General features: G+C 41.3%; 1 protein-coding gene and 1 pseudogene across 1 annotated transcript; both read right to left on the bottom strand.

Annotated features, from left to right (window-relative positions):
• Positions 1-25500: 25500 nt before the first annotated feature.
• LOC147465126 (uncharacterized) lies at positions 25501-42027 on the bottom strand. Its single transcript, XM_086482542.1, has 6 exons — positions 41911-42027; positions 41738-41806; positions 41548-41646; positions 41346-41452; positions 41078-41261; positions 25501-25668 (listed from the first exon to the last, which is right to left on the bottom strand). Exons 1-6 carry the CDS (start codon positions 42025-42027, stop codon positions 25501-25503), a joined length of 744 nt encoding a protein of 247 aa, XP_086338668.1.
• A 99-nt stretch (positions 42028-42126) lies between these two features.
• On the bottom strand, positions 42127-43107 carry LOC147465125 (uncharacterized; annotated as a pseudogene).
• Between the last annotated feature and the right edge of the window lie 28982 nt (positions 43108-72089).

Raw genomic sequence — 72089 nt, 5'->3', positions numbered from 1 at the left:
TGCCATAAGCATAACTATAGTATAGTGCGGTTTAGTGATTTGTGGTGTCAGAACAAGTGTTAATGATGGATCTTCTTTGTCCCACATACCCTCTTCACCCTTAAGAGGACTAAGCTCTATATATATAGTTTGGCCCTCACTCTTTCTTTCACCAAAGGAGGAGGCTATGGAGGATGTAGTCTCTACATTTTATATATATATCAAAGATTGGGGCTAGTTGGGTTTTTTCAATTCAATTTTTCTTTCCAAGTCCCCCTCTCTCATGCTGGATTTTGTTTACGTTATTTTTATTTATTTATTTTTAACATGAACCTTATCACTTCAACAATTAAGAACTGAGTGTGTGGTTTGTGAGTGAGCTAGTAGCCACGAGCTGACTATGTACTGTGATGGTGGTAAATTAGAATGATAGTAAATGAGCTTAATATATCTAAAATTCCGTGTGTGCTATTGTTGAAATAGACAAACACACAGATAGAGCACAAAACACTGAACTAACAATTGAAAACACAGAACCTGAAACCCATATATGTATAGACAGACACCAAAAATGACAATACATGCACCCTTCCCAACCTTTCCTACAGAAAGAACATAACCTCAAATAAATGTAACTATTTTTTTAAATGAACAATATTTTTGTCATATAAGACTAGTTCTCTTTCTATTGTGCACAAATTTAAGTAGTATGCATGTAGAAAACGATGTCTCCCAAACACCAAGTAGAATTTGTCACTCTACTTTGGGAGTATGATATGGACTAAAGAGCAGACATGCTTACGACAACTAAGTCTCCCACGCACCAAATGGAGTAGTCATCCAGTAACATTTAATGCACTAGTCACTTGTGTGTGGCGGAAAATGATAACATAGTGAGCATTCCATTAAGAACAACTTCCAAATGAGCATAGAGAGAGTACTTGATTGGAGAAATCAACATAGCAATTTACACCTAGCTAGTTTGGCATAGACAATACTTGAAAAGAGAGAGAAATAGAACAATTGACAATAGTTGAGGACCCGATTTACATGGAGCCGATCCCCCCTCCAAAAAGGCTTTGTATTATAGCTTCTCCCATCAAAGGAGACTTTTGTACAATACAATCTTTGTGTTCCTTGAAAAAATTCATTGGTGCAATGAAGATGGAAGCTTCATGGACCAAATTATGCTTGAAAAATGCCTAGCCTCAGCCTCAAGACCTCACACACCTTCAAAGATGGTGAGAGCTAGCAGGGAATGAGGAAAGATTGAGAGGAAGAAGATGTATCTGAAGTATTCTCCTCACATATTCACTCTAATAGCATAGCTTAGCTTAGTAATTAGCATGGAATAGGAGATGAGCATGCCATTGAAGCTTGGCTCTTGGTTGGATTTGCATTCCATAGCCAAGAGTTGTTGATGTAGGCCTCTACTTCCCAATGCTTGGAGAAGGAGATGGAGTTCTTGCTCAACACATGAGTTGTGTGTGGGTGTAGCAAAATTGGTTAGAGTAAAATGCCAACTTCTCTCTCTTCTTGGTCGCGACCCCTCTTCCCAAAAGCTCTTACTGGCTTCCCATTGGCTCATGCAGATCTTGTCCAATAGCAATTAAGAAGCGTAGTTGATAGCCTTGTGACAAGTGTCCCCCTTTCCCCTTTTGTGAGAGCTTTAGGTAATTAAAATAATTTAATTAAACTCTCATTGAACCTTTTTGTCTTCTGGCCAATAGGAATCCACTACAAGAGGCTATTCATATTAGCGACGCTCACACAGCGACGCTAATTTTTTTTTTCCCGGCGTCGCTATGAGCGTCGCAAATTTACAAGTAAATTTGCGACGCTCATAGCGACGCCGGCTGGGCTAAAAAAATTAACAGAGAGCGCCCAAAAACTCAGATCTCAGATCTGAGTTTTTCGGCGCCCTCAAGCAAGGAGCAGGTAACGCTCTCCCTCTCTCTCTCTCTCTCTCTCTCTCTTTCTTCTCCACACACACACACACACACACACACACACACACACACACACACACACACACACACACACACACACACACACACACACGAGGAGAGGAAGGAGAGCCAAGTATGCTCCTTCCCTCTCCTCACTCTCATCTTCCCTTCCCCTCTTTCTCTCTCCCTCTCTCTCTCTTACACACACACTCACACACACACACAGTGTTTTTGAGAGAGAGAGAGAGAGAGAGAGAGAGAGAGAGAGAGAGAGTACAAACATAAACAAAAACGCACACACACATACATAAACAAAGAATGCACACACACATTGAGAGAGGAAAAGAGAGAGAGAGCATGCATAAACAAAAAACGCACACATTGAGAGAGGAAAAGAGAGAGAGAGAACATGCATAAACAAAAAACGCACACATTGAGAGAGGAAAAGAGAGAGAAAACATGCATAAACAAAAAAACGCACACACATTGAGAGAGAAAGAGAGAGAAACTAATTTAACGTCGTAGGAAACTAATTAAAATTAAAAGACCTAAAGATCTAGCCGACGAGGAGTTGAACTCAAGACCTATTATTCAAGAGGGAAATGGCATAACCAATCTATCATACTTGGCATGGGTGATAGAAAGGTTATACCATTTATCTCTTTTTATTGGCACACACATCCACACACGCGCACACACACAAGAAGAAGAGAGTTATAACGTCGTAGGAAACTATCATAAAAGACATTAAAGATTAGGTTAGATGTAGATTTACGTTAAATTAGATTTAGGTTTATTTAAGTTAAATTAGATTAGATTTAGGTTTATTTTTAGTTAGATTTACGTTTATTTACGTTTATTTACGCTAAATTTAGATTTACGTTATATTAGATTAGATTTAGGTCTCCATAGACTGCGATGCCTGCATGAAGCGGGTGAAGAAAGGCCTCAATGGAATATAGGGTATTGCTGCCTTCACTCATGGTGGGCTCCGTCGATCCAAAAGTACTGGTGAAATGTCTTCAGAAGATAGGGAAGAAGGTGGATCTTCAGGGCGGCAAGACTCACTACATCCCCGACAATGACCATCTAGACAACCTCTAGTCATTCAACAGCAACTTCAAAGTTAGTAACAAGAGCAAGAACGGTCCAAAGGGCCAATTGCTGTCGTTAGATGTGGATGGAGATGAGGCAGCGTCACCGCCGGAAGTTAACTCTCACATCTTTAGTGATGAGAATGCCAACTCTTGCCGAGTTATGTGAAAAATTATGTGTTAAATCAGTTTTAAGGTTCTTATAATCCCTGCTAGTTTAGTTCTTTGTTTTTAATATAACATAATTTACGTTATATTAGATTAAACTTCGGTTTATTTAGGTTTACCCACACACACACACACACACACAAGAAGAAGAGAGTTTTAACGTCGTAGGAAACTATCCCGGGCTAACAGAATGCTCAGGTGATCTATTGACACTCCTCACTCAGACACTGTAAATCTTGTTTTTTCCCATAGTTGATCTATTATCATGTGTATACATGCAGGGCTTCAAACAAGCGGATACAGAGCATGTGTCACATGTGGACCTAGACTGAAGGCACGTAGGGCGCCCTCACTGAAGAAGCAAATCTACGAAGGTCATCAAGCGTATCTTCCAGAGAATCATGTGTTACACGATGGCTTTTTGGGAAGAGAGCCACCAAGGATGTCTGCACAAGCATGGTTAGAGCAGAAGGAGATGTGCGATGACGGATTGCCTCCAGGGATGAAGAGACTATCTCTATGATACGAGTCACCATACTGGCCCCGACTCATGATCAATCACTTGCTCGATCCAATGCACATATTCAAGAATGTGGGTAATCTACTACCCGAGCATTGTGAACAAGTAAGTATGTAAATAGTTAACATCCCCCTTTTACAAGTTATGTGCTTGAAAGCTCTCATGTAAGTTATGTGGCTCTGGCAGGTAATATTTCATCCTACAAAGTCTACATCAAACTGGTGGTACGTCATAGAGGTAGCCCCTCGTAGTGCAAGGACGTATGAAGGCTACCATGTGCCAATCACAACGGCATCAATGGAGGAGATCAGAGAAGATGCTCAATCAGAAGCCGCTGCGGTGGTGCCAGACGAGCATCAAGATGCTACTACTCTATATGGGGTGCATGCAGAGGAGCGACAAAATGAAACAGAGGATATGTGTTTAAACGGAGAGCTCTATATAGATATAGGAAGTTATGGTGAGTTATGCGAGGATGAGAGAGAGATCTCTTAAAGCCACAAATATTGTATTTGAACAATTTTGCTCCGTGTTGTAAAAGCTCTGGCTCTCTAAGTACCTTCCATGGTGTATAACGCTCTTTTCTACTCGCGCTCACATCTTTTGATTGAAAATTCCGAGTTTTCGACTTGCCTCTTCTATCACTCAATTCATTGCGTCATTACGTCATTGTATTTAATGGTCTTTGCGTCATTGTCTACTCTATTCATTCAATATTAAGTTTAAATATTCGTGTGTTTAATGCAGGTATGGATGATGAGGAGTTTATTTCTTCTTTGTCACTGCAGCAGAGACAGTGATACATGGAGCATCATCGCTCTGGCGCATCATCGCGCGTTCCTACTCCATCCGCATCTCCCTCTCTTTCGGAGCATTCGGCGCGCTCCGAAGCTTCGGTGTCGACGAGACGATCTTCACACTCGTCTAGACACCGGCGCTCTAGTGGTGGCGGTGGCGGTTGTTGTGGGGATTCCGCCGCCGATGCCTCCACACCGCCTCGTGTTCGAAGAGGCTCTTTACCCTCCCCTTCTTTGCCCGCCCCCTCACCAGCCACAACATCGCCATCTACGCCAGGTTTTGCGCGGCTGACTGTTCCTAGCAGCTACACACCTCTACCTACTCCGCCAGGAGCCACCCCACTTGACACTCCTCGCTTCGGGGCCCAGACGCCGGTGGAGACACCTGATGTCCGTACCCCCATCGACACGCCGCTAGAGACCCCTGCCGGGACACCCAGGTTCACGCATCACCGGCCAGAGGGCTTGCCTTACTCCGTCGACTTCAGCGGCGGCATCATCATGGATGATGACGGCAAGAAGGTGATCGCGCATGCGTGGTCTTTGCTCTCAGCTGTTTAGACACTACATACTAAACAAATGGAGTGAAGTACCAAGTGATTTAAAAGACAGAGTCATCAGCATACTTCATGATGAGTTTCTCGTTCCAACACGGGATCAGCGCTTCAATGAAGACCTGATGAAGATTCGAATGCGCGAATACTGCAAACACAAGCATTCCGAAGTGCAAAAAGCAATCAAGCATGGGTGGAACAGGCCAGATTGGCTGGCCAAAGAAGATTGGAAGAATGCAAAGAAAGCAGCGCGCGAGAATCCCGACAAGTGGAAGAAACAAAAGGATGCAGCCAGAGCGCGAGTAGAGGCAGGGAGCTCGCACCACTTGGGGAGCGGTGGATGGGCATCATTTGAGGCCGATTTTGTAAGTGTTTTTGCATTGCTCTTTATGTTCGATAGTTTAGGGTTTATGAGTTTTTTAATTCTAACATAATGAAATCTTTGTATGTTTTGACAGTGGTCGATGACAGGACATGATCCCACACCGTACGAGCGCGAGTACGCAGGCAGGAAGGGCTTAAACGCCCTGATGGACATTCTCAGTTCTCGTGGCGGCATGGTTAGTATTAGGGTTTACTCTTTTCTATTTTTTGTATTGTTTTATAAATGTCGTTATATGTTTATACTTACTGAAAGCTGTCTTATTGTCTTTTTTTGCAGAATCCGACAGATAAGCCGCTTGGACGCGATGAGACGTCTGACTAGACGACGTCAGTTTAGCCGTAGCTAGATAGCATTAGTTTAGGGTTTCTCATAGCTTATGTATCATGAGACGGATTTTATACGTCTTTTTGAACCATGTATATTATTACATTTGTCACCGCAGTTCATTTTGCCAATCAATTCTTTATGCCTATGATGTTGTACAATTGTCATTATTACATTTGCCAATCAATTCATTTTGCCTATGATGTGTACAATTGTCAATTTTACGCTTGTCAATTTTGCAAACAATGCGTCTTGTGGGTGACTATTTTGGGTCTATTATCTACCCTTGCACTTTTTTTAAAAAGTGAATCAAGTACAATATGGTTGATGGGTGGCAGGGCATTCAATGCCCTGTCACCAAGAAAAATTTCTCTTGGGCGTCGCTATAACCGTCGCTATTTATGGCTCTGGAGCGTCGCTATAAGCGTCGCTATAGACTTCTGTGTAAACGTCGCTATAACCGTCGCTATGACCGTCGCTATGAGCGTCTCTATATAGCGACGCCTATAGCGACGCATATAGCGACACTCTCATAGCGACGCTATTAGCGACGCCGGGGGTTATAAAAACCCAGTGTATTTCCGTCGCTAACAGCGTCACAAGAGCACACAACCTCTTGTAGTGATCAAGCAAGCCATTGGGCTGCTGGATGCTCATTGGACCCCTTGGCAGACTGTCCAATAGTCTTCTAGGGAGCTTAATTTCTATTGGTTCTTTTATCAAGCATTTTTAAATTGATTAGACTACTTTTACTCTAGCCTAGTTCTCATTGGTCCACCTCTATGGCCATCCAATAGGATTTGAGGGGAGATTGGGGGCAACTAGGCTAGGAGCCTTCCATGTGTCCATTCTTTCCTTTGTGTAAAGGGAGATCTTGGGAGTGTGTATGTGTGTATGTGTGTGTTTCTCTATCTTCACCTACCATTAGGGCTCGACCCGGCCCTCCTTCATAGGGATGTGGGAAGACTTTTTAGTCTTCCCATAACCATCCAATTTTCCCCACTTTTGGCCATTGGACTTTTTAATTTATTTTTGGAACTTTAGCATGAATGGCGCATAGGTTGGTATCTTCCAACACCGAAATGATGTGGGCCTCTGCCGCTTTTTGAATAGCCTCTAGTGCTATTGCTTGCATTCTATACTGATTTCCATAGCTTTGAAGCACCTCCTTGACTGTGCGAGCAAAGGGGGCGCGTCGAATCAAAAGCTCCGTAGTCTTCTGGTAGTGGAGGATTTCTGCAAATGCCCTTGCTATTTTTCGATGCCGTTGCGGTTGTCTTGAGGACACTTGCACATTTGCTGGCGGGCGGCGTTTAGGCTTTTTGAAAAACTTAGACTTGCGCATGTTTACATGCTTAGGGGCTCCCGGTTTTGCAACCTTTTCTGATTCATATATATATATATATATATATCTGTGTGTGTGTGTATGTATATGTATATATATATATTATATGTATATATGTGTATACATACACATACACACACACACACATATATACACACACACATACATATATATATGTATATATATATATATATATATATATATATATATATATATATATATATATATATGTACCCTCTTCCCTTGGCTGCCGATCTTGTTGTGTGGGGAGAGTTCCCTGGCCTCGAGGCAGTGTCTTCCCCACAACGGCCACCTGGTGTGTGCACGATATTTTATCTCGCAGCCATGGTGGCTCACTCTCTGATTCGGTGTCTGTATGGACCACCCAAGTCCTAAATGGTCCTGCTTGTGATTGGTGGCGTGATGGATGCTCCCTATCGGACTCTGTTGTTTGCTGGCCCTGTTCTTCTCTCCAGCGTTGGGCATGTTGCTTCATTCTTTTCCTAGGCGTTATATCTTGAGGAGGTGGAGATTCAATAGCCCTCGATGACTCTGCTGCCCTACCACCATGCCCACTGCCATAAGAGTTCCTGGAACGGCCACGTGTTCGTGGCCGTTTTCTTGTGCCTTTAAGCCATGCCGACTTCTCTCATCCTTGGAGGGTGTTTTTGTTGGCAGGCGGATGCTCTTTCGTGGTTTGTTTGGTGCGCGCCATTTCGTTGGTAAGAGCTCACATGTTCTTAAGAAATGAGTGGTTTATGAGAGCATGCAATATTTATAAGGGCCCATTTAAAAAGGGCACTGTTCACACTAATTTTGAAAAAAAAACTATTATTTTTAAAATAAACATGACACTAAGAGTTGGACCCTGCGTTCACGTTTAGTGACTCGTGCAGTATCCACTTTGATCCTTGTCGCACTCTGCATCGCCGCCATGCAGCATGCGTGGTGGGACCTTGAGACATTTGCCACTTGTTGCTATGCTCTTGACGACTCCATTTCCGCACTTCAATAGCAATCTTGGATTGTCACGCACGCTCCATTGTGAGCTTACGAGCAAATGTTGTGCGAAAAAACCAGTTGAACATCTCCTTCAAATAATTGGATTGCACCATACCACCACCATGTCGAGCATTTTTGAAGTACACTCCCCTTGCTCGATAATGGGACTTCTCCATGCCTTGAGTGCTAAAAATTTCAAGCGATCCAGACTTGTGCATAAAAAATGCACCATGAGCAAACAAGATATGCTGTTCACATGAGTAAACGATCCACATTATTTTATAAAAACAATCCCTTGTAATAAATACACCACGTAAAATGGCTTACCATGTAATGTGTGATGTTATTTTCACCCCAAGAAAGGGTGAAGACCTTGGTAAAATCTGCAAAGGCTTCTTGAAATGATTGGCGTTGTTCTTCTGTTGTGCTGTTAAGGCCCATAAGCTTGACCATTTTATCAAAATGTGCCTAAACTTGCTTGCGCTTGTTTGCAAGCTCGCCATTTGAATCATTGTCAGTAGTAGCTTTGCATAAATCCTTCCAAAGCTCCCAAAGGTTATCTACCTGCTGGTTGGAGCTGTTTTGAGCATCATATCGACTTGGCTTTCCTTGGGAACTTTCTTTAAAAAGTGTCTAGCTTTTTGTCCACTCATTGACACTTGTTGAGGAATTTCATGGGCCTCCCCTGTGTTCTTTGCAGCAACGATAGACACATTTCCACCGTGACAGCCAATGGAATTCAAGAGTACCTCCACTCTTTCAATCGCTTCCTGGGACTTTTCCAACGGTTTCATTGTGAAAGCATAGTCAATGTGGAGCTTCAATAGCCTATCAAAAATGCGCATGAATACGTGTAATGTACAAAAATGTACATTCGATAGAGGAAATAGAAAGATTGGATTCCAAGCGTGGTCCTTTTGATCACGGTCTGGGGCATTGAGCATGGGACATCTCACAATAGACGCTTCCCATTCTCTACCTTCATCTCCGACATCACGACAATCTAACCCTTGTTCTCCATGCCCTTGCCATGGAAGCATGGAACCGACCTTTGAAGTGCTCTTATGTGACTTTTGTCCATTAGGTTTGTACCCTCAAGTGCAAAATGGACAAGGCATGAGAGAAGAAGCCCCTTGTTTGCAGCCAAGCAAACACTTTATGGTCTTCAAATCCCCACCTAAGTGCCACTCCACATCATAACTACCAAAACTCTCAATCTCTAACTTTTGACCTGTAATTGGGGAGTGTATTACTTCTGTGATCCATGGAGTTCTCTCAAAAATCCATGAAAGTACTCCATTGGTCTCTTTGGGCACCTCAATAGCACCCAACCACCAAATGTCTTTCTCCGATTGCACGCTAAAAGATGGGGTGGGAGATTGCTCGGCTGAATCCCTTCGCTTGGTTTGCAGAAGGGCCTCGTTCATTAGAGTGACACTAAGCCTCTCTAACCTTTGGCCTTTCACTATTTGACACTCATCGAGTTTCAGCACAAAAGCGACTTTTGTTCTGAGCACTACAAAATAAATAGTGCCAAGACCTCAAACTTCAGAGTCTATGATAAGAACAATACCAAAGAAAAAAGTAAAGTGTGTCACCTTCTTCAGGTAACTTGTAAAATCTAAGCATGGCTTCTTGAAGCCTTCTAAGATCCACAAAAATATTGTTCCACATGGTGTAAGGAAAGCCCTTCTCCACAGGTCTTATGGATTGTTTCTTACCTTTTCCCCTTGTCTTTGTTGTGCACGAAGCATAAAGGGAAGTTGGCATTGTGTCCTCAATGTGTAGGTATGTCCCAATGCGGGAGAACACATCTTCGTTTGTGGCCTTCTTTGAAAGCTTGAACTTGTGAGGAATGGGAAATAGGTCTTCCACAATGCCATGTTCTTTGAGGGCATCCTTTAGGAGTTGAAAAATAGCCTGATAGGCTTTGGTGCTGATTCCAGCCTCATCACAAACTTGTTGCACGTCATCTTCACTAACCACATTTCTCAATTTATGCATAAGGTCCTTGGTGACTGCATCCTTAATGTGCTTACTTCCAGGTGATTGTAAGATAGAAATCACATCCTGGGTATTGAGACAACTAGTGAGAAGGTTGATTCGATCATCTTGGCTTGTTCCACCGCATACCTCCTGGATGAAGTTTCTAGCAACAAATAAACATAATGTTAGAAAATAGTGTGAAGTAAGAATGCATCATGCAAGTAAAGACCAAATTACCTTGTGGTTGTAACTCGTCGTTTGCATGCTCCTCCCGAATGTGCAAGAGTTTCAATGGATGAATACGTGCGTTTGCGTTTCCTTGCACCAAGGGGTGTTTCTTTCAAGTATGTGATGGTGTTGGTAAGCTTCTGGATGTGGGACTCCTTTTCTTGCATTTGTTGTTCAAGAGTTTTAACCACCCTCTTCAAAGAGGAAAAACTCTCTTGTAATGTCGTCATCTTGAGGTGAAGAGCTTGACATTCGTGCATCCACATATGCAAAGAAGCACCTGCACCCATACAAAACCGGTTGCAATAGCCTAACAAGCCTGCTTCTCCCCTCCCAAGAAATTGAAGAAATGTGGAAAGGCTATTAAACGGTGGATGGAAGCGGCTTATAGGATCGTAAGGGTACAAATGGCCATCCACCCAAATGTCAACATTGGTCTCACAAGCGGTGCGACGTTCCTGTGATGACCTTTGATCACCCTCACTAGCGATCTTCGGTGCAAATGCCGTGGGTAAGCGAATATGTATGCTTTTGGTGTGCAGAGTACGTGGTGGTGGAAGCAAACCATTTGTGATGTCCGTGAGCACCATGGAAGCTGTTGCGAGAGGAAGCAAATGATGAAAAGATAGAGGGGGAAGGGTAGGGAGGTTGAGGAAGATGGGAGGAGAGAAGGAGGGAGGGGGGGGGAGGGAGAGATTGGGGAGGAGGAGGAGGAAGGTAGGGGCAGGGAGGGAGAGGAGAGGGAGGGAGGAGGGAGGAGGAGGAGAGAACAAAATGTTTTTTATTTTTTGGGGGAAAAGATTTTTGAAAAAATGGACTTTCTAAGCTTGTGGGTTAAAAAATGGGTCAAAAAATGATTTTTGGATATGTATATATGTTGGGAGGGAGTTTTAAGTTAAAAACAAGTAAAAATGATTTTTTTTAAAAAAAGTCAAATTTTAACTCTTAGTGACCCACGTTTTTGCTGATGTGGACACACCCCTATGCTTCCTTCACTTTAAAAAAAGCTAGAGAGAGAAAGTAACCTCTTAGGTCCACATCCTACATTTGTCTAAAAAGAAGCCTAGAAAAGCCTACTCAAAACTACCTTCTTCAATGCTCTTGCCCTCTAAACATTAGCCTTAATCCCTAAAAATTAGGATTCCTTACGAGGCCCATGCAAGGTTCATATTTCTCCTAATGATTTGTGGCACCAAAGCATAAGCTAAACAACCAAAAACACGCGTATGATCTACAAAGCTTTTGTGGGACACCTAAGTACGTAAGTAGAAGTAATGATGGATTCAAGCCAAAACGAATGTGGCAAAGCTTGACTCTTGACCATTAATTGTGCCATTTTTTGTAAACGACCCATTTTCCTTTTAGCACCATCATTTTTTTTTGAGGTGTATATGGCTCTTTAGATTGGTGTTTTATCCCATGATTAGCCAGAAATGCATTAAATTCATGAGACATATACCCCCCCCCCCCCCGATCTGAAGGTAGGGTGCCCATAGTACATTTAGAGACATTTTCAACCATAGCTAGAAATTGCTTGAAGTACATAAACACTTCAGACTTAGATTTAAGTGAATACACCCATGCATGTTTGGAGTAATCATCAATAAAGTCACAAAGTATAGGTAATTGCCTAAGGATGGAGTTTGCATAGGCCCACAAACATTACTATGCACAAGTTGCAACCTGCATGCAACTCTTACTAGACCATCCTTTTGAAACTTTGAACATTGCATATTACCCAAAATAAAGCCTTCACACAAACATGCTTAGAAGGTGCTTCAAGAGGTGGCAAAGAAGCCACCATATCAGATTTTTACAAATGTAGCAAACTGGAAAAATTCAGATGCCCAAAATATGCATGTCTATGAGTGTGCGAATGCGGTACATGTGTAGAGAGCAAGAAGGAGAGATAGAGAAAACAAAGGATGTGGGTGGAGCAGCTCAACACAATTTGTGTGAGAGAGCCAGTGGGCATAGGTTGAGACAAGTTTAGTCCCTTACCTATTATACATACTACTAGGTCCTATAATAGTACCACTTATGCGACACATTCGCCTTTAAGTGGGGGATTGTTGGGGTAAAGACAATGTGCCTCTTACCCCGGATGAACATGCAAGAGACGTCCAATCGCCTATTACTTGCACACACCTTATTGTTTACTAGTAAGAAGAATAAGGGGCTCTCTTACACACATTATGTTGAGCTACTCCACCCTCATCCTATGTTTTCTCTCTCTTCTTCTTGCTCTTTACACATGCATGCATTCGTGCACTCACAATTGGTATCAGAGCGCGAATGCGATGTGTGTGCAGAAAGCAAGAAGGAGAGAGAAATGAGTGCATGAATGCCATGCGTGTGCAGAGAGCAAGAAGGAGAGAGAACGCATGATGTGGATGGAGTAGCTCAACACTATGTGTAGGAGAAAGCTCCTTATTCTTCTAGCTAGTAAAGAATAATGTGTGTACAGTTAAGGGATGATTGGATGTCTCTTGCATGTCCGACAAGGGTAACAGACACACCATCTTTACCCCATCTCCCACCTAAAGGTGAATGTGCCGATAAGTGGTACTACTATAGGACCTAGTAGTATATACAATATGTAAGGGATCTGATTTCAACCTATGCCCACTGGCTATCTCGACGCCAATGCAGGATGTCATGTAGGCTCTAGCGGTGTGCAAAAGCATATATCCCTACTAGAATCAATATGCATACCCTACAAGTATCTTGTAATGACTTGCACCGCTCCATGATGCATCATGCTAGTGTCAATCATCAAACGACTGAAAGCCCCAACTACAAATGCTCCCACTATAATTACTATATTGGATCTCAACACTAAGAGGTCATATATGAGAGTCTCAAAGGTGGATGAAAAATGCGTAATCTCTACCAGCATATCCATGCCAATCATGTCAATGCCATGTGCAGTGACCTTTGCCAGTCTATCCGCAGTAGGTATCTCAACCCTCAGTGCATCACCACGAGAAATAGTCACATATGGACGCTTCAATCCCTTGACTCTAGGGTAGTTTTCACTCCCTCATTGTCCATAGGGATTGTATCTTATTGTCCTGGCATCACCATATCAACCTCTAATATGAGCATGTCAAAGAATTCCATGTCACTCATCTCGGTGGTAGGAGGCATCTTTGTCCTAAGAGGATCAATCCGTTGTGTCTCTCTAGAGCATGGCCACTCTAACTCTGCATCTCTAGACATATCGTGCATAACACTCTGGAGCTCATCCGCAAAAGTATATGTCTGCAAAGTCACTAAGACTGCACTGTCCTGTACATGTGACTCGCTGCTCTACTCCCTCAAAGCCTCAAAATTTGTCACCACCACTGGTGAGTGCTCTAGTCGAGCACTCAAAGAGCTGTCCTGCTCTACATGTCTGTCCTTAGACCCTGCACACAAAACCAACAAAGTGTCACACACTGCTCATTAGTAAAGTGTACTCACCTAGATTGCGAACATTTGTATGGCAACGGACACACAGAGACTATGGCATCTTTGTTACCAAGAACCTAGAGAAGAGTCAAACGAGCAACACGATGGCCTCGCGCTATCACAAGTAGGCACATATCGAACACCATGGAGCACAAGCATACTCCCACTGGAAAAACGCAAATGAATGTCACCCACACCATGAACACCATCATGTTTCAGAGCAGAAAACGTGTTAAACCATTCCCTACAAGGAGTAACATGGCGTAAAGCTTTATTGTCCAGCTACCAATCGTGAGACAAAGTCCATGCATGCCTAGGTGAACCTGTAGAAATAGGAGTGCCTACCACAATAGTACTTTGAGTAATATCTAATGGAATCTTATGTTGTCTCCAACGCCTAAAATAACGTCTTCTCTTGTGTCCTGGCCTGCCACAATGCCAGCAACCCGCATGTCTACGCCCCTTTGAGGTCTACATAATACACCAACTTGTGTATCCAATGACAAACTGTCACTACAAGATGCCATAATTGAGCACAAAATGAATCTACAGATCAGCCCAAACAAAGTGTAAATGGAATGTCCACAAGAGTATAACCGCTCAACACTATGCAAAAGAAAACTAGCTGATCAAACACCTGCCACCAAATCTATGACAAACATCACATAAAGCGCATAACCCTCTGCCAAAACAAAGGGCCAATCACACATAAATAGCTACCATATGCAATGAGAGCGCAAGCAAAATGACCATCCGTATAGGCACAAACCAAATCTTGGCTAAAATAGAGCTCTAGCACCTGTAATAAAACGCATAAAACCTGGTGAAAAACCAAGAGAGTCTCCTCTACAATTGAAGTAAAATCTCAATGCAAATATCAACCATAAAATCACATCCAAGATGCCAAAGTGGGAGAAGCTCTTGATCACTAAAAATTGACCAAAATCTATCAACAAAAGTTATGGCAAAGTGGGAGTAAACCTCGACCACTACAGTCTCCAAAAGAGGACTCAAACCATAAACCAAAACACTACTCAATGCCAATGAGTAGAAATGCTAAAATGGTTCCACAATTCCACATACAATTCCGCAATTCCACATACAATGGCAATCCGCACTCAGCATACATCCACGGAGGACCGCGCATGAACAAGCGCCAAAAGAGTTGCAATCCAAAAATTTGATCAATGCAAACCAATACTCTCAAGACTCAAGAGAGCTCACCGACACTCAAAAGCACTCGCCAAAATGCATGTATAATGGGCATCAACCACTCACCATAACCATTTGCAAATCCATTTGCGAAGATCATAAACCAAAGCACAAAATCACTGTCACAGTATCCTATGAAAACTTGTGAAAGAAGCTTCACCTGTGTGCTCAAAAACCGTGTCTCTCAAGAGATCGCTTCAATGGTGTATGAACGCCTCCGTGCTTTGTTGCCCAAATCTACCAAAAACCTTCAAACCACAAGCTCTGCACAAGCTGAAATTGCATCTTAAACTCATAATGTATGCACTCAACTTTGAGCACTTGCCGTGCTTCCAAAAAATGCATTAATCTCTGCACATGCTGAAATTGCATCTTAAACTCATAATTTATGCACTCAACTTTGAGCACTTGCCGTGCTTCCAAAAAATGCATTAATCTTGCACACTATGTGAAAACAAAAAACTTAAAATTTTTGTATAGAGTCAGTCTGAGCTGAATATCAACAAAACGGTGAGGATTTTGTAGAAAGTGTCTTTTGCAAAGTTGTAGACCACATCGAAACGAAGGGATTTAGCGGGTAGAATATTCAAATATGCATTCTACAAGCATAAAAAGGAATTTAAAAACAATGCTACTACTCACACAACTTTTAGGGCAACACCTTCACTTACACACAATTTTCCATACTCTTTTCTGAGCTTCCATAAGAGTATACATCACTCGCAGGCTGAGCTCGCAAGCTGCCATTGAATTCTCACAAAGCTTCTTGATCTCTCCACCACTGAGAGAAAGCAAGCTATCACCTTGAAGCTCTCAAAGCCCTCGTGCTCCTTGTCATCGCCAAGCCGTAGCTCTGATACCAATTGTGAGTGCACGAATGCTGTGCATGTGTAAAGAGCAAGAAGGGGAGAGAGAGAGAGAGCGAGAGAGAGAGAGAGAGAGAGAGAGAGAGAGAGAGAGAGAGAGAGAGAGAGAGAGAGAGAGAGAGGAAGCACATCTTTGAGGCTGGAAAAAATCCACAAAAACTTTAATAATTTGTCTTCTTTTGTTGCCACTTAAGGGGCTCATAATTTTTGGCCCCAAAATCTGATGCACATTCTATAACCCATCCATAATCAAATACCTTTCATGACCCGCTACTTGGTTTAGGATTTCATCCTAGAATGGTAAAGAGTAGTGATCCCACTTCGTAGTAGCATTGAGCAGATTGTAGTTGATGCACTCTCTCTACTTCCCATTCTTCTTTGGAGTGATGACGACATGTGAAACCCACTCCGACTCGTTCATATGATAGATGATACCTGCATCCAAAATCTTATTGATCCTCTTGGTTGTCCCCTCTTCATCACAGTTAATAGCAATTCTTGCATTTTCTCAGACAAATCCTGGACTGTATGCTCCCAATGCTGTGGAATAGCTTCCATACCTTGATTCCCATGATTCTCATCCTAGACAACATCTTAAGGACTCTGTGGTTGATTAGAACCACCACCTTGTAGCCCAACATGCCTTGCTCAAATTTCTTCTTAATCTTCCTAGTCTTAGTTCGTACAATCACCTCTGCACCCTTGTAGTTTTTTGGGCTTTCAAAGTCAACCTTTTCTTGCACTTTGGGATGCAAGCATGCCATGAACTTATCCACCTTGAAGTACTCACCATTAGCCAACTGCATAATTGCTGATAATCGTGTCCAACATGCTTTAACAAAATCAAAAAATAGATTGAAATCCTCACTTACATCTTGTTTAAGAGCCTTCAGCTTCACATTCACCTCAATTGGGACGCCTTCTTATGGAAAACATGAAAAAAGTATGCCGTACAACCGACCATGCATGCCTTGATCTTGCCTTCCAAGGCTTCACACCACACCTTCGCTTTACCGTGCATCACCAATGGAAAAGTTTGCATCTTCTTATCCTCATTAGGCATACACAATGATAGCATGTACAACTCAAAATCTGCAATTTACTTGTGTGAATTCTCTTCATCATTGAAAATTGGTCCATAGCTTCACGTCGGCATGCTTACCAATGCAAAAAACTATGCTTCTTGTCAATCTAGTGTGCTCCTCCATGGGGGCACCAGAAGATGGAGAGGGGGAATGGGGAACACACATGAAACACAACACAATGGCCTCTCTATAGATCAGGGTATTCACAACACCCCTATCCTATAAAAGAAACTCCTTCAAAACTTACAACTTACACTAACAGAACCACGTCTACACTCCACCCAATACTCACACACTTGACAAGATCACTAAACAACACACACCCACCCATTCTATCTCACTCTCTTTACACATACACCGCTGCTTTGGGGAGACACACACATCCACACTGACAACATTGCAAAACACAACAAGAGAAAGAGAAGGAGAAAGGGGGAAGGGAAAAACGATATCAAATGGGGTGACAATGGGCTTGATATCGCTTCAAAAGAACATTTACAACATTTCCAATGCCAAAGCTATGACTAGTTTCAAGAAAAAAACACTCATGGGCTTGACAAGCACACATCTCGATCTAAAAACCCTCGTGCATGCTTTAATGGATCCCAAAAAGCCCAAAAATGATTAGAAAACCCCATGTTGTAGAGGTGCTATTACAGTTTTAGCATCTGCTCTTCCATTGGTCCACTTGGTGGCTCTTTGGCGGCCCAATTTGGCATCTTTTGGAGAGGGCAGTGCCTTTCAACTTCACAAATTTCTCTTTCTCCCTTTTTAGAGCCAGGTTCACTAGCAACATCGCTAGTGCCCCATGTGATTCACAAGGTTCCATTCCCCCTCCCCCCCCCCCCCCCCCCCACCACTCTCTCTCTCTCTCTCTCTCTCTCTCTCTCTCTCTCTCTCTCTCTCTCTCTCTCTCTCTCTCAAGAACTTCCTCCTTGAACTCACTCTCTCTCACCCAAGCACTAGCGAGATTGCTAGTTTGGGGGGGGGGGGGAGTGTTTTGCTGTCAATTGTAAAAGGGGGCTCCTTGGGGACCCGTCAAGTGAGAATAGCCTCTAAAGGTGCCACACTGCCACATCATTGTTTCCAAAATGGTCGACCAATGCTTAGGAGCACTAACCATCAACCAACACCGCTAACCGTGCACTCAAAAACCACCCAACACCGCCATGAGCGTCGCACAGGGCCGCAAGCATGGGGGAGGGGGGGGGGGGGGAGAGCTCCACGAGAGCCTCTCTCTTTCCATTTTCTTGATGATGATAGGGCCTTTCCCCAAGATTTATAACATGCATCCAAGGATATCCCCATCATATGGGCCTATTCACTGCCACGTGGCCGCAGACGGTGGAAGCACCCCTTTGGGGTTAGAAAAATTTCGCAATAACTTTAAAAATTTGTCTTCTTCTTTGCCAATTGAGGGGCTCACGGTTTTTGGCCCCAAAATCCAATGCACATGCTATAAGATTCCATCGATAGACCACCATCTCTCCTCCACCATTCAACGTCTCTGTGGCCTTGAACAACGCATCCAAAAAATGTGAAAAACCATCCGACTCTCCACTGTGGCCACCATCCACAAACTTCAATCGGCCATAACTCTATACTTACAACTTAGATCGACAACCCATCAATTATAGCTAGCTCCACACACTACATACTTCTCTTGAGAACTTTGGTAAGCCCAGAAAAGTTCCAGATGGCATGCCTACTGAGGCTATCAAACTGGCACTGACCTAGCCCTTGAAAAAACTTCAACTGGCCATATCTCAAGCATCTAGACTCCAATTGTCAATCTCAAAAGATACCCATGCTCCATAAACTAAACACTCCACATCTATACACTCACCTTTTCTCTGACCACCCATCTGCACCTATCCATCCCGTCCGAGATCTGCAAGGCACTCCACATTCAAATTCCAATAACTTCCACCCTATAGCTCCGATTGAGGAGTAGTCTTGACCGGTTTGTAGAGCACCTTGAGCACTACATCTTACCACATGACTCCACCACTTTGAACACCTTGATCTACCAACCTATTTAGCCGATCATGGAGCCTTTATGGCCTAAAAATACACCTCAAGCATACATTCGAGCAAGCACTTGCCTACCTAGGACCTCCACACCTACTTTAGCACTCTAGCATGCACTTGTAAACATACATAGCATTTTCTGTGCCTGCTCCTAGCTTCGACCATGTTTGATTGCACCAACTTGTATAAATTCCTACAATATGGGTGTATACCAAAGGACAGGTGACAATCGAGTAAGAAATCTCTCATTCTTAGAAGTCTAAATTTTACTATCATAATAGGATCTTTGTATCAACTAGGTGTTGTTGAAGTTTGGAGAAGGTGTGTACAAATTCAAGGCAAGATGCAAGTAATTACTAAAGCACACAGCCTAGTAAAAAGGCTCTCATTCAAAGAAGTCTGAACTAGACTCTTACTAAGTATTGATGGAGTTCTGAGAAGGTGTATACAAATGCAAGGCAAGATGCAAGTAATTACTAAAGCACACACTAGAAGTTTGAGTGGACACTTCTCTACTACAAGAAAATTCTTCAAGTTGGTTCATGGTGGTAGAGTATGATATCAAATGTTTGAGATTTTTGGAAGACATGTGACATTTGTGAGAGAATGTGCAAGCCAACATCACTAGACATGACTATGAAACAAAAAACAACCTATAAATTTGTAGTTGAGGCCATCAATATGAAAACTATCAACCCTATGTATGTGTCCAAGGAGCTGTTCACCATGCTTCTTGTGATAGCTTTGGAGAATAAGTGTCCAATTAACCTAAGCACACTATTTTATGCTCTATTGTGGTGTTTAGAGAGCCAAGGTAAAATCCCAACACCTGTTTAAATCCTCTTATGTTTGGCAAGTTTTCTACTAGATGACTTGCAAGCCAGGGCATCCCAAACTTCTGGCACCAAAGCCCAATAGAACATAAGATCAAACATTGGATCTAGCCAAATTAGAAGGGCAAGAAGACATGTAACATGAATAGAGAGTGGACCAGGCAAGGAGATTTTGAAAATACCACAAAGAAAAAAAACTATCAAAAGAATATTGAGACTAGCTCATCGCCAAAGCAAATAATCCAAACAAAAGAAGGCACAATGAACCATTAAATTGGTACGAGGGAAACTAGAATGCACAACCATAGTACCACTATCAGGGAACCCCGAAGACAACCATCGATGTACGCCAAGAAATAAATGAATCTAAGAAGACACAAAATTCAAAACTACCACATTGAAACAAAAATCCACAATCGGCACTACCACAACAATTCAAAGATTACCTTACAGACTTGAGGCCTTACAAAAGCAACACCTAGTGGGATATCTTTATAATTTTTCACTTCCAATGCCTTTATCCCATCATGCTTAGCTCATAGCTCAAGTTCCATCAAGTTTCAACTCATCAATACCACACACCAACTACAAATACCATACAATTCCCATGGAGTCAAATATGAAAGTAAGAGCATAAATGTGGATACCATTAACAATGGATGCATAGCCACAATCCAAACAGGATGGAATAAAATTGTCAATCCAGTGGGCCAAATGATCGGAAGTGTAGGCTAGCAAGGTGACTTTTGACATCGGCAACTCAGACAATGGTTGGACTCAAGAGACTCAAAATTTAGAATTATAGTACGTGGAATTTTGAATTAATCACACATTACAAGGTTTTGATAGTGAGCAAGTAGTTAACAGAAAATAGAGAAAGCCATCAAAGGACTGGAGCAGCAAACTAAAGAACTGGAAAATTCCAATGAGAAGGTTGAGAAATGGAACCTAGGGAAAGATCTGAAAGAGTACTAGTCTATGTTAGACCAGAAGCAACCAATTGTTGATAGTTTAAAGGAGGCCCACAATGTAATGAAGTAGTCCATTTTGGATACTTATATCCACTAGTCTCTGGTAGATATCACAACTTGGAAGGAAATCTATCCCTAAACCATGCGGACCTACAAGATCCGGTTGTAAACATGAAAGAGGACCTGGAAGATAACGCAACCAAATAAACAAGTGCTTTAGAAAATCAAGCAATAATGGAGCATCTCCAATTAAGCCAAGATGAAGACAAAGAGGACGATGATATGAGTCAGCATTAGATGGTCTTTACTTGTAGGAACAAGGGGAAAATTGTCATAATCCTAACTATACAATTCTCACTTATAATGTAGTGAATACGATTCCAAATTAAGTATATCACGTACTTTCTACATGAATTGTTGTGCTATAGATAAAGTATAGCTTGTGTAAGATCAAGCTGGTGAATTAGATTTCACTCCAAAACACAGTTCTCAAACTGACGTATATTGAACTCCTAGCTAAGAAGACCAAGGTTTTCAATCAATGCCATTAGTTTAGGTGTATTGTTTATATTCACTAATCCATACTTTTAGTGTTTGGTTAACAGGCCTAGGTCAAGGAATTGACTAGATTAATAGAGGTAGGGATTTTGGTGATGCACCTTTACCGTTTTTGTTTTCTAATGCCCTTTTTCCTTGAGGTAAGTATATGATACTTTTCCTCATCATAATAAGTATTAAATTTAATTTTATTTCATTTTTGAATATGCTTTGAATGAACTTTCACCCACTTATCTCTTTAGGTAGATGACAAGGTCATGTTTGAGGAAAGGATTCTAGGGGTTAGTGTACGTAGTACCTCCTCTGTCAAGCTTCCCTTTTCATATGTTAACAGCTACAGGCATTAAATTTCTTTTAATTGATTTTATATCAAAGATTATATGGCTACAAGGTTAGCGATCGTTTTTTTGAATTGCCACATGTTGCTCTTATTGTATATAAGGCTGTAAAATCTGGGCTTCCAAATCAAGGAGATTGATTTAGCCAATTTGAAGCAAGGTTTATGATGGATGCCACCTTCACATAGTGAACATCACTATGGGAGACATATTCCATAGGTGAAGAATATGAGTCTCTAGGAGGATTGACACATGCACCTTCTTTCCTAATAATGTAGTGGGATGGAGTCTCTAAGTGTTGATCAAGTCTCACAGACCATTTCAAGCATTTGATATAAGGAAAAATTTTAGTGGGGCCAAAATTTGTTAGGCGTATCAACGCATGTTTCAAAATGCTTGCCATAAACCATCCATAATCCAAAATTCAATCATAAATCATAATCCGTTTCCCATGACATGGGTGAGGACTCCACCCCTCTTTACGTGATACATAACCATTTTGCAAACCACTTTAGCACACCAATGGTTGCAAAAAATTTGATAGGACAAACATACCAAAAAAATAATCCAAGAGCCACACTAGCTAACACAACAAAAAAGACATAGGCGTATTGATAATTACAAGGGAAATCTTAGTCCTTGATCATAAGACATAATCATCAATGAACCCAAGTGCCACACTTGGAGTTTTAATTGCACTCATTGTTGGCAAACTCATCCAATACACATGGTCATTAAAAACATTTTTTTTTAATGTATAAAAAAAATCCGACTAGCGAGTAAACATAATCTCAAATCACCAACTTAAAATATTTGAACTACATGTGAACAACCTACCACAATTGTACATCTTCCTCCTACATAGAGCTAGTTTTTTTTAAACTTAAAAGGATGAAAAGTAGTACACATACGCACATGAGACATCCACACATTCTCTCTGAGATTCCATGCACATTATAACCTCATTACATAACTATAATCATGACACAAAACAGTCCCATCACTTTTTTGGCCAACCATATGTACATTATAACCTCATTACATAACCATAATAATGACACATAACAACCCCATGATCGCTTTGGCCAGCCATATACCCTAATTTCATCCTTATGGATAAAACAACTTTTAAAATTTTTTTTGGATGCATGCACCGTACACACAAGAGATAGTGTTTGACCCATGTCAATGCATTAAGCTCAACCCTGTAACATATGTTATCATCATAGCACATCACTCCATTGATATGAAACTCATGCGAACACTATGGTGAAAAAAGAAGCCTTTATATGCAAAGTTAACCACACGTTCAAGTTAGAAAAGCATACATCTTCACATAAGGTCAAATTGGTGGAAACAACTCACCGAAACTAATCATAAAGCATATATAAACTTTATATCAAACCTGCAATCCCATACGGTACTGCTCTTTGGTAGCACCCTTACACGAGTAGGCACTCCCACACCGAAAGCACTTGATAACTCATACTCTAGTGGTGGTCTAACTTCAATTATCAGCATATCCAAACAAGGTCTTGACTTCATTAAATGAGCTACTCTGTCCTATCAATACATATGACAACCTTCCAAAGAGTCTAATGTCTAAAAACAACTCAAACATGATTAGGGTTTAAAAAGAAGTCACGCACGTTTGGTGCATTTACACCACACATGAATCTTAATTATCACTTAAGTTTGGAAAAAAAAATTTACTTAAAGAAAACAAACGTTGTAAAACCATTTCGTTACATAATTTCATCATTGTTTTAATAATTTATTTTCTCAAACAAAAATAATTTATGTTCAAGCCCAAAAGGTCGACGTAAAAGGTAGTACTAGCCAAGCCCAAAATGTCAAAGTAAAAGTTGTGGGAAGACCAAAAACCAACGTCAGACGAGGATCAAAATGTGTGTAAGTATCAGCTTTCAAGGGTGAGGTGAAGGCTGATTAGGAAGATGGAGGTTTCCGTCGAAGCTAGCATTGAAAGCACAGCCTAAATAGGCAATGTCCACCCTTCTTTATGAGGAGCCAGGCCCTGTACAAGGCGAAATGATGTGCCACACATGTTTTGTGTACATAGAAGCACCTGGCTGCAGCTAGCGATGCAGAAGGAGTTCCGTGGGAGCGTTCGAAGCTTGATGTCAAAAGCAACCCCCTCTAGCGCCATCCAATCTTTGGTGGCAAAGTCAAACTGAAAGACGTGGAGGCGTATGAAGGTGGAATCAGTATATTCAAGGCGCTCTAGAGCCACGACGAGCAGGTGCTCGCCAAGCTCCACCATGTGGAAGCAGAGGTCCTGCGGGGTGCGCCGCTGGCCTGCGTTATAATTGTGTGTAAATACTATGGTGGCAGGCATGGATATCCTTGACGTACTTTCTGTACCCTCATAGAGTTGTATATATGGCCATAAGTGGTGATCAAATCGAGGGCTATTCCGCCTGAAGAAAGCGATACGAGGCCCTGAACTTATTGTACTAGTGTCGTGCTTGTAGTAGAAGCTGTCAAAATTCTTGCTGCCGTTGTCGAACAGGCTGCCGATATACAGCTCTTCTCGCCGTGTCTGCGTTCTGAGGTCATAAGTCTCCACTCGCACTGCTCTTGCCGACGCAAGAACCAGAATCAGGCAGGTCTGTACTATGCCTCCATCACCTGCTCTCTGGTCCATGCGCGCCATCCTCCATCCTCCACTGAATGCGACCTTCTGATCTGGTGGAAAGGCATCGTTCAAAAGGCGGGAGAAGGGAGTCAAGGGCTTGCTGATCACCAGCGGCTCCCATACGCTCACAATATTCCTGTGGCCCTTGAAGAACTCCCAGCACACTATGCCTCCCTTGCCACCGGCCACTGGCCGGCGATATTAGCGGCCTATTAAACTCCAACAAATTTTTTTCTAGAGCGTACTCCGCTATGGCTGCCGGCGCAGGAATCCAGTTCCTGCATGTGTCGGTGTTTGGGTCGAAGGCCACCCACTCGCACTGCCTGCTGGCCAGGCCAAGTGCAGCATTATTTTCCGGCGTTTTTCCGCAGAGAAACCAGGGAAGCTGCTCTGCGTCGGCGCCATCAGTGCAGCAGATCATTCTATCGGAGCTAATTGACTCGGGAAACGCAGAGAGAGAGAGAGAGAGAGAGAGAGAGAGAGAGAGTAGAGAGAGCAGAACTTACGAGATTGGGCATGCAGCTGCTGCCTCCAAGAGACAATAGGAGGAGTGGAGGGAGAGAGGATGGCTTTGTGCCAGGAGCGGCACGTGGCACTCAACCGGACCAGATCCCTGGCGGGCAGCGTGGTGAGGTAGCGCTCCACCAATTCCTGCGGCAGGACATGCCAAATATTGGAAGACAATATGTGACGGCTTGGAGCTGTGCGGCGCAGACGATCAACATTCTTCTCCTCCTGTTGATCATCTTTCGTGAACGCCAAAATTGAGTGATTGCGAGATCTAGTCTACTGCAAGTGATCGCTCACGGAGACAAGACACTCTTTTATATCAATTTGGGTGTGTTTCAAAACTTAAGCCCTAGGCTAAATTAGTTTAATCCCCACCCCAAATTTTCCATGCACTAAAGAAGCCTCACCTCAACTCTACCCTGAGAGGCACCATCTGTTATATAAGCACTGAAATATGAGTGCTTCAAGTGATCACGATGAGACATTCAGTACTAGCTTGGTAGTTATGTTGAATGGTCCAAGTCTTTGATGATCGTGATTTTCATGGGGACGACGAGATGAATGTAGATCCTGACGAAGAAGCTACCACACTCGATCTCCAATCTCATATGGTGGAAATGCTGCACTTGTTGTTCATCTACACTTCTTTTTCACCTCTATTGATCCTGTTTCATATTCTTTGTGAAGCTGGCTCTATAAATGTGTGCTAATTCTGTGGCAACCAGATTCTTCATTGGGTGATTTAGTTGGATGTGATTTGGAAGTTCATGATAGTGATAGATATTCTTGAGGAAGATCTGTGCCATCCCTTCTTCAATGATTGACTTGCAAGTCGCTGGGATGAAATGTGTCATCTTTTTGAGTTTATCTGAGATAAAATTCCCCGTTAACTTCAATGGGTTGGTGATAAAAACTAATGGTTAATTTTGTTTCACTATTTCTTTTTGGGGCAAAAAAATAAGTACAAAAAAGCTGCATTTTTACCATTCTGCGGACCTATCATCAAACTTTCTATATTCACGCTCAATACAGATACTACATACATGTTTTTTTAGTTCCTTTGGGCCTTTGGATCCAAAAGGAGCCATGGAGAATGTCAAAAGAATAGTAGACCTCTTACTAAGTGGAACCTTGGGGACAATGATGAAGTGCTAAATACAACAAACATGACAAAACTGCGTTTAGCATTATGACCTCTAGAATCCCATAGAAACTACTCAATATCTAGCCAAATTTATAGTTTATGATTAGATATGGTTACCACCTAAAACACACACACAATTGGTCTAAGAAACTAGCAATATTGAGAAAGCTACACTTGTTACACTAAAATGTCTCGTATTCTTCAGCAATCGAAAAACTCAATTATCATCGTATACTATGCTATATAGCATATTAGGTCCCTTGAAACTCAAGGAAGATTAGCTTTTTGTTATAATGACACTTACACAATCAAAATTGCATTTCTTGTAATTTTGTCATAAGTTTCAATTTTAGTACCTAGTTTTCCCTAGAAGCATCAAAACATGTTGAGAACTACGAAGACTTATCCTGTAGAAATCTAAACCTCACAAACACGAAGTTTAGAGTGGTATAGTTGCAAAAACTTGATTAAAAGTCAAAAATAGGACACGTTTTTTCACACAGTTCATGTTCAAAAATGTTGTGTAAGAGTAAGATTAACGGTGAGATCGATATTCCAAAAAAATTGTCAAGTTTTTTTTCAGCTCATAAGGCAACTTTGTGGATATATAGCACCTAGAAATTCATTTACATGCTCTTCAAATAATTCAAGCAAAATGGTCACTTAACAGGACAGAAAAGTGTCCAAGGACATAAAAGTGTCCTGTTATACCAGTCTAGTGTTAAGATGGAAAGTGGTACACATATGTACGAAAGACATCCACACATGCCCTCTCAAGTTCCATGCACATTAAAACCTCATTACATAACCATAGTCATGACAAATATGCACATGAGACATCCACACATGCCCTCTCAGGTTCCATGCACATTAAAACCTCATTACATAACCATAGTCATGACACAAAACAGTCCCATCACTTTTGTCAACCATATCTTGTAATTCCTTCTTATGGGCAAAAAAGATTTTTTCTTATTTTTGGATGCACACACAAGGCACACAAGAGATAGTTTTTGACCCCATATTAGTGCATCACACTGAGCCCTATAACAAAGGTTATCATCATAGCACATCACTCCATTGCTATGAAACTCATGCTAACACTATGATGCAAAAAGAAAGATTTTTTCTGCAAAACCAACCATACGGTTTGGGTTAGAAAAGCATACATTTGTAGATGTATATATGGAGGTCAAACAAGTGGAAACAACTCAACAAAACTAACCATAAAGCATATATGAACTTCACATCAAACCCACAACCCCATACGATACTCCACTTTGGTAGCATCCTTACATTAATAGACACTCCCACACAAAAAGCAATTGATAACTCATACTCTAATCATGGCATTGGTGGTCTTGACTTGGTTAAATGGGTTCTTCTATTCGACCAGCACATATGGTAGCCTTCCCTTTGAGGAGCCCAGCCTTGTAGAAGGACTTTAGATGTCTAGATGATAGTTTTAAATTAATTTCGATGACTTGATTTCATATCAAATAAACAAATGAACTTAGAAAAAATTAAAGATTTGAGACTATAGACATGGAATGAAACAACTAAAATACATTCAAGTTTAGATATTACTGCTCTGGAAAATTTAATCTCGAAGTACAACTAGCACAAAGCCCATTGATAAGTATTCTTAATCTCACTAAGCTCTAAAAGATAGAAAGATCAAGGGCACAAGACTAGAGAGTCTCAAAAAAGGATTAGTGGGGCCTATATATAGGTTTTGTGACTAGATCTTGATTGATCAAAATAGCAAGATAGTGTAGAGTAACTAGTGGTAACTCCTCAAGATAACTCAATCATCTTCTAAGTCAAATATTCAAAGATAACCCGTCACCCAACTTGCATCTCTCCAAGGACTAGTTCTCACCTTGTACACCGACTACACTACTTTAAGAGCCATGCCTCTCTGGTGCCACCATAAAGAAACTAGCCATGCAGATGGAGTGTAGATGAGCCTAACAAAAAAGAAGATTTATGCGACATTCTTCATCAAGCATAGCCATAGCTGGTCATCTATCCTGACCATGGAATATGCAATATAGGTGGCCCTAGTTTTGTATCAAAGCTACCATAAGAAACATTGCACATGAGCATCTTGGATATGCAAAAACAATCCTTTCCAAGACAATTAAGCTATACATAGTCTTTACTCTTACACGCTTGCCATAAATTATTCCATAATAAAAAATTTAATCATAAATAATAATCCATATCCCATCACATAGTTGCAAAAATTTTGATAGTATAGCCATACCAAAAAACAATCCAAGAGCCACACCGGCTAGCACAACGAAAAAAGCATAAGCATAGCAATAATCACAAGAGAAATCTCAGTCCTTGATCATAAGCAATAATCATCAATGAACCAAACTCCCACACTTGGAGTTTTAATTGCACTCATTATTGGTAAACTCGTCCAACACAATGGTCCTTAAAAACAGATTTTTATGTATAAAAAGAATCCCCTCTTTATGTCTATGTCCCTCTCTTATGTCTAGCATGGAACAATTTTTTTTGACTTTGTTGGCTCATTTTCCTTGACCTGGTTTTGTCTGATAATCTGATCGTCTGTGCATGGATTTTTTCGCATCGCTGGTGTGAATAGAGACTCTAGGTTTGTCCTTGCCAATTGAATGTGAGAACCATGTGACTAAGGACAACTTCACTAATGGGAATATTTTCTCCATAATGTAACTCCTTATGGGAAAGTAGGCCAAAGTTTTCCCAATGGGAAAAAAAAAGGGAATAGTAACTTCTCCAAGTGGGAAAATTGACACAATTGACTTCTACCATGAGGGAAATCAATCAGCTCCACTTTTCCCACCTTGCAAACGTGAAACTTACTTTCCCTTGTGGGAAGTGCCCACATAGACATAGATTCATTTTTCCAATTTGAAGATGGTTTAATTTTCCACATTAATAAATCAAGATTAAAAGGATTTTTTTGTAAAAACTACATGCTTTTTAACTTAGCTAGTGTAAATTTAGAGTCTAGCAATTCTTAACTTCAAAAAAGCACCACTTGTGCCACTTGTTCAGTTCTATACTAAGGTTTTAATATGAGCACCGAATTTTTTCTTTTTTAAATGGTTCCTTTGACCTTTGCATAATCAATACTTATTTTATTGTTGCCTATGTATTACATCCTTAGTTGATCCTCAAAAGCAGATTGTGACTAACAATTAACTAATAGAATATGTTGACTATCTCACAGGCATAATCTATGATGAACAAGACAAATTGATAGGACCTTTTAGTTTGTGCCTGAAAGAGGCAACACTATGTAATCAATAAATCTAAAAATATTAGTCCAATTAGGGTTGCTACCATTGGAACAAGATTACGATTGACAAGGACCACATGAATAGTTAGACAACCCAAGTTTTGTGTTCTTCCACTTCGATGGCCTCTATGTCGCTTATGGTTGTAGAAAGTCTCTCTAAATAACATAATTCCCCATCTTTATGATTTGAGAGAGAGAGAGAGAGAGAGAGAGAGAGAGAGAGAGAGAGAGAGAGAGAGAGAGAGAGAGAGAGAGAGAGAGAGAGACCCCTTTGCTTTGTATATTACCTCTTACCCTTCGCTAGTTAGGGAACTCTATTCTTCAATTTTTCAAAAGGTTGATGAGGCATAAGTTTCAAAGCTTGCAATTTAATTGCAATCCAAGGGTAAATAATTGCCTCCAAGATTGTCATCACGACTTCACAAGGGACTAGAGATTCTCCTACAATTGCACTTATACCCCTCCCACCAAGGCCTTCTAGGCCAAAAACAAGACTACTCGTTAAGTGTGTTTGATGAGCACCCAATCGTTGTTGTGGACAAATTCGTTAAGGTTAAACTAGAAAAACATCTAGCTCTACTTAATTTAAGATTGGAATGTGACAATTATTAATCTCTAAATTATAAAAAACTTCATATTTATTTTGTTCATGTTTGCTTGAACTTATTTGTCATGAGTCCGTCATGATGTGCACATAGACCAAGAAATCAAAGACTAGAAGAATCATGTGGTCCTTTAAAACTAAGCATTGCTTACAACTGTTTTAAATTTTACCTCGATCATGTTATGGTTAGAAGCTTACACTCACCCTATCCATGACAATTGCATAAAAAGTAGTAGCTTAGATAAAGACTTCTATCTAGCTATATATATATATATATATATATATATATATTGGAATTGGAGCTGATCTCTTGAGACAGCTAATTCCAGTGTTGAAGGATTTCAGCTACTTAGAGCAGGAAGAGTTCAGACAGCAGACTAGACAGAAATCAGTGACTAGACTGAAATATGAATACTAAAATGAGAATCAGACTTAAAGACTGGAATAAAGTTCAGATTCAGATTCAGAAGACTGTTGAGAAGTCAATATCACTGGAATATATATATATCATGATTGAGATTACAGTGAATATGATTGCAGAGAGAGAAAGTGTAGCCGATAATACTGCCACTGATGCTCAAGTGCAATTATAGCTCCAAGAGCTAATACAAGTGATAACAATTTCCCCCCCCCATATCAAATTAATGGGCCCTATTTATATGCTTTGGGTTTACCGTAGTAATTACTAAGTGATTCACTGCCCATCTTCTAAGAACACGTTCCCACATGGTGACGCGCCAACCGTCTACATCCTTCCCTTCTTTCTTGAATTTTGGCAAGATTCCAAAATTTATGAAAAAATCCATTGTCTGGTTCTGATGTGGAACTGAAAAATACATCGTCTGGTTCTGATGTTGACAATCCATCTTCTGGTGGATTGTCAGAGTCTGACATTGAGAAGATGGTGAAGGATGCAGAGCTCTAGAAAAGAGCACTATCTTTTCGAGAGGCAGCTGAAAAGGCCAAGGTGGAGCTGTCATCTCTCCCTGCCTGCTGAGAAGAAAAGTCGCCCCTGAATTCTGAGATAGAACTACCCAGTATCCTTCCATTGGACCGTCTTCCTTTTGCCCTTGCTCTTTGACCGTGTTGGTGCCTGAAAAGTCCCAGCATCAGCATTCGCCTTCTGAATCAGTCGGTATGGCCTCCTGCTCAAGCTGATCCCGCCGGTCTGTGGTCATCTCTACCTCATAAGGTGTGAGAGAATGATAGGTTTTGGTGTCAGGATCATAGAGTGTACGCCTGCTCTTGCTCAATCTGGTTCTAGCCAGTTTATGACAATGCAAAGCAGTATGGATCCATCCTTCGGGAAGAGGCTGATTGGTTTTGACGCGAGCTTCGAAAAGAATCTCAGCCATCTCCCTGTACTGCGGTGCCAAACCCGGCTTTGCTGCAATGTCTTTCTCAGGTAGTTTGGAAGATTCGACCGTGAGCTGTAGTAGCTGATTAGTAATCTTAGTCAATCCTCTGACCTGAATCTTCCACTGGCCCATACACAGCTAAATCCTCTGTAGCTCTTCCTTCATTGCCTGGATGTCATTGATTTGAAGAGCATCATTGAGCAGTGTCTGCCAAGTCTTCCATTCCACAGTTGATCGCTCATACCAATCTCTAAGCTCATCAGTTATTTTGAAATATGTGAGTCGATCAACTGGTTCTTGATGTTGAGGATATAGCGCTGGAAAAAATCTTGGCAACTCAGTTTCTCTTGCTGGAACAATATACAAGAGAACTGGAGAATCAGACACAAATTCGAGGCAATTCAGAACTGCCTGGTTCTCTTGTTGCATCATCTTCCTAGTAATTCTTACTAGCTGGAATAGGGTTCGGAGAGCAGTTGCCTGTGCTCCTACTGACATTCGCGTTTGGGGTCCTCTGCTAGTGGCTATCTGGTCCTCCAGGATAGCTTTCACTCTCTGGTCCAAAACACCTTTGGCAGTTTGCAGTTGTACCAAAACATCCTTAAGTTGGACCCTAACATCCTTCATGCAGCGGTAAGTTGGTTTGTTACCCAGCAGAAGTTCCAGTTCTAGAGCTAAAGAGTGACAATCTGTAGTAGACTGTCTTTGCCAGTGCGGGTTTACCACTTTCTCATCAGCATTGAGTATCCATTATGGAACTCGTTCCAACAGCTGAACTGTACTGGGATGCACAGGTAGTCTGCAGGCTTCTTTATCATGGAAAGCAGCAGATTTCCAATGTTCCACCATTTCCCTGGATCCCACATATAATCTTTGGAACCTTTCTAAATCAGTCCATAGAGAATCATCCTCCAGATACTGTCTGGTGATGGAGGCTTGTTGATGTCTCAGCTGCTTATTCAAGGTAATGAGCTGCAGTGAATGCTGATGATCATTCACTGGTCCTTCATCCTTAACCTTCATTTTCCCTTTAGCCTCTCTGCTGTGATGGGATTGATTAGTTGGCTCATCTCCAGTGTTACTGGGCTGCTGTTCTTCAGTCTGCTGATGACCCGACTGTTGTTCTGTTTCCTGTCTTTCCTGCTGTTCCTCAGTCTGGTCTGGTTGGTCTGGCTGTGACTGGCCTCCTTCATCTGACCCTGTCCCACCAGTACCAGGTCCTGGGGGTGGAGATGGTGGTGGGGCATCATCATCATCCTGTGTAGGCCCGGCTTCTTGATCATCCTCCTCCTTATCAGCTTCATCTTCTTCTTCTTCTTCATCCTCCTCTGGGGATGTCTGCTCCTCAATATAATCCATGATGGCTTGGTTCATCAGAGCATTGTTGAACTCACTCACCTTGTCCTGCAAATCACTTTGCAGACTTTCCATCAAGGACTTTAAATTTTCTAAATAAAAAACAGCATTGCCTGCGGGGTTCAAAATTTCAGACAAGCTATTATAGATGGATCTGTCCGTCAGCGAACGCTTCAGAGCTGTATGGTGTAATAGCAGCTTTCTAAATTCTGTCAGCTTCGTTCTGAGCCCCATTTCAGCTCGCTCGACAGCTCTCGATGCTTCATTCCTTTGACTCTTTATGATCATAATTTCAGACTCAGCTTTAGCTAACTTTTTGTTCAACAACTCCTGAGCTCTTTCTGATTGAGCTTCCAATACCCTGTGTTGTATGTTCTGCACTTCCGGGCTTTCTGGAGTGTGGCAATCTGATGCTGTGCTTCTGCCAAGTCAGCTTTAAGCTTTTTGACTTCATCTTCTAATCCAGCAGCCTCCACCAATTGTCCCATACAACTGACAATGGTATTCCAAGAGGACTGTATCAGTATCGAATATCTGTCTTTGACCGTTATTGGATCAGAATCAATTGGTTTATATATTGCCACAGGAGCCACATAAGGTAGAGATGCATAATTAGTTTTGGTGAGTAAGAGATGCCCTCTTAATTTCTGAGTTTGCATTTGCTGTAACTTATCCTTTTTAACCAGTTGCAGAGGGTTTTGAGAAATGACAGGAACTGTTTCAGACATAGTTGAGGACGCTGGACCTTTCCCCTTATCCAGTTGATTCTTGCCTTTGTCCCCTGACTGGTCAGGTACCTTTGCCTCAGTGACTGGCTTTACCTGATCTTTCCCAGTAGCACCAACTAACTGATCAGGCACAGTTTGCTGAACAATATGCTGCTCCGTTTTACTTCTCTCAGCTTTCTTAGTGCTCACTGCCTTAACCTGGCTTTCTATTTGCTTCAGAAACTCACTGCTTTTTGTTAGTGTAATTCTTGGCTTCTTTGAACTGCCAGCTTCCTCTGCAGTGGCTTTCCTTTTCAGGTCATTGGAAATCGTTCGACTGTCCGTTTCCTCGTCGTCTGAGGACAGTTCAATTTTCTTAGGTTTAGAAATAGGCTGCTCACTCCAAGCCAGCTTTACCTGCTCATTAACATCTGCAGCAATGGCCCAATACAGAAATTGCCAGACATACCATGCCTTGAAAACAGTTTGAGATTTCAACTTAGCAGTTTGTTGAAGTACATTATGCGAGAGTATTTGACACAGGTTGATATGGACTTGTGGATCCAGTATCTTGGCCAACAGCATAGCAAATAATTTTTCTGACACATAAGTTGGGTTATTCTTAAGACTGACTGCTTCGGCTACAAACTTGTAAGCAGCGGAGGCTTCCAGTCCTGCTACTGGAACTCCTTGAGCACTTGCCTTGCGCTTCTTTCGAGCTGCTTCATCCTCCTTTAGAGCAATACTTATTTGCTGCGCAGTTGCCACCGATGGTTTAGGCTCATTGGGCATCCGAAATGCAAATGCAATGGCTTGTGGTGTCATTGACACCCTCCTATTATTTATCATAGCACTGCTGTTTTCTGCATCAAAGGAATCAAGAACTTGCTTGATGATCCCTGCATCAAAAGCAATCCTTGTCGCTTGCAATACAAATCGCAGATCCCAGAGTTGTAGCAGAGTCATTGCATGATCAGTAAAGACATATCGTTGTATTTTACTATATGGAATAACAGGAAGGCTTGCCTTTGCCTCTGCAACGATAGCTTGGGTTTCTTTAAGAGTTTCCTGCATCTTCTATGAACGTTTCCTTCTACCCATACACTGTGAGGTCGACGACGATGAAACAGGCGAAGGCGAAGAGGACTTACTTGTGTTAAAGCCGTTGCCTGGTGTTGCTGGTAAGGTTGTCTGACAGTCAGCTGTCTCGTCAGAGGTTGAAGTTTGCGGCTGTAGTGAAGAAACCTCGGAGCTTGGCGATGGCGAATGGTTGACAGGAGGAAAACGTCGCGAAGGAGATTTATGAGGAAAAATGCTAACTCTCCTGACTGTTATACGTGTTCGCGCCATAAAAGCTCCACCACTCGCCGCACCTAGACTTGCCTGTGCCGTTGCTCACGTGGCAAAAATGCATTGGACAAGACTGCAACCCATCCTTGTAATAATTATCACTGGCATACCATTTGATCGTTGGCCACTTAAAATTTGGAAAATGTGTTCATACTGGTTCTGAACTGATTCCCACTTTGGCTGGACCATACTGGTACTGGTTCTTAAATCAGCCTGATCTGATTCTTCAGGTACTGGTTCTGAAACTGGAATTGGTTGCACATGGAAAAGACCGAAAATATCGGATTCTGGTATTTCTTGATCAACAACCTCCAGTTCCTTAGTGACTTCTTCTAACCCAGTTTCTCTGGTCTCTGAGTAATAAAGTTTGATCTTTGCTCCATTATATACTCCCGGCAACATCAGTCCCGATAAGTCTTTTAATCTGGCTGTGCCATTGGAGAAGACCCAATCAACCTCGAAAGGTCCTGCCCAGGCAATCTTCAAATTTGGCTTCTTTGGACCCAGTCTTGACTGATATAGAAGCACTAAGTCTCCTTTTTGGAATTCTCGGACTTTAATTCGACGATCATGCCACTGCTTCCTTCTTTGTTGAACAATTTCCTGTTCCAATATAGCTCTTTGCCTGAGTTCATCTAACTGCATCTGTTCCTCCAGTCGTTTCTTAAGATTATGGTTGAAGTCTAGTCCATACTTTACAGCCATTCTCAGACTGGGGATTATAAACTCCATAGGAACCACAGCTTCAGTTCCATACACCATTCTGAATGGTGTCATTCCAGTAGTTACCTTATAAGCTGTCCTATAAGCCCAGAGAGCAGTCTGAAGCTTCAAATCCCACTGGTCTGGTTTCTTTTGTACCACCTTAGTGAGACTAGTCTTAATTGTCTTATTGCTACTTTCAGCCTGACCATTGCATTTGGGATAGTAAGGAGTAGATTTCCGATGCTTGATTGAAAGCATATCCAATAGGATTTCCATAGTATCATTGATGAAATGTGTCCCTTGATCGGTCACAATTTCCAATGGACATCCATATCGGCAGACAATATTCTCAAACAAAAATCTTGCAGTTGACTTGGCTGTGTTGTAAGGAAGAGCCTTAGCTTCAACCCACTTGGTAACATAACAAGTAGCCATCACGATGTACTTGTTCTTCCTGGGAGTCACCTTCTTAAAAGGTCCCATAAAATCCAATCCCCATTTCATGAATACTCCCAATGGTTGTATTGACATTAAGGGAGTCATGTTTGCAGCTGTTGGTCGGCCCATTCTCTGGCATATATCACAAGTTTTACAAAAACTTCTGACATCAACAATCATTGTTTGCCACCACAGACCTGCTTGCAGAATCTTCTTGTAGGTTACTTCGTTGGAAAAGTGTCCACCAGGCTCTCCATTATGTGCCTCTGAGATAACTTGCATTCTTCTCTCCATTCAAACACATCTCTGAAGTATACCATCCACACCCAATCGATAAAGTACTCTTCCAATGATGGTAAATTTCAGGCTTTTTATGAGCAGAGCCTTCTTCTGATTCTGTTTCCAATCTTCTGGAAAGGCACCTTGGGAAAGGAATTGATAAATATCATACCATTCAGGATCCACTGATTCTTCTGCTTCTAACTGAAATAAATCAGCATCCACTGGTTCATTTCTTACAGGTGATTCTGAATATCCTTCTGTACTTCTGGAAAGGAAGCCAGCTCCACAGTGGTTTCGGCCAGGCTTATGGAAAATTCTGAACTCAAATTCCATAAGGAATATCATCCATCTTATCAGCCTGCCTTGAATAATGACTTTGTTAATCAGAAACAGAAGAGCTTGATGATCCACATAAAAATGGAATAACTTCCCCAATAGGTAATGCCTGAACTTTGTAGCATTAAAAACCATTCCGAGGGCTTCTCTTTCAGTAGTCGTATAGCCTTGTTCAGCCTGACTGAATCTTCGACTAGCAAAATAGACCGGATAGTTTGTCCTGCTATCTGGCTGAGCTAATATTGCCCCCATTGCCAATCCTGAAGCATCTACGTGTACATGAAAAATAATATCCCAATTTGGCTGCCTGAGGACTGGTTTGCTGGTAATGGCTTATTTCAAATTCTGGAAACTCTCCTCACATTCAGCAGTCCAATTGAACTTACTGGTCTTCTTTGTAAGCTCATATAGTGGTACTGCTTGAGAAGCAAATTTGTGTACAAATCTTCTATAAAAATTCACATACCCCAAGAAAGAACTCAACTCAGAAGGAGCTCTAGGAGCTTTAGCTTGCTGGACACATTGTATTTTGTCATTGGCCATTTCTATTCCATTGCGGGAAACCACATATCCCAGTAGCTGTCCCTTCCAAACCAGAAATACTGATTTAAATGGATTCAAGCAAATCCTTTTCTCCTGACAGCGTTTAAAAACCATCTCTAGGAATAGAAGGTGTTGTTCCTCAGCTGAATAGACAGTGAAGTCATCCATGAAAATGGTGAGGAACCGATGAAGAAATTCATTGAACATCTCCATCATACACCGCTGAAAAGTAGCTGGTGCATTGCACAGGCCAAAAGGCATCACCAGATACATGAATGCTCCCCACTTAGTGATGAAAGTGGTCTTGGCCCTATGTTCCGGAGCAATCTGTAACTGGTTATAGCCACTATAACCATCCATGAAGCTATACATCTCATATCCTGCGATCTCATCAAGCAACATATCAATAAAAGGTAAGGGAAACGGATCCTTGATGGTCTGGGCATTTAGTTTCCTATAGACAACACAAAACCTTAATTTCCCATTTTTCTTAGGAACGATGACTATTGGAAATAACCAATCACTACTTGCTACCTCCGTAATGAACCCAGCCTTGAGAAGATTATTAATCTCCTCCTTGACCTTCTTTGCATAGTTGGGGTTCATCCAGTATCTTTGCAATCTGACTGGCCTAGCTTCTAGTTTCAGTGGTATTCGGTGCTGACAGACTTCAGGATCTACTCCCTTCAAATCTGTATGTTCCCAGGCAAATACATCTTTATAGTTCTGGAACATTTTCCTTGCCTTTTCCTTCATTGCCGATTTTAGGTGCTTGTTGACTTTGATCATTCTGGGATTTTCCTTTGATCCCAGGTTCCACTCCTCCACTTCTTGATCATCTGGAAGCAACCAATTTGGTCCTTCTCCTTTTCGTTTGGTCGAATCTTCAGCGTAGTCCCAAGAAGGTCCATTCATCTCTGAATCATTATTCTGATTTAGTGGATCCTCTTCAGAACATACTGATTCTTCTATTTTGCTAGTATCCGCTGGTTCCTCCATTCTTCCAGTAGCTGAACGGTTCTTTCCCCTGTATTGACTTCAGTAAACTGATCAGGTAATTGTCTCTTCTGCTTGTCAGCTTGTTCTTTGTTTATTAGGACTGCATTCAAATCAATTTTTGCCAAAGGAAAGATGTTCATTGCTGCTAGCATTCGCTCAATTTTCTTAGCTCGGTATTTCTGACACAACTCCTTCGGCCTCAGTTCCTTTTTCCAGCTCTTGGTGTTGTTGGTCTGGATTTTGATTCTGCCACTGGCCCCTTCTATGGTTAAGGTCTGGTTGGCGTAGTCATGAACAACATGTACTGTTCTTAACCATGGGCGGCCTAATAGCATTCCATATGCTCCCTGGACATCCAAAACTAGGAAACTAGTTTTGAATTTTTCCCTCCCCACTCTTATCTGCATGTTTTCAATCATGCCCATCGCTTGTACGACTCGATGATCTGCCATTCTTACTTTGAATGGTGCTGGTTTCATGTTAGTGATATCCATTCTTTGCTGAAGAGGGGATCCCATTATATTGACTCCTTCTCCTCCATCCAGTATGATGCTTGAGAGAGGTTCCCACTGCTTCCTGACCTTGTAATCTACCCAAATAAGTGGAACTTCATCATCCTGGACAGCTGTCAGGTCTACTGTTCTGGCCTCTGCCTCAGTCTTCCTACGCTGCCTGATAAAGTTGGCCACCTCAGGTAAGGTCTTTCTTATATCCTCCAGCTCTACAGTCAGCTTCTGGATTCTATCACAAATTTTCACCTGAATTTCCTCTTGCTCTTGGTCAGACCGATTGTTAGAGCTTGAAGAGCTAGTGTTTTCATACTGCCATTCTTCTTTAGCAGTACTACTCTTTCCTTCCTCTTCCATCTCACCAGCTAGTCCATGTACTACAGCCAGCATGGTCTCTGTCATGGCCGGTATTGACTGATCTTTATCAGTCGATTGGGCTGGTATCTTCTGAATGACTCTAGCCTCGAAACTTTCTGCCTGCTCTGGCAGCTTCTTAGCTAAATCCTTTGTGATTTTAGCTAGTAGTTCCCGCTGCTCTTGCCACTCATCTACCACCTTTTCCTTACCCTTGGCCTTCCAAACTTCCCTTTGTTGGGCCCACTTGCTATTGTTGGAGTTGGCTGGTAGTTCTGAAATGTATGGAATCTCTTCAATGATTACTCCTTTGCTCCCGATAACTACTCTGACTGGGACTGGCTCTGGTGCCTTAGCCTCAATAGCAGTTGTTATCGGTGCATCTGGACATTGGGTTGCAAAATGACCATACTTCCCACAGGTGTAGCAATTCATGCTTCTGGTTTGGAAGTTGCCTCTTCTATCATGTATGGGTAGAAGCTTACGCTCACCTTCTCCATAACTGTTGCATAAAAAGTGGTAACTTGGATAAATGATTTTACTTGGCTATATAAACTTACCAACAAACTACATAATGCATAACATTCTCGAATCTCCATCATTGAAATTCTAAGCCTTAAACATTTAGAAAGAGATAGCATGCTAAACTAGAGGGCATGTAGAAATTCAAGCAATTGAAATTTAAAGAAAAGATGTGTATGAAATCAAAATAGCATCACCTTTGAATCATAGTCACAAAGGATAGAAAAAGAAGAAACCTGTCAAATTCCATCAAAACAGAAGTGTCTCAGTTTTTTTATTGGCAACTAAGAGAGCTACTATGACAGACCCAAGCTACATAGTATTGCAAAAGAAGTGATTGATACATAGTCACGAAGCACTCTTTGAAGAAAGACTTGTTAGATGTACGTGCCTCTTTGATGGCTTTCCACAACTTCCCGAACATCTCATCTACATCATGTTGATCCATTGCCTTCATTGCAATGCGTATCAATTCTTCATTTTTCATTTCCTTTGTTGTTGCAAGGAACTGTAAATAATAAAGTAGTTTATAAAAGAGGAGAAAACGAAGTCATGATTTTTCAAACAACTCATGGACAAGTAAACCTTATAAACCTATATTTATACCTTGCTCAAGGTGCAAGTATCCATCTTACTCTTCTTGATTGTCTTCTTGTTAAGCAAACTTGTGCGGCTTTGATCCTATTAGCATAAAAGATTCAAGAGTTCTATGAACAAGACAAAGCAACATATCAATAATGATAATCTTGCTTGAGAATTGCTTACATTCTCTAATAAGGTATCTATGAATCTTGCTGGAGTCTTTATAGGCCTAGAGGACCTTGATGTTTGTACTTTCTGCCAAAATTGTGTAAGAATAGATGCACATTTAGTAGTTGTTACATAGTGACTTACAATAAGCATTACAAATTAACCAATGTAAGATTTAAGGTGAAAACCACACCACATGTGTCTTAGGACTAGTTAACAAGTTGTTGGTTAGGTTATCAAAGGCCTACAAAAAATTAACAAACAATGGAGTAAGTGGCAACTTCACAAATAAGAAAGTAAACTACTTCATCGTTTTACAAACGGTGTAAAGAGTACATGGCATTACCTTCCTCTTCTTTGAGGAATTTTGATGTATTAAGCCATCAAAGGCCTAAAATAAAATGCAGTATTTTTTAGTATGTACCCCATTTAAGCCATATTACATAACTTTAAGATAGTGTAACATGCAATCAATAGGATACCCTTTCCTTTTTTGAGATACCAAGACTTTTTAGAAAGAGCTCATTGACTTGATATTTTTGTCTTTAGGAATCCTAATATTTTTCATTTGCATATCAAGCATAAACCACATTTTTTTATGTGAGAACACATAGGCACATGGTCTGAAATCTAAAGACATACCATCATCTTGTTGATACTTGCAAATTTTATCTCCTTATCCCTTGCATTAGGATTTTCACAAAGATGTAGCACACAAAATGTCAATTCTAAAAGCATTAAAAAACCAATGGCACTTAAGTAGGAAAAACCTTTACATACCCTTGGGTTTGAGTTATTTAACTCCAACACATTTTCCTCCTCATAATCCACAAAACACGGGTGGAAGTAGTTGCATCTAAGTCTTCATGCTGCACATTTTCCATGAACATGGTATGAGTTTAGAGAACTTACAAGGCGATGTGTCAAAGCTTTTATATTTATTTATTCAAGTCATCTATACAAGAGTTCTCCACTTACCAATTCACTTGGCTTTTCCCCCTTTGTAATGGTGGCCTCTTCCACTTTAGAATTAGCAAGTTTGTTGTTTCTTTTCACCACTTCACTAGGAATCTTCACCTTATCAATTGTGGCTTCTTCCACCTCAAGGATATTTCCATTGTATAAGGGGATCCTATAGAACTTAGTGAGAATCTCCTTGTTCTAAAATGCATTGATAAGATCATGTCATAAAATCCATCTTTAAAAAAATAAGTTTGAAAGTAACAGACACTTTGAGTGACAAATCGCCAATGGATTTGATCCTCCTAGCCCCCCAAACTTGTCATGTTTGGGTGGAATCACATCATACTTGCATAACAATGTTTCACTCACATGGTCGCCATGAGTCTTTGCCTATAACATAACAAAAAACAAGCTAGAAGTTAGTGGCATGCTTAAACAAGGAGTGAGTATCATAATTGAGGTAGTAATGATTCAATTGTCGCCACCTCTTGTTTTGACCCTTGTGTCTCAAGCATAACTATGTGCTCCTTCACTTGCATGTCATCACAATCAATATCTATGCAAAAAATTTGGCTTCCTTCATGCTATTTTCCAAGAAGTAAAAATGAACAAAGTAAGAACCTCAAATAAGGTAATCTAACAACTATAAATTAGCATGTAATTAATTACTCTTACCATGTTTGTAGTGCTATCATCATGGCAATAACTAGCCCCTCCGCTAGATATGGTGGTACAATCCTTATGCTTTGTACCAAGAGAGCATAACCATGAGATAAATATGACATGTGCAAAACTTAAAATGGACAATAAAAAGTCATATCTTAAAGAACATATAATGTATATCTTACCATTGTATTAGCAGTCCCATTCAATGGCTCAGGGATATAACAATCTTGCACAAAAGTTTTCGTAAAAGGGTCTCCTCGATCTTCATCTACGTGATTAGCATAAGAGGATATGCTCATGGGATCGCCATAGGTGGTGTGCTTTGGCTAAACAAGCAAAGTATGCATCAAAGTGTCAAGCTACCAAATAAAAATACAATGTTTTTTTGTAAATATTCTTTACTTTTTTACCTCATGCATATAAGGCTCTTCAAAAAGATGCCTTTGACCACAAGATTGTGTGGCATGACCGTGCACAATGTTTGAGGATCTTGTGAAGGTCTTTTGTCAACATAGCATGGAAGGAAAATAATCAAAAGTTAGCTCACAAACTAAGAAACATTGAGGAAACACACTTACACACACACACACACACACACACACACACACACACACACACACATTGAGCTCACATTAAAGATGTTTAAGAACAAAATTAAAAGCAACTCATGTACTTACATACCTTGGGAGGATCTTCAAAGTGAAGAGCACTCTTCATAAATTGGAGCATGGAGGTGCCCTCGAGTGCTTTCATGGAGCTATCTTGAGAGGGATAGCACCGTTGTGTCCTTGGGTGTATAGTAAGTGGGCTAAGCAAAGGAGGACTTTTCTCTACATTTCCCAACCACAAACATTTTTTCGAGTTTTTTTGTGCATGCCTCCATTCGAAGACCTTCTCATACACATATGTGACACTCCAATCAAGCTTTACATCTTTTGCAAACACTAGAGTTTTCAACTCATGCATCTTTCCCTTGATGAATTCCATCAAATTAGTTGAAATCAATGGAACTTTTCGCAAGTTAATTTGTGTGAATGCATGCTTCTCTAAATCCCCAAAACCTTCTTTGAACCAGCCTCTAATTTTTCTCATGCTTTCATTGTAAGAAAAATGTTGTTTGTCCCAATATTTTTTAAGGAAAGCTTTTCCTACAAGAGAATGTTCATGTCTGACGGTAGATGGATAGAAAACCCGTTTGCGCATCACCGGTACGGCATCGGCGTGAAGATATTTCATCTCATGCAACATTTGTAGGTGATCATGATCTTCATTGTCGATTGGATGATGAATAATCCTCGAGGATCTCTCCTAATAATTGGAGCATGTGTGTGTGAACTAGGATTATCATTGAGGATATGCTTGCTCCATCCTAAAAGCATGTGGCGATGCAAAAAGCTTGTTATTCCAAGCTCTATCCAACCTTCGGATGTTATATATAAGAGTGTTTTGCCGTTGATGCCACTTGATGACACCGCTTGGGAGTACTCACTTGTGACACAAAACTCCTCCACAAAAGAGCTACTACTTTTCGGTTATCCCACAATGCAATGCTTGTGATGCTTTCATTGCTACATAAAATACAATTGCGAAATATCAATACTCTCTCTCTCTCTCTCTCTCTCTCTCTCTCTCTCTCTCTCTCCATCCACACAATTGTATACTTATACACACAAATTGCCTTCAGATCTCTCCTCTAGTCAAGGACAAAAAATCATATTTATACCATGGACTATCTAAAAATCCTAAAGTATTGGATGAAAGAGAAGAATTTGAAGGGATTTGATGCATAAAATTGGTAGTGAAGGAAGGATTATTAATTCCCTTTCAATGATTCTAATGTAGTTTGAATTTGAAAACACTTAAGGTCTTGCTTGTTACCCCCTATCATTAATATGGAATGTCTGTATTTAATGAAAAGAAATGCATGAAAGTATAGTATTTAGCCTAATATGATTGAATATGGCGCTTACCTTCTTGCAATGTTATGCTGGTCCATTGTCGATTGTCGAGGTCTTGAGCTAGCGGCAAGAGAGGATACTTAGGAGGTATATTTGAGTTAGTGGCCTGAAGAAGAAGATTTCCAGCTTTGTTAGTGGCCTGAAGAAGAAGATTTCCAGCTTTGATGTTCCAAAAGAATCGATCTATGGCCCATAAGAAACTCCAGTTTTGTCAATGGTGCACCAGAACCACATTTTTGAGTTGCATTCTCATGCAACGTCTGCCTAACGAATGAGACTGTGGGTGTTTAGAGAGAGAGAGAGAGAGAGAGAGAGAGAGAGAGAGAGAGAGAGAGAGAGAGAGAGAGAGAGAGAGAGAGAGAGAGAGAGAGAGAGAGAGAGAGAGAGAGAGAGAGAGAGAGAGAGAGAGAGAGTCATGCTCTCTTGCAAGCCCTCAAGCCGGCCCGGACTTCTGCGCCGCCATAGAGAGAGAGAGTGAGTCTACCCGCCAACAATACGTAAGCAAGTAGTGCAGGCCAGAGAGAGAGAGAGAGAGAGAGAGAGAGAGAGAGAGAGAGAGAGAGAGAGAGAGAGAGAGAGAGAGAGAGAGAGAGAGAGAGAGAGAGAGAGAGAGAGAGAGAGAGAGAGAGAGAGAGAGAGAGAGAGAGAGAGAGAGAGAGAGAGAGAGAGAGAGAGAGAGAGAGACGGATGCAAGTCCTGACTCCCAACTTCCCAAGCAACATACTGTTGACCTGAAAAATTGATTCTCAACAACTCCCAATCTCTGGTAGGCTGCAAAGAGAAAGCGAGCGCGCGAGTTGGACTCGAGTCAAATTTCTACACTAAGATTGTAAATTGTATCCATAAATAAACCATTAGGGTGCTTTTTTCTCCTACATTAAGTGCAGCTTTTTGTGGATTCCAATTATGAATTATTGCTTGATGATTATGAGAGAGAGAGAGAGAGAGAGATAGTCATGCTCTCTTGCAAGCCCTCAAGCCGGCCCGGACTTCTACGCCGCCATAGAGAGAGAGAGTGAGTCTACCCGCCAACAATACGTAAGCAAGTAGTGCAGGCCAGAGAGAGAGAGAGAGAGAGAGAGAGAGAGAGAGAGAGAGAGAGAGACGGATGCAAGTCCTGACACCCAACTTCCCAAGCAACATACTGTTGACCTGAAAAATTGATTCTCAACAACTCCCAATCTCTGGTAGGCTGCAAAGAGAAAGCGCGCGCGCGAGTTGGACTCGAGTCAAATTTCTACACTAAGATTGTAAATTGTATCCATAAATAAACCATTAGGGTGCTTTTTTCTCCTACATTAAGTGCAGCTTTTTGTGGATTCCAATTATGAATTATTGCTTGATGATTATGAGAGAGAGAGAGAGAGAGAGAGAGAGAGAGAGAGAGAGAGAGAGAGAGAGAGAGAGAGAGAGAGTACATGCATGTGAGATGTGCATATGACAGCACATGGAACAAGCTGCTTGATGATTAGAAGAGAGAGAGAAAGAGAGAAGAGCATATGCATGTGAGATGTGCATATGACGGTACATGGAACAAGCTACACCTGCCTGCAGGAAACCCTAGTACGGTGAGGGTGGTGGAATATTTGCAAAACTTGGGCTTCGACACCAACAAGGCAACGGTGAGCAAGCAGGACAGGCATCCCATGCACATCACTCGGCATGGCCACGTCATATGGACTGCTTCAAGGGCTCCTACCAACAATACAACACCCTCTAGCCATGTCGCATTTTTTGTTTCCTTAATGATAATTCTAAAGAATGTTGCACGATGGGCTTCACGTGTGAAAAGAGTGACAAAGAAGTGCCACTAATGAGGAACATCATTTTAGCCCTATCTGAGGTTTGTGCAGTCTGGCGCATCGCCACCGCCACAAGAAGATTTAGAAATTATCTCATGTAGGAAAATGGAGTCTTTTTGAGTGTTTTTCATACAATGAATAACATCATGAGCTTGTGCTTGAGAGGCACCGCATACCTAGCTAGGTACGATTGGGGGCAAGGGACCACCGGCCCCCCACATGGTCAGCGATCGCCTGCCCCCAATCGTACCTAGCTAGGTATGCGGTGCCTCCCTCACAAAAGCTCACGATGTTAAGTCACAATGTTGCCATCCCCCCAGCTACATTGTCAAAGAGGTGAAAGCTGCTACATGCTACTAAAAGACATTGAAGAGGATATTGTCCCCTCCCAAGTATGTTATTTTTGTTTGTCCTCCTCTTTCTAGTTAGTTAGTACTTAGTAGTCTTCTCTTTCTAAGTATAACCTCCCTTTAGTTCATGACTTCTAGTGTCTAACCCATGTCAACATCTTTGGAAAGGCCATAGGTCCATAAGAAACAAGTATATGTTGTTTTGTTTGGAGAGATTCCTTCACTTCGCATCAACTAGAAACAACACAGGGCTACTTGACTCTACACTTCTTGAGCATACCTTGCAACCAAACCGTTCCTTGCAACCAAAGTGTTCCAAGAGATGACATTTTAAACACAAAGGTTATCAAGAACTCTTTGTGCTTTTGTGAAGGAGTTGCATTTGGCATACATATGGACCAAAGCTTTCATGGGGCAATCCTTAGCAACGTGCCCAAACTGCGAAAGACGAGACATTGAACATATCCATTGTGCTTCTCATGCTCTTCCTCTTCAACTTATAATTTTCCAAACATTATTGTAGAGCACGCTTGGCAGAACTGCTACCTCGAAGAGATGACATCGTAAGCAAGAAGCTCATCCACAAGCTGTAACACTTCAATTCGCTTCAACAAGTTGCATACTTGTATGAGGCATCAACGTGAGGACCCTGGTTAATGAACTTCTTACTTGATAATCTTGACTCGAAGCACCTACCTATAGCCACCTACACCGATATATACAAGTGGGTTTCATGTGGTTGCTCATGAGTCCCTGACTCTACCTCAAACTATAGGAAGCACTTCAAGCGGGTTTAATTGGTGTCCATGCCAATCATGTGGCTTATCCTACCTACAAGTAGCCTCTATAAACATTTCATCTTACTAGGTCGGAAGAGATATCGAACAAGAAGAAGAAGAGTCCTTTTAACATCACAAGAAAATTCTTAAGAGGCCTTAAAGATATATCCTATAAAATTCTCAACAAGGAGCAACCAAGATTAATTCCCATACAAATATATTTCATATTTTAGAAACTGCTATTTAACCATGAGGTTAAGCAAGGTCTAATTGTTGATTTTGCTTTGCCCTCTAGGATTCCTCTAGCTTGGAGTCCCCTTTGATATCAAGGGTAAAATATTTTCATTGTTCCAACTCTTGCGTCATTTTTTCAAACCACCATCTTCATCATCACTCCACCTACACTCTTGAACTATTCTAAGACATGGCTCTAGCATTGCTCTTGTTTTTATCTCATTCACCGTACATGCATGAACATTACGCTACTGTAAGGTGGAGTATAGTAGAAGGATTTCATAACCAACATGGGTCTTTCACATTCATCTTGTCTAATGTCTTCGTTATACTATGAATTCAGACTTATCAATATTGTAGGTAGTAAACATTGTTGACCCAAATTTGAGACCATTTTGGATAGCCCAGTTACAAGCAATGAAATGGGTGTGGGATATAGGTGGATGTTGGGACCATGGGATGCATACCGTACTGAAGTGAAGAGAATATTATTTTGGCTACAAAATCGCATGCAAAAAAACACATGTTGGTGCATCTAAATAGACTTCCTGACACTCCATCTGAGCAAAGCTTTCTAGGATTTCCTCATTATGCCCCTACTTTGTAAACCCTACAAGTAATGCATTCCATGATGTTGTATCATGTATAGGGTATAGGAAGGCCTATCCTTTGTATACAATTAAAGGGAGTCACAACATTGGGCGTTCCCTTCACATATGATATTGGGCATATCTTGCGAGGTTGTGTTTAGATTCCCAATTAACCCTCAGGCTGGGTCTATAGCTGTTCCAAGCCTTCCAGAGCATTTTGAAGAGATCCGATCCTTTTGTTGATACCTCGATAGGGCCAAAGAAAAGAGTAAACCATGGGATATTGGAAACTCCTTGGACTCCTATCAGTTGGAACTTGTCTAGGTGTTGGACAGAGAGGCATTATTGTGCACAAGCGAGTGGTGAGGAAGCTTAAACATGATAAAAGTAGTTGTGACGATGAGACAGCAGAGGGAGCGGTGGCGTTGCTATTCTCTTCACGTTAGTGTTCGCAAAAAATGTGTCTCAACCTAATATCGTGCGATTTTCAATTTTAAAGATGCCGGTTGAGGGTAAGGGGAAACTAGAGAAAAATAGTGTAAAAACTTGAAAAAATAACCTAATTTCCTTAAATTTCCTCTTGACAAAATTAAGAAAAGGAATTTTGTATGTCTGGAAAAATGATTTTTCTCGAGCACTGCTTCACGCCATCGCTAAAGCTAGGGCTACCTAGGGGAAAAGTTTAGAGCTTAACTCACATGTCATTGTCTCACACACGGTAGGATCAAACCTTTTACTCTTCCCAAATGAAACTCTTAGGGTAAAGGGGTTCTGATCACTAATCTTCCCTGACTCACCATGGGCCAAGGGGTAAGATTGCGATGCAAGCATTAATCTTCCCTGGCATGCCAATTGGTGGTGCTCTGCACAATTGGTCTTTGATGACCTAGGCCGCAATATCAAACTCTGAGCAGAGCAAGGAGAAGCAGCATGGTAAATGATGCCTTGCAAGTGTGATGATATGGCCGCAATAGCAAACTCTGAGGAGCGCAAGGAGAAGCAAAAGGGAAAATGATTCCGTGCATGTGTCCACATTTTGACCATTATGGCCAACGGGATTATCACTTCAGTAGGTTATGGCGGACTCAGTTAAATGGAGGCCATGTTGCCCTTGCAGCTCATGGCGGATTCAGATAAAATGGGGGCCATGGTGCACTTGCAGGCTCCGAAAGAGGGGGAAAACTGTGGTGGGTGTCAAACCTGCTCGACAGATTAGTGCAACCAGCAGGCGTAGGGGGCTACTGCAAAAATTATCCCATCTATCCTCACCACAACCTTATCATCTCACCTGGCATGTGCAATGACACATGGCAGTGCTAGCCAATACCTTTGATTTTTAAAAAACGCTGGTTTTGACCCTTAAATCTCCCGCAGGCCGCTCTGCTTACGTTGCACACTTTTGGCCCCTTTACCCTAACAGTTTGAAACCTGCATCCCTCTGCATGGGGGCGCGTCTCCACTTCTGAAACCCAAGCAAGCAGTGTGCGCAGGCGGTCGACTTGCAACCTATAGAATTGACGCCTGGTTTTCCTGTCAAGGGCCATTTTGCCTATCAAAAAAGGTTCTAGAAAAATTCACCTGTCAAAATGACAAGTGCAGCTAGAGAATTTTTCTGTCGAACGACAAGTAGAAAAAATTTATGGCTGTCAAATGACAAGTCCTGATTTGTGAATTACCTGTCATTTTTTCCAGTATATGAAGGATACATACTAGTAGATATAGATAATACAATACATATATGCTATGACTCATGAGTGAATGGTCATGACTCTGGTCCACTTTCGACTTCAAAGAGACATTGATCATGGCAAGTGGCCATTGGCCAGGGCCCAAATTTGATGTGGCTCAAAATCTTAAGGCGGGACACTCCAAAGGCTAAGCCTTGCAACTTGAAAGTTGCGCATAAAACATGCGTATCATCGAATGCCCTGCTAAAAACTAGAGCGCGAAAAAATGAACCCTGGTCCCTGTTGCTTTGAAGACCTGCGAGTTGCAACAACCGAACAGAGAGCACGACCACTGGCGCACAAAGGGATTCAAGGGAGCAAGATTGAAGCAGGTTTCACTGCTGGCTACATTGGTACACAGCTACACTGCTTGTGAAGAGGGCTGTGTGCTGACTCTTGAGTAGAGATGGACGAACATGCTTATTTCCACATTGCGACTACAGTCAGCAAGAAGGTATGCGAGAGCCTTGAGGCTTGGTTCTTGTGGAGTCTAAAGAGAATGCATAGTGCACTTTTGATTTCATTTTGTCTACTATTGGAAATGCTACAGAGTTGAACCTGGGTCTTGCTACGAGCAGATTCGATGAACCTAGGAGAGGTCCTGTAGCCCACATCAGCTCCAGTTCACTGTCCCCAGCAAGTAGTACGCGCCCACTATCGACTTGCAACCTGTATCCCTTTGCGCGTCCGCGTCAGCTCCAGTTCACTGTCGCGCGTCTTCTGTATCCCATAGCAAGCAGTATGCGCCCCCTATATATCATCCACGTATCTGAATCCCAAGCAAGCAGTGTGCGCAGGTATGTTTTCAAATTTGCCCCACTGTTCACGAATTAGGATCGCCCTCGCTCTAGTTGATTGACAGTCTTTTGTAGGCAACTACTAGCCCATCGCCTACAATGCGTCTAACCAGAGGAGACCAAGTAGAGACAAGAGCACTTTGCCATTGATCTAGCTTGAGAGGAGGAGATTTTGTGCGAATTTAGGAGGGCTTCGATTTCTTGAGCCACTACTTGCAAGCTCAGGTTAGAATTCATTTCCTCAAGCCTGTTTTCATAATTGTATACTGAGATGTTTTAGGGACAGTTATTTAACTTGTTTACTTTTCGCAAGTGATTTTATGTTTCGCACTTCTGGATGCCGTTCATGCACCTCTATACAAGCACTGTTGTGTAAAAATAAATAGTGGTGATGCAAACTAGACCTATGAAAAAGATGGGCCACCTTGCCTTCCATATTGTATAGGGACATTTTAACATTATGTCAATCCTGCCATAATATTGATTGTGACTGTAATTAGTGTGAAAAATTATGCCAGATTAATTTATAATTGATGTGCCAAATAATCTACTTAACCGAGTAAAACACTGACGTAGTTGAAGGATGTTTGTGAGAAGGTTGAAGCCGTGTCTGATTTGCATCGGTCTTTTTGCTTCTTTTATGTCTGTTGTCATGTTTTAGTAGGCAACATACCTAGCTAGGTATATGATGCATCATTGTGGTTGACTTGCAATGTTCTAGAAATGCATGAATTTTGATTGAAAAGAGAGGAATTCTTCCATATAAGGTTTTATAATGTTTTCATTGGGTTATACTACATGTGATAAACATGCTGCTTAAAAGTAGTTGTGATGATGAACTTGCCAGTGCACACTTGTACATGGACCGATATGCTACATCTTCTCAATCATTTCCACCGAGTGCTAGCGTATTGAGTGATGAGGAATTGGATTCGTACATACTAGATTGTGTGTTATGCATCCAATCATTATGTGATAAGGCCCGCACATCTGTGAAATTTCAAGATGATCTCTTGAAGATTCTTTTTGGTTGAGACAAGTAGTGAGAAGTTTGACTTGATCATCTTGGCTTGTTCCACCGCATGCCTCCTGGATGAAGTTTCTAGCAACAAATAAACATAAATGTTAGAAAATAGTGTGAAGTAAAAATGCATCATGCAAGTAAAGACCAAATCACCTTGTGGCTGTAACTCGTGGTTTGCGTGCTCCTCCCGAATGTGCAAGAGTTTCAATGGATGAATACGTGCGTTTGTGTTTCCTTGCACCAAGGGGTGTTTCTTTCAAGTATGTGATGGTGTTGGTAAGCTTCTGGATGTGGGACTGCTTTTCTTGCATTTGTTGTTCAAGAGTTTTAACCACCCTCTCCGAAGAGGAAACACTCTCTTGTAATGTCGTCATCTTGAGGTGAAGAGCTTGACATTTCTGCATCCACATATGCAAAGAAGCACCTGCACCCATACACAACTGCTTGCAATAGCCTAACAAGCCTGCTTCTCCCCTCCCAAAAAATTGAAGAAATGTGGAAAGGCTATTAAACGGTGGATGGAAACGGCTTATAGGATCGTAAGGGTACAAATGGCCATCCACCCAAATGTCAACATTGGTCTCACAAGCGGTGCGACGTTCCTGTGATGACCTTTGATCACCCTCACTAGCGATCTTCGGTGCAAATGCTGTGGCTAAGTGAATATGTATGCTTTTGGTGTGCGGAGTACGTGGTGGTGGAAGCAAACCATTTGTGATGTCCGTGAGCACCATGGAAGCTGTTGAGTGAGGAAGCAAATGATGAAAAGATAGAGGGGGAAGGGTAGGGAGGTTGAGGAAGATGGGAGGAGAGAAGGAGGGAGGGGGGGGGGAGGGAGAGATTGGGGAGGAGGAGGAAAGTAGAGGCAGGGAGGGAGAGGAGAGGGAGGGAGGAGGGAGGAGGAGGAGAGAACAAAATGTTTTTTACTTTTTGGGAGAAAAGGTTTTGAAAAAATGGACTTTATAAGCTTGTGGGTTAACACTAGAATGGTAACCTAACAGGACATAAAAGTGTCCTTTCAGGGTTTTGGGAAAAAATTCCAAAACCATAGTAGCTCCACTCATTTTGAAAAATCCTTTCATGAGCTTATAGTTCAATAACTACTATATATGAAAAAAATGAGAAAACTTGTAATTTTACTCATCCCTTGGTCACTACAAGCCTCCAAAGTTGATGGACCAGTGCATTTTGCCCGAAACAGTAATTTCTTACGGTTGACTGCATATAAATAAGAGTGGGGATTTTTGTAGGACATGAGATAAAATGCCCCATTAACTTCAATGGGTTGGTGACCAAAACATATGGTTGCTTTTACCTCACTAATTTTTTTTTTTGGCAAAAAAAATAGGTACAAAAAAGTTGCATTTTTGCCATTCTACGGACCTATCATCAAAGTTTCTATAGTCACGCTCAATACAGATACTATATACATGTTTTCTTTGTTCCCTTTGGGCCTTTGGATTCGAAAGGAGCCATGGAGCATGTCAAAAAGATAATGGATCTCTTACAATTGGAACCTTGGGGGCAATGATAAAGTGCTAAATACAGCAAACATGAAAAAACTGGGTTTACAATTATGACCTCTAGAAACCCATCGAAACTACTCAATATCTAGCCAAGTTTGTAGTCTATGATTAGATATGGTTACTACCTACAAAATACACACAATTGGCCTAAGAAACTAGCAATATTGAGAAAGTTATACTTGCTACCCTAAAATGTATTGTATTCTTCAGCCAATCAAAACACTCAACCATCATCGTATACGATGCTATTGAGGCGGTCCGGGGCGGGCAACAAGAGAGGCGACCTCTAAACACCCCTCAAGGCTCCCGTGCTGCTCAATTGGGGCTGGGGCAACCACAAGCACAACACAACAACAAACCCACAACCAAACCCAAACAAGATAGGGGCACCACCTAGTTATGGTATGCGAACTAGGACGCAAGAGAGATTTTGGCACAACCAAGAAGATGCACCACACAACACACACAAGCAACCTCACACCAAGACACACACAAAATGGACCAGAGAGAGCTAGAGCAAAGGGAAGAGAGAGAGAGAAAAGGATCTTGCGTAATACCTTATTTGTGACTTGCAAATGGAGATGGTTCGTTATGATGCTATCGTAGAACTTGTACAAAACTCACTCAATGCTTAGTGATTGCTAAACATTGCCAAAACACACACACACACTGTCTTAGGGTGTGGGAGACCTCTCACCACAATACCCTCTTACAATGGACACAAAATTGGCAATGAAAAACACACTAAAACACTTCCTAAAATCAAGATCAACCGAAAAAAACTCAAAATACACAAGTCACCTTGAATTCACCAAACCGTATTGCACAAATAGAAGGACGAAGATTTGAACGTCGAATCACGCCTTTGATGCACCAAACCTCAATTTATTGATGATGAAGGAGCATATACAATAGTGGTTTTGAGATTTGTGGAACTCAACGCTCTCTCACTTGCAATGTGTAGCTTGAAGGCTTCTCTCACACCAAGAGTGAAGCTCACAAGTGGTTGCTACACCTAAGTCTCTTCTCACGCATAGAGTGTTGGGGTGCTATGTGAGATATTGGAGGTTGTTTTGCAAGAAGGAGAGGGGCCTATTTATAGGTTGGAGACCCCTCATTAGGATTATTGGAAATCCTAATTTACAAGCTAACAAATCAAGATTATGATTTTTTTGAATATCAAAACATTGTGGGCCTTCTTTGTCTGCTTGAGTCATGGGTGTGGGCTCAAAAGAGAGCATTATTGATGGTAGATAAGGTGAAAGTAAGTAAGGAGAGGGAGAGAGAGAGAGAGAGAGAGAGAGAGAGAGTTACTATACACATGTCTTGAGGTGAGGTGTCTTTTATGGTTAGGTCAATGGCTATTTTGTGTTAGTATGTTAGTGGTTAGTGTTAGTAATCACTAGAAAGTTAATGATATATTTACAATGGGTAGAATGGGTGGGATGGTTGGAGTAAGATGGTTGAATGAAGTGAACAAATCCTTGTGATGGTGAAGCTTGAAGAAGTTTTGGACTTACTTGTGTAGGTTCTTAAATGACCATCGATCTTCTTCTTCGTCTTCTCTTCTTTACGCCACCGCTGCCAAGGTTGATCATCGTGATGAAAATGGTAATTCCGTTGATGAGATCTTTTGATTTGCAGAGGTTAAGCATGGTACACATGCTGAATTTATGTATATATATAAGGAGTAAGATGGAATTGTACTTTGGAGATAATAGAGAGAGGCATAGAGATGGTGTATGTACATGGAGAGCTCATATGAGAGCTATGGGAGTAAGTGGGGAGGTTAATGGTGAAGAAGGTGAGAGAAACCATTGAAGGTGCAGGTTTGAGTGAGGGATTGAGAGAAATGTGTGTGTGTGTGTGTGTGTGTGTAGAAGTGTGGAAAGAGGTGAGAGAAGACTATGGGCTACTTGTGAAAAAAGTGGGCAGACTGGGGTCCACTCAAAAAATCATAGGTCACCGCTGGTAGCTCCAAAAATCATGAAAAAATTTGAGGTGATTATTCAGAGCGTGGGCTACATTTTCTCTTTTGACCACTGCTCCAAATTTGGAGTGGAGATAGGTGCCAAAATTCTCACCAAAAAGCCTGTTTTTATGCTTGCAAAAGTCTTTTAGTGGACCCCTCCTTTGTTGAATTTGTACAATGCATCCAAGAGTGAGCCCCTCCTTTGTCATATCATAATACAAAGCATCCAAGTTGCCCTTGACACATGCATGGAGGAGGATTATTGGTGAATAAAGAAATATATACATGGTGGGACTAGTGTATGGACTATTCATGGACTTTAGCTCAATGAGCACATGGTGTTAGAATAATGAGTAAAAATAATAATAAAAATATGGAGGAGTTATGGATATGGAAAGATATTGGAATCATATGATATGGTCCCTCCTTGAATTATTTTGGGTGAAAGAGGAAAAGGTATGCAAGTAAATAATATAATAAAAGTAATCAATGAGTAGAAATCAATTTTTTATTTTCACGAGGGTGAGGGTGAAAATGTAGGAGTGATTTGTATAAAGGAAAAATATGAGGTTAGAGTATGTACATATTGGCAAAAAAAAAATAAAATATAATTATGGTGTAAGAGGATGAAAGAAGGTGTACATAGGTTTAATAAAACACACACCTAAGTAGAAATATTTAAATAAAATACCAAAATAATTATAAAAAATCCCTATATTTAGGCCATATATACAATGAAATATTTACACACAAAGAGGCCATAATATACTTTTATTTTTTTATTTTTTTTATTTTTTTTGGCTCACCTAGCTCAGTGATTAGCTAGCTGAGGGTTTTTAAGAAGATACGGGAAAAGTCCCGTGACTCACGCACGCCTATGTACAGTGAAATGGTAGGGATAGCCACAGTGTTTGGGTGATTTTGGTAGGGTGAGGTAACTCACTGTGGCAATTACAAAGAGCCGAAAAAACGGCTATCATTAGCCCTCCCCCTGGATGATGGTATATTCATGTACCATCATAGAGCATCTTTTCCAAAGAGAGTGCTTCAGAGTCCTTGACGAGATCTTCATTGTTTGGCCCCTCAAAATTTTGGCTGGAGTTACACTCATGCTTCATGTAACAATACTTACATGAGACAGCGGCCTTTGGACAGATCTTTGGTAGATCCTTTGGTAGAAGGCGACTCAAATAGGGCTTCAAGCGATACTCGTTTACCTTCCTGGAGTGCTCTTTACCATTCAAGTCCATAAGCTGATAGTAACTAGAATTGAAAGCCTTCTTGACTATGTATGGCCCTTGCCATCTAGTTTCAAACTTGGCATCAAAACGATTGTCAAGTCGATTGTCATACCTTAGCACAAGCTCTCCTTCCTTGATGCCTTTGTCCTTCAGTTTCTTGTCGTGCGTTTCTTTCGCTTGTGTGGCTTTCCTCTTGTAGCACTCGTATGCTGCTTCTCTTTTCCACTCAAGCTCCACTAACGTAAGAAGTCGATCCATCCATACCTCTTGATCATCTTGTGCTCCTTTGCCATGAAGTCGCATTGTTGGAATGTTGAGCTCGATAGGCTGCAAAGCCTCTTGACCATAGACCAAGTGAAATGGTGTGAACTCCGTGGCTTCCCTATATGTGGTTCGATATGCCCACAAGGCACCATCCAAGAAGTCATCCCATAATTTTGTCTTGTTTTGCACCATCTTTCTAATGATTCCTGCAATGACACCATTAGCCTTCTCCACCAAACCATTTGACTGTGGATAGTATGGTGTGCTATGACGATGTATTATGTGAAGCTCTTCACAAACTTCTGTGAGCAAGCCCTTCCTAAACCCTGGACCATTATCAGAAACAATCTCCAAAGGTGTGCCAAATCTGCAACAAATGTGAGTGTACACAAACTTGCTAACTGTCCTCTCATTCACTCTTGCCACACTTTGAGCTTCCACCCACCTAGTCATATAGTCTACAGCCACTAGAATGTAGAGTTTACCATTTTTTGTCCTAGGCAGAGGACCCATAGCATCAATGCCCCACTTTTCAAAGGGTCCATTTGCAAGCACTATTTGCCTCGGGCCATGCACCAACCTTCTATTTCCATTTATCTGACAATTGTGATAGCTTTTACACCAATGTTGAACATCCACATGCAAGCTTGGCCAAACATACCCCGCAAGCAAAATCTTCTTCACAGTTGATTCTTGGGCAAAATGACCACCACATGCCTCTTCATGCAAACCTTTTAGAATGGCTGGAATTTCCTCAATAGTTGGTACTCTTCTGCATACTTGATCCTTCCCTTTTTGATAGAGGGAGCCTTCTAGGAAGAGATAGAAACTCGCCTTCTTCATGAGTCTCCTCTTCTGAGCCTTCGTGAAGTCTTGTGGAAACTCATCCTCCAAAATGTAGCCGATAATGGGAGCCAATGACTCCAATCCGTGGTATCTCGGTTGCTTGGCAGCTGCTGCCACCATGATGACCTGCACTTCTCTCTCAACACATGTAACTGCTTGTTGTGCAAGTAAATCGGCATCTTCATTTTGTTTCCTCGGAATATGATATAGTTGCACTTCTTCAAACTGATTAAACATCCTACGAATGGCATGAACTTTTGTCCTTAAGCTTTCATTCTTGCATGCCCAAATGCCTAAAATCTGTTTAACAATGAGAAGTGCATCTCCTTTTACCATGAGACGTTTTATCCCTTGGCCAATGCACATCTTCAAACCATGAAGTAGTGTGTCGTATTCTGCTTCATTGTTGCTAGTTGAACCTGGTAGATTGACCTTCTCTTTCGTGACCACCTCTCCACTTGGGTTGAGCAACACTAGCCCTCCCCCTGCTTTTCCTATGGCTCGACGAAAAGCTCCATCAAAGAACAAAGTAAAAGCATTAGGAATACTTTTTGGTGGTGGCAATGGTAGGGTCTTTACTTCAGGCACCTTAATCTCCTTTTCGTGCACCCTATAGGTGAGAATCCCTGCCAATTGTGCACGCACACTATCTTCTACCTTGAAAGAGTATTGAAACTCTTGCAACTCCATAATCCACTTTGAGATCCTAGTACTAAGATTCATTTGAGATGACACCCAAGGGAACAAATTTTCTGCAGTGAGAATTACAAAAGGTTTTGGTAGCAGGTAGGATCTAAACTTTCTCACCGCAAACATGAGAGAAAGCATCATGAGTTCTGCTTCTGTGTAGTCTCTCTCCAAAGCATTCATGACCCTACTAGAAAAGTAGATGGGTCGCATCCTTGTACTGTGGGGATCTTGTTGTAGCAACACAGCACCAATTGTTTCTTTCCCAGCACTAGAGCTAACAAAGAATGTGTACTCCCAACAAGGAGGCATGAGTGTTGGTAGCTCTGACAAAACGACTTTAATGTTACAAAAGTACTCTTCAAGCTCATCAGACCATGCAAATTCTACTTGTTGTGTCAACTTTTGCAAAGGGTGAAGTAACTCCGAAGCTAAGTGAATGAAGCGTGACATATACTTCACCTTTTGAATGAATGAGATGACCTCCTTAAGACTCTTGGGTGATGGTAGCTCAATAAGAGCCTTTGCCTTCGAAGGATCCACTTCAATGCCTTTGTAAGAAACTTTATGACCAAGCAAGATTACTTCATCCTCACCTATATGGCACTTGTCGGGGTTGAGTTGACCTCCCATGTCGTAGAGCTTCTTTAAACCTTCTTCTACCCTTTGTAGATGCAATGATTTTGAGCTATAAATACAGAAATCATCAATGAACACCCTAATTGACTTTCCAAAGAATTCTTGAAACACCATGTTCATGAAACGTTGGAATGTTGCAGGAGCATTTGTCAGACCAAATGGCATGACTCTAAAAGCATAACAACCCCAAGGAGTGATAAAGGTTGTTTTCAATTGATCTTCCAATGCGATACCTATTTGAAAGTAGCCTGAGTAGCCATCGCACATAGTGTACTTCTCATGACCAGCTACCTCATTTAGTACCTCATCCTGGAATGGGAGGGGAAAGTGATCTCTCTTTGTTGCCTCATTGAGGGGACGGTAATCCACACACACCCTCCACTTGCCGTTCTTCTTAGGAGTGACAACAACAGGAGAGACCCACTCTGAATTCTCCACTGGATAAATGAAACCTGCTGCTAGAAGCTTTCTTACCTCCTTGAGTAAAGCCTGCTCCTTGATGACTCCTAGCCTTCGTAGCTTCTGAGCCTTAGGTGTGGCCTCTGGCTTCAACTCAATTTTGTGTTGAACAGCATCTACTCCACGCACATCGGTGTAGTCTTTAGCAAAAAGCCTACGAAACTTCCTTAGCACACATTTGAACTCCTCTCTTTCATCCTTTGTAAGTGTTGTTGATAGCATACCTTCCAGCATCCCTTCATCTTGATATTCACCTTCGTTCTCTTGAGGACCTACTTCCTCCAAGCCTTGACAAGGGGTCTCTTGGTTGCTTGGCTTAAACCTTACCCCCATGACTTCGATGGAAGACTCCTCTTCAGTAATGCTGCTGCTACTTTCTTCTTCTGAAGTGCTATCGGTCCAACCTTCTTCCGTCTCACTTTGAGATGATTCTTCATGGAGCTCCTCTTGGCGTTGCTCCTTCATGTCAAAGACAACCTTCTTGTGATTGTCATTCCTGCAAATTAGCTTTCCACTCTCCCAATCCTGCAAAGCTCGCATTTTCATTAGCCATGGTCTTCCTAGGATAAATGGATAACCACTTCCCTTGGTCGACATGACATAGAAATCCACTGCCTTCTTAATGCCAAAGGCCTCCACAAAAACATTTTTACAAATGCCTACGCACCTAGCCTTGCTATTGTTTGCCATTTTCACTTTGATTTCAGGTGTCTCATGGATGTGCATGCCTAGTCTTTGTATGAGCCCTTCTGTCATGATGCAAATTTGTGCACCCCCATCCACCAGACCTTTCCTAACCAATCTTCCTTTTATGTAACAATCTAGCACAGGTGTAATATCCTCGTTCATTTCAGCATGTGCAATTTTTACAACAGGAAAACTCTCTTTTACCTTTCTCCTAGTTCTAACTGCCTTTGTTAAATCCCTCCTAACTTGTGGGCATAATGCAAGAAACTGAGGCCATGAGATATCAGGACCCTTACCTCGCATGTCTTCCAACAGGTTGTATGGAGCCATACCATGTCCAAGAGGGAAGTCTTGGAGATTGATACGACGTCGAGTCCTCTTAGCTTCCTTGGTCTCCTTTGCCTTCTTGCCTTGTCCATGGTCACTCTGTGATGGGACACCCTCTTTCTCTTTACCTTTTCCTCGGCCACGCTTAATGCCATTTGCTTCCATGTCAACCTCATTTGAGTTTGTCATCTCTACCACATGCACATTTGGATCTGGCAAAGGTGGAACTTCTTCTACCCCTTGTGGAGGTGGTCTTGGTCCATTTGGCCTTTGTAGAAGCCTTGGTTGTTGACCAGCTCCTTCTCCTGCATTCATCACTGGGTAATTCAAGTTAGGTCTCCCTGGCTCTCCACGGGGCCAAGGACAATTATACATCCCATGTCCAGATTCTCCGCAATTCCAACATTGCAAGACTCTCCTAGGTCGTGGGTCTCGCTCTTCAGACTTCTTTGCTTGTCCCTTTGGACCTACGGCTTGTGCAAGGTGAATTGACAGGCTGCTTAAGGATTCATTTAACTTCTCAATCACTTCAACCGTTACCTCAGGAAGCTCCTTAGATGTTGATGCTTGTGACTTACCTTTGGGTCTAAGACCTTCTATTGGAACCTCCCCCCTTAAGCACTTGAGTTTCCTATACTTCTCAGCAGCCCTAGTTTCAGCTGCATCAAAGGTAGCAGGTGCACCCGCCTCAACTTTTACCTTAAGGTCAGGAAAGAGTCCGGCTATGAACCTCTCCTTCTTTATAAATTCTGCACCATCACCAGGGTTAGCAACATTTCGTATCCATAGAGCCCAAAGACGTAGGAACTCTTGCTTGTACAAGTAGTAGTCATCTAAGTCTTTTTGCTTATGAGAAACAATGTCTTGCCATAGCTTTTGAGTGTTTTGGGGATCAAAGAAGTATCTCTTGAAATGATTGACAACTTCCATGTAATTCTCTTTAACTTCCTCAGGCAAAGAGTCAAACCAAGTGCTAGCATCTTTCCTAAGGACTACCTCAAACATTTCTACACGTTCTTGATCAGTTACTATCCTCTTGATACGACAAGACATCTTGAAATTTGCCAAAAATAATTCTGCATCCTCTCCAGGCTCTCCAAAGAAAAGAGGATATCCAGACATTTGGCGTTGATTCTCCATTGAATTGATTTCAAAGTGACGCGTTTTGTTTTTTCTTTCTTTAAAAGATCTACACAATAATATTCTCTAAATTGCAATCTATTCTACAACAAAATAAAAATATTCACATCAAATGACCTATGATAATCAATGAGAGGTAGGATGACAGGGTTTGGTGACGCGAGAATTTCTCCTACTCTTTGGGCACCAAACATGAACACCATACGTTGTTGAAAATGGATTTTTCTACTAATTGCAATGTTTATTCTAATGTGTGGAGTGAAATGAAAGGGGAAAACCTCTATTCTTGGGCCATTATCCATTGTCTATGCATGACCTTATGCTTAAAACAAAACAAAAATATAGACGTCCAAACTAAGGTCGTACCTAATGAGAGGCAAAATAAAAGGATTTACTGATGCGTTTATCTCTGCCAACCTAAGAGGACCTAAAATTCTACGAATTACACGTTGAAATTGCAACTTAGTACTAACAATTATGTGTACCTTTTGCCTTGCAATGGGAATGAAGGGATCATACAAATTCTCGTGATTCATGCAAGCTACTTGATTATGCTAAAGGTTGATTCTACACAAAAATACACAAGCCGTCCTCCGTGGGGGCACCAAAATTGAGGCGGTCCGGGGCGGGCAACAAGAGAGGCGGCCTCTAAACACCCCTCAAGGCTCCCGTGCTGCTCAATTGGGGCTGGGGCAACCACAAGCACAACACAACAACAAACCCACAACCAAACCCAAACAAGATAGGGGCACCACCTAGTTATGGTATGCGAACTAGGACGCAAGAGAGATTTTTGCACAACCAAGAAGATGCACCACACAACACACACAAGCAACCTCACACCAAGACACACACAAAATGGACCAGAGAGAGCTAGAGCAAAGGGAAGAGAGAGAGAGAAAAGGATCTTGCGTAATACCTTATTTGTGACTTGCAAATGGAGATGGTTCGTTATGATGCTATCGTAGAACTTGTACAAAACTCACTCAATGCTTAGTGATTGCTAAACATTGCCAAAACACACACACACACTGTCTTAGGGTGTGGGAGACCTCTCACCACAATACCCTCTTACAATGGACACAAAATTGGCAATGAAAAACACACTAAAACGCTTCCTAAAATCAAGATCAACCGAAAAAAACTCAAAATACACAAGTCACCTTGAATTCACCAAACCGTATTGCACAAATAGAAGGACGAAGATTTGAACGTCGAATCACGCCTTTGATGCACCAAACCTCAATTTATTGATGATGAAGGAGCATATACAATAGTGGTTTTGAGATTTGTGGAACTCAACGCTCTCTCACTTGCAATGTGTAGCTTGAAGGCTTCTCTCACACCAAGAGTGAAGCTCACAAGTGGTTGCTACACCTAAGTGTCTTCTCACGCATAGAGTGTTGGGGTGCTATGTGAGATATTGGAGGTTGTTTTGCAAGAAGGAGAGGGGCCTATTTATAGGTTGGAGACCCCTCATTAGGATTATTGGAAATCCTAATTTACAAGCTAACAAATCAAGATTATGATTTTTTTGAATATCAAAACATTGTGGGCCTTCTTTGTCTGCTTGAGTCATGGGTGTGGGCTCAAAAGAGAGCATTATTGATGGTAGATAAGGTGAAAGTAAGTAAGGAGAGGGAGAGAGAGAGAGAGAGAGAGAGAGAGTTACTATACACATGTCTTGAGGTGAGGTGTCTTTTATGGTTAGGTCAATGGCTATTTTGTGTTAGTATGTTAGTGGTTAGTGTTAGTAATCACTAGAAAGTTAATGATATATTTACAATGGGTAGAATGGGTGGGATGGTTGGAGTAAGATGGTTGAATGAAGTGAACAAATCCTTGTGATGGTGAAGCTTGAAGAAGTTTTAGACTTACTTGTGTAGGTTCTTAAATGACCATCGATCTTCTTCTTCGTCTTCTCTTCTTTACGCCACCGCTGCCAAGGTTGATCATCGTGATGAAAATGGTAATTCCGTTGATGAGATCTTTTGATTTGCAGAGGTTAAGCATGGTACACATGCTGAATTTATGTATATATATAAGGAGTAAGATGGAATTGTACTTTGGAGATAATAGAGAGAGGCATAGAGATGGTGTATGTACATGGAGAGCTCATATGAGAGCTATGGGAGTAAGTGGGGAGGTTAATGGTGAAGAAGGTGAGAGAAACCATTGAAGGTGCAGGTTTGAGTGAGGGATTGAGAGAAATGTGTGTGTGTGTGTGTGTGTGTGTAGAAGTGTGGAAAGAGGTGAGAGAAGACTATGGGCTACTTGTGAAAAAAGTGGGCAGACTGGGGTCCACTCAAAAAATCATAGGTCACCGCTGGTAGCTCCAAAAATCATGAAAAAATTTGAGGTGATTATTCAGAGCGTGGGCTACATTTTCTCTTTTGACCACTGCTCCAAATTCGGAGTGGAGATAGGTACCAAAATTCTCACCAAAAAGCCTGTTTTTATGCTTGCAAAAGTCTTTTAGTGGACCCCTCCTTTGTTGAATTTGTACAATGCATCCAAGAGTGAGCCCCTCCTTTGTCATATCATAATACAAAGCATCCAAGTTGCCCTTGACACATGCATGGAGGAGGATTATTGGTGAATAAAGAAATATATACATGGTGGGACTAGTGTATGGACTATTCATGGACTTTAGCTCAATGAGCACATGGTGTTAGAATAATGAGTAAAAATAATAATAAAAATATGGAGGAGTTATGGATATGGAAAGATATTGGAATCATATGATATGGTCCCTCCTTGAATTATTTTGGGTGAAAGAGGAAAAGGTATGCAAGTAAATAATATAATAAAAGTAATCAATGAGTAGAAATCAATTTTTTGTTTTCACGAGGGTGAGGGTGAAAATGTAGGAGTGATTTGTATAAAGGAAAAATATGAGGTTAGAGTATGTACATATTGGCAAAAAATAAATAAATATAATTATGGTGTAAGAGGATGAAAGAAGGTGTACATAGGTTTAATAAAACACACACCTAAGTAGAAATATTTAAATGAAATACCAAAATAATTATAAAAAATCCCTATATTTAGGCCATATATACAATGAAATATTTACACACAAAGAGACCATAATATACTTTTATTTTTTTATTTTTTTTATTTTTTTTGGCTCACCTAGCCCAGTGACTAGCTAGCTGAGGGTTTTTAAGAAGATACGGGAAAAGTCCCGTTACTCACGCACGCCTATGTACAGTGAAATGGTAGGGATAGCCACAGTGTTTGGGTGATTTTGGTAGGGTGAGGTAACTCACTGTGGCAATTACAAAGAGCCGAAAAAACGGCTATCACTATATAGCATATTAGGTCCCCCAAAACTCAAGGAAGATTAGATTTATGTTATACATTACGCTTACACAATCAAAATTGAATTTGGATATCAAGAAAGCCACCAAAAAAATCATAAAAGTGCTAATTTTGGCCAAAAAACAGGATTATGCAATTCTTGTAAATTGGTCATAACTTTCAATTTTAACACTTAGCTCTCCCTACAAGCATCAAAACATGTTGAGAACTATGAAGGCTTAACCTCTAGCCATCTAAACCTCACAGACATGAAGTTTAGAGTGGTATAGTTGCCAAAACTTGGAAAAAAGCCAAAAACAGGACCCGTTTTTTCACACAGTTTAGGCTAAAAAATGTTGTGCAAGAGTAAGGTTAATGGTGAGATCGATACTCCAAAAAAAATGCTAAGTTTTTTTCAGCTCATAAGGCAAATTTGTGGATATATAGCACCTAGAAATTCATTCTCATACTCTTCAAATAATTCAAGTAAAATGGTCACTTAACAGGACACAAAAGTGTCCAAGGACATACAAGTGTCCTGTTACCATTATAGTGTTAAAAAATGGGTCAAAAAATTATTTTTGGATATGTATATATGTTGGGAGGGAGTTTTAAGTTAAAAACAAGTAAAAATGATTTTTTTAAAAACAATCCAAATTTTAACTCTTAGTGACCCACGTTTTTGCTGATGTGGACACACCCCTATGCTTCCTTCACTTTAAAAAAAGCTAGAGAGAGAAAGTAACCCCTCAGGTCCACATCCTACATTTGTTTAAAAAAAAGGCTAGAAAAGCCTACTCAAAACTACCTTCTTCAATGCTCTTGCCCCCTAAACCCCACACAACATTAGCCTTAATTCCTAAAAATTAGGATTCCTTACAAGGCCCATGCAAGGTTCATATTTCTCATAATGATTTGTGGCACCAAAGCATAAGCTAAACAACCAAAAACACGCATATGATCAAGAGATGGCTTCTTATCATGCCATGCTTTATAAGGAGTCATAGGCAACAAAGCTTTTGTGGGACACCTAAATACGTAAGTAGAAGTCATGATTGATTCAAGCCAAAACGAATGTGGCAAAGCTTGACTCTTGACCATAAATTGTGCCATTTTTTTGTGAATGACCCATTTTCCTTTTATCAACATCATTTTTTTTGAGGTGTATATGGCTCTTTAGATTGGTGTTTATCCCATGATTAGCAAGAAATGCATTAAATTCATGAGACATATACCCCCCCCCCCCCCCCCGAATCTGAATGTAGGGTGCCCATAGTACATTTAGAGACATTTTCAACCATAGCTAGAAATTGCTTGAAGTACATGAACACTTCAGACTTAGATTTAAGTGAATACACCCATGCATATTTGGAGTAATCATCAATAAAAGTCACGAAGTATAGGTAATTGCCTAAGGATGGAGTTTGCATAGGTCCACAAACATCACTATGCACAACTTGCAACCTGCATGCAACTCTTACTAGACCATCCTTTTGAAACTTTGAACATTTCATATTACCCAAAATAAAGCCTTCACACAAACATGCTTAAAAGTTGCTTCAAGAGGCGGCAAAGAAGCCACCATATCAGATTTTTGCAAATGTAGCAAACTGGAAAAATTCAGATGCCCAAAATATGCATGCCTATGAGTGTGCAAATGCGGTACATGTGTAGAGAGCAAGAAGGAGAGATAGAGAGAACAGAGGATGTGGGTGGAATAGCTCAACACAATTTGTGTGAGAGAGCCAGTGGGCATAGGTTGAGACAAGTTTAGTCCCTTACCTATTATACATACTACTAGGTCCTATAGTAGTACCACTTATGCGACACATTCGCCTCTAAATGGGGGATTGTTGGGGTAAAGACAATGTGCCTCTTACCCCGGATGAACATGCAAGAGACGTCCAATCGCCTATTACTTGTACACACCTTATTCTGTACTAGTAAGAAGAATAAGCGGCTCTCTTACACACATTATGTTGAGATGCTCCACCCTCATCCTATGTTTTCTCTCTCTTCTTCTTGCTCTTTACACATGCATGCATTCGTGCACTCACAATTGGTATCAGAGCGCGAATGCGATGAGTGTGCAGAAAGCAAGAAGGAGAGAGAAATGAGTGCATGAATGCCATGCGTGTGCAGAGAGCAAGAAGGAGAGAGAACACATGATGTGGATGGAGTAGCTCAACACTATGTGTAGGAGAAAGCTCCTTATTCTTCTAACTAGTAAAGAATAATGTGTGTACAATTTATGGATGATTGGATGTCTCTCGCATGTCCGACAGGGGTAAGAGACACACCGTCTTTACCCCAACAATCTCCCACCTAAAGGTGAATGTGCCGATAAGTGGTACTACTATAGGACCTAGTAGTATATACGGAATGTAAGGGATCTCATTTCAACCTATGCCCACTGGCTGTCTCGAAGCCAATGTAGGTTGTCATGTAGGCTCTAGCGGTGTGCAAAAGCATATATCCCTACTAGAATCAATATGCATACCCTACAAGTATCTTGTAATGACCTACACCACTCCATGATGCATCATGCTAGTGTCAATCATCAAACGACTGACAGCCCCAACTACAAATGCTCCCACTATAATTACTATATTGGGTCTCAACACTAAGAGGTCACATATGAGAGTCTCAAAGGCAGATGAAAAATGCGTAATCTGTGCCAGCATATCCATGCCAATCATGCCAATGCCATGTGTAGTGACCTTTGCCAATCTATCCGCAATAGGTATCTCAACCCTCAGTGCATCACCACGAGAAATAGTCACATATGGACGCTTCAATCCCCTGACTCTAGGGTAGTTTTCACTCCCTCATTGTCCATAGGGATTGTATCTTATTGTCCTGGCATCACCATATCAACCTCTAATATGAGCATGTCAAAGAACTCCATGTCACTCATCTCGGTGGTAGGAGGCATCTTTGTCCTAAGAGGATCAATCCGCTGTGTCTCTCTAGAGCATGTCCGCTCTAACTTCGCATCTCTAGACATATCGTGCATAACACTCTGGAGCTCATCCGCAAAAGTATATGTCTGCAAAGTCACTAAGACTGCACTGTCCTGTACATGTGACTCGCTGCTCTACTCCCTCAAAGCCTCAAAATTTGTCACCACCACTGGTGAGTGCTCTAGTCATGCACTCAAAGAGCTATCCTGCTCTACATGTCTGTCCTTAGACCCTGCACACAAAACCAACAAAGTGTCACACACTGCTCATTAGTAAAGTGTACTCACCTAGATTGCGAACATTTGTATGGCAACGGACACACAAGACTATGGCATCTTTGACACCAAGAACCTAGAGAAGAGTCAAACGAGCACCACGATGGCCTCACGCTATCACAAGTAGGCACATATCGAACACCATGGAGCACAAGCATACTCCCACTGGAAAAACGCAAATGAATGTCACCCACACCATGAACACCATCATGTTTCAGAGCAGAAAACGTGCTAAACCATTCCCTACAAGGAGTAACATGGCGTAAAGCTTTATTGTCCAGCTACCAATCGTGAGACAAAGTCCATGCATGCCTAGGTGAACCTGTAGAAATAGGAGTGCCTACCACAACCATACTTTGAGTAATATCTAATGGAATCTTATGTTGTCTCCAATGCCTAAAATAAAGTCTTCTCTTGTGTCCTGGCCTGCCACAATGCCAGCAAGCCACATGTCTACGCCGTTGAGGTCTACATAATACACCAACCTGTGTATCCAATGACAAACTGTCACTACAAGATGCCATAATTGAGCACAAAATGAATCTACAGATCAGCCCAAACAAAGTGTAAATGGAATGTGCACAAGAGTATAACTGCTCAACACGATGCAAAAGAAAACTAGCTGATCAAACACCTACCACCAAATCTATTACAAACATCACATAAAGTGCATAATCCTCTACCAAAACAAAGGGCCAATCACACATAAATAGTTACCATATGCAATGAGAGTGCAAGCAAAATGACCATCCGTATAGGCACAAACCAAATCTTGGCTAAAATAGAGCTCTAGCACCTGTAAAATAACGCATAAAACCTGGTGAAAAACCAAGAGAGTCTCCTCTACAATTGAAGTAAAATCTCAATGCAAATCTCAACCATAAAATCGCATCCAAGATGCCAAAGTGGGAGAAGCTCTTGATCACTAAAAACTGACAAAAATCTATCAACAAAAGTTATGGAAAAGTGGGAGTAAACCTCGACCACTACAGTCTCCAAAAGAGGACTCAAAACCATAAACCAAAACACTACTCAATGCCAATGAGTAGAAATGCTAAAATGGATCCACAATTCCACATACAATGGCAATCCTCACTCAGCATACATCCACGGAGTGACCGCGCATGAACAAGCGCCAAAAGAGTTGCAATCCAAAAACTTGATCAATGCAAAACCAATACTCTCAAGACTCAAGAGAGCTCATCGACACTCAAAAGCACTCGCCAAAATGCATGTATAATGGGCATAGACAACGCACCATAACCATCTGCAAATCCATTTGCAAAGATCATAAACCAAAGCACAAAATCAATGTCAAAGTATCCTATGAAAACTTGTGAAAGAAGCTTCACATGAGTGCTCAAAAACCGTCTCTCAAGAGATCACTTCAATGGTGTGTGAACGCCTCCGTGCTTTGTTGCCCAAATCTACCAAAAACCTTCAAACCACAAGCTCTGCACAAGCTGAAATTGCATCTTAAACTCATAATGTATGCACTCAACTTTGAGCACTTACCGTGCTTCCAAAAAATGCATTAATCTCTGCACATGTTGAAATTGCATCTTAAACTCATAATTTATGCACTCAACTTTGAGCACTTGCCCTGCTTTCAGAAAATGCATTAATCTTGCACACTATGTGAAAACAAAAAAATTAAAATTTTTGTATAGAGTCCGTCTGAGCTGAATATCAACAAAACGGTGAGAATTTTGTAGAAAGTGTCTTCTGCAAAGTTGTAGACCACATCGAAACGAAGGGATTTAGCGGGTAGAATATTCAAATCTGCATTCTACGAGTATAAAAAGGAATTTAAAAACAATGCTACGACTCACACAACTTTTAGGGCAACACCTTCACTTACACACAATTTTCCATACTCTTTTCTGAGCTTCCATAAGAGTATACATCACTCGCAGGCTGAGCTCGCAAGCTGCCATTGCATTCTCACAAATCTTCTTGATCTCTCCACCACTGAGAGAAAGCAAGATATCACCTTGAAGCTCTCAAAGCCCTCGTGCTCCTTGTCATCGCCAAGCCGTAGCTCTGACACCAATTGTGAGTGCACGAATGCTGTGCGTGTGTAAAGAGCAAGAAGGGGAGAGAGAGAGAGAGAGAGAGAGAGAGAGAGAGAGAGAGAGAGAGAGAGAGAGAGAGAGGAATCACATCTTTGAGGCTAGAAAAAACTTTAAAAATTTGTCTTCTTTTGTTGCCACTTAAGGGGCTCATAATTTTTGGTCCCAAAATCTGATGCACATTTTGTAACCCATCCATAATCAAATACCTTTCATGACCCGCTACTTGGTTTAGGATTTCATCCTAGAATGGTAAATTGTAGTGATCCCACTTCGTAGTAGCATTGAACAGATTGTAGTTGATGCACACTCTCTACTTCCCATTCTTCTTTGGAGTGATGACGACATGTGAAACCCACTCCGACTCCTTCATATGATAGATGATACCTGCATCCAAAATCTTATTGATCCTCTTGGTTGTCCCCTCTTCATCAGAGTTAATAGCAATTCTCGCATTTTCTCAGACAAATCATGGGCTCCCAATGCTGTGGAATAGCTCCCATACCTTGATTCCCATGATTCTCATCCTAGACAACATCTTAAGGACTCTGTGGTTGAGTAGAACCACCACCTTGTAGCCCAACATGCCTTGCTCAATTTTCTTCTTAATCTTCATAGTCTTAGTTCGTACAATCACCTCTGCACCCTTGTAGTTTTTTGGGCTTTCAAAGTCAACCTTCTCTCGCACTTTGGGATGCAAGAATTCCATGAACTTATCCACCTTGAAGTACTCACCATTAGCCAACTGCATAGTTGTCGATAATTGTGTCCAACATGCTTTAACAAAATCAAAAAATAGATTGAAATCCTCACTTACATCTTGTTTAACACTAGAACGGTAACAGGACACTTTTATGTCCTTGGACACTTTTGTGTCCTGTTAAGTGACCATTTTTCTTGAATTATTTGAAGAGTATGAAAATGAATTTCTACGTGCTATATATCCACAAAGTTGCCTTAGGAGTTGAAAAAAACTTAGTATTTTTTTTGGAGTATCGATCTCACCATTAACCTTACTCTTGCACAACATTTTTGAACCTAAACTGTGTGAAAAAACGGGTCCCGTTTTTGACTTTTTTTTCAATTTTTTGGCAACTATACCACTCTAAACTTCATGTTTGTGAGGTTTAGATGGCTAGAGGTTAGGCCTTCATAGTTCCCAACATGTTTTGATGCTTGTAGGGAGAGCTAAGTATCAAAATTGAAAGTTATGACCAATTTAAAAGAATTGCATAATCCTGTTTTTTTGGCCAAAATTAGCACTTTTATGATTTTTTTGGTGGCTTTCTTGATATCCAAATTCAATTTCGATTGTGTAAGTATAATGTATAACATAAAGCTAATCTTCCTTGATTTTAGGGGGACCTAATATGCTATATAGCATAGTATATGATGATGGTTGAGTTTTTTGATTGTTGAAGAATATGATACATTTTAGAGTAGCAAGTATAACTTTCTCAATATTGCTAGTTTCTTAGTCCAATTGTGTGTATTTTGTAGGTAGTGATAGCCGTTTTTTGGCTTTCCATAATTGCCATAGTAAGCTACCTCACCCTATCAAATCACTCAAACATTTTGGTTATCCCTACCATTTCACTGTATATAGGCGTGTGTGAGTTATGGGACTTTCCCTATAATTTCTTAAAAACCCTCAATTAGCTAGTCGCTGGGCTAGTTGAGCCAAAAATAAATAAAAAATATAAGTATATTATGGCCCATTTGTGTTTAAATATTTTATTGTATATAGTGTGATGTACCCAAATGTAGAGCAAGATTGAGACTAAATGAGCGTGCCTTTCTCCCGTCTGGCACCTCCTTATATTAGCTTGTAAAGGTTACATTCCAAGAACACTTAGAGGTGTCCTCCCACACTAGGTGGTCGGACACACGACCACACCCTACACGACCACACACCACACCTCCCCCCTTAGGGAGAAAAAGATGGACATCTTTTTACAATTCTGGGCTAGGAATGGACTCGACAGGAAAGGATCAACTCCAATGCCTCATGCGGGGGGAGTGAGCTTACAACGGCTTAGTGGCTAGGTTCTGAGAGGACTCGACTTGACAAAGACAACATCCCGACATAGGCAAAGCATCTGGTCGCTATCCCGATGCTAATGGCTACACGAGGAATGACTACAAGACTGCATTGGTTAAGATGGGATCTTTTTGTGACATACATTGAATCTCATCAAAGGGGTTTGGTGCAATGGTTCTTTATTGAAGAACTAGAGAAACTTTTGCTTGGGGGATAAACTAAAAAACCTTGATGCAAATAACAAAATCTGAAAACGCCATCACTTATTACAATTCATGAGGCAGCTCCTGTCGGCAAAAAAGGCACCTCTGCAATGTTGTTGCAGTAACTCCTTTTTGGCTCTCTTTATTTGTTCTACTCCTGAGATCCTCGTGAATATGTGGACTTGAGTCTCCATGTGGTAGAGGAGTAAGCCCTTCATGGATTTGATTCCTGACGAGGAACAGCTTGAAGGGTCTTTTGATTGTTCGCTACAATACAAGCTGGAGGTGCATGGGAAGCTTCTACTCTATCTTTTGGTAGCATTTCAAAGTTCATGGCAAGACTTTCTTGCAGCACTGTCTTCATGCGTGTTGTTGAGGGTGATAAGGCGAGCACAGTAGTGGGCCAAATATGCGTTAGAATCTGAGCAGTGGTGAGCAGGTTCAGGTTTTCTCCT

Source organism: Adiantum capillus-veneris, chromosome 1 (genome assembly GCF_014529385.1).
Source record: "Adiantum capillus-veneris isolate H3 chromosome 1, ASM1452938v2, whole genome shotgun sequence".
Lineage (NCBI taxonomy): Eukaryota > Viridiplantae > Streptophyta > Polypodiopsida > Polypodiales > Pteridaceae > Adiantum > Adiantum capillus-veneris.
This window is presented reverse-complemented; position numbering and strand designations above follow the sequence as displayed.

What these genes read in the sequence shown, in the direction of transcription:
- LOC147465126 (XM_086482542.1), bottom strand. Translation starts at nt 42,027, where the DNA reads ATGAGCATATCCTCTTATGCTAATCACGTAGATGAAGATCGAGGAGAC. An exon ending in CACAAGGGTCAAAACAAGAG is followed by an intron (nt 41,453 to 41,547) that starts GTGGCGACAATT and finishes GTTATGTTATAG; the next exon opens with GCAAAGACTCATGGCGACCA. An exon ending in GGGAAAAGCCAAGTGAATTG is followed by an intron (nt 25,669 to 41,077) that starts GTAAGTGGAGAA and finishes GCGACTTGCAAG; the next exon opens with TCAATCATTGAAGAAGGGAT.